At 57.7% G+C, this 68,973-nt stretch overlaps 2 protein-coding genes across 3 annotated transcripts in view; one reads left to right on the top strand and one right to left on the bottom strand.

The window, feature by feature from the left end:
* DOK7 (docking protein 7) overlaps positions 1 to 1,215 on the top strand; it is a 27,925-nt gene extending 26,710 nt beyond the window's left edge. Inside the window, exon 7 of the mRNA XM_040237341.1 lies at positions 1 to 1,215. This exon is cut by the window's left edge and continues 220 nt beyond it. Within this exon, the coding sequence (XP_040093275.1) occupies positions 1 to 478 (478 nt within the window). The 3' untranslated portion in view covers positions 479 to 1,215.
* Positions 1,216 to 15,683: 14,468 nt separating this feature from the next.
* LRPAP1 (LDL receptor related protein associated protein 1) lies at positions 15,684 to 28,824 on the bottom strand. 2 transcript variants are annotated; one of them, XM_040237642.1, is made up of 8 exons: positions 28,537 to 28,824; positions 23,354 to 23,498; positions 21,331 to 21,455; positions 20,239 to 20,359; positions 19,712 to 19,870; positions 18,836 to 18,918; positions 18,081 to 18,257; positions 15,684 to 16,171 (listed from the first exon to the last, which is right to left on the bottom strand). In XM_040237642.1, exons 1-8 carry the CDS (start codon positions 28,744 to 28,746, stop codon positions 16,109 to 16,111), a joined length of 1,083 nt encoding a protein of 360 aa, XP_040093576.1. In that variant the 5' UTR covers positions 28,747 to 28,824; the 3' UTR covers positions 15,684 to 16,108. The 2 variants fall into 2 exon arrangements, with proteins under 2 accessions (XP_040093576.1, XP_040093575.1); XM_040237641.1 differs by having other exon boundaries at positions 19,712 to 19,873; positions 28,537 to 28,810.
* Positions 28,825 to 68,973: the final 40,149 nt, after the last annotated feature.

The raw sequence follows: 68,973 nt of genomic DNA, 5'->3' as shown, positions 1-68,973 counted from the left end.
CCGCCAGAGCTCCTCGGACAGCGGCATCGCCACGGGCAGCCACTCCTCCTACTCGGGCAGCTTCTCATCGTGCGCGGGCAGCAGCCTGGACGTGTGGCGGGCTGGCGACGAGCTCGGCTCCCTGCTCAGCTTGCCGGCGGCCGGGGCCCCGGACCCCGGCCTGTGCGCCTGCCCGCCCGGGGCGGCGGAGTACCAGGTGCCCGCCGCCCCGCGGCCGCACTACGACACGCCCCGCAGCCTGCGCCAGGTGCCCCGGGACCAGCCCCCCGGCGCACCAGGCAGCCCCGACGGGGCCACCGCCCGGGACTCGGGGTGTACCCCTGGCTGGCCTGGCGAGAGACGGCGGGGACCGGCGCCAGAGGCGGCGGCAGGGGCCGGCGAGTCCTGGGAAGCGGGTGCCCCCCACGCTGGGCCCCCTCCCGCGCTCTTTTCCGCGTGTCCCGTCTGCGGAGGACTGAAGGTAAAGCCCCCTCCCTGAGGGTGGCGGGGGCCTGGGGTGGGCGCTGAGCTTGGTGGGCCGGGCCCGGGGTGGGGGTAGGGGGCCCAGCCTGCAGGGAGGGCTGCTTCCTGGGCAGGTTCAGGGAGGCAGAACCTGAGGACCTCCCCGCGACCCCTCGACATGCGTCCCAGGGGCCTCCACCTGCCTGGCCCCTGCGCCTCCTGCCGAAGTTGCGCCCACCGGTGGCCCATCCTTTGAACAGGACCCCGAGGCTCAGGGGGCCTGCTGGCTGGCGGGGGTCTGTTCTCGGGACCCTGGCACTTCCGTGGCTCACTCACAGCGGCCTCTTGTGGGCGGGGAGCAGGGCAGGGTCAGTCTCAGGAGCCCCAGGACCACCCCCCCCACCGACTCCCAATCCTGGCCGAGCTGAAAAGGTCGGTGGTCAGGACCACAAGGTGCAGGGTGGGGACGTCCGTTCCTGTTCTGGGGCCCCCGGCACCGCGTGCGCCCTCGGGAGCGGCCTGCTCACCTGCATGGACTTTGGCTGCGTGGCCTGCTGTGTCCCTTGGCGCCGCGGTTGGTTCCGGACGCCCCCGTGGAAGGCGAGGCCCGTGGCTGCCCATCTGGGCTCCAGCTGGCGGGCGTCCTGCGCTCAGCTCACCTGTAAATGTTCCGCTTTGTACCTTCACTGTCGGCTGAAGACCGTTTGTTGCTCTTTTCACATTTTTAAAACCTGTAAGACCTTCTTAGACTGGAAATAAAATTGTTTTTTCTTACCGTCTTGTCCTTTTCCGTGTGGCCGGCTCTCTCCACCTCCTGCCCCGGCCCTGCCGCTTGGGGCCTTTCGCTGTCTCTGAAATCCGGGGGCCTCCTTTGGCCCACGGGTCGCAGCTGCACAAGGCCCTGCCTGTCTGGTTGACCTTAAGCCTGAACACACCGGAAGCATGAACCAGGAGAGTGGCCTCGGACAGCCGCCGGGGCCCGCGCATGCGTGTGTGGTATGTGTCCGCGTGTGACGTGTGCATGCACGTGCACTGTGTGTGAGGCGTGTGCACGTGTGGCGTGTGGTGTGCACGCGTGTGTACATGTGCATGCACTTGCATGTGGCGTGTGCATGTCTTGTGCACACTTGTGGCATGTCCAGTACGATGCATGTGTGATGCTTGTGTGCCAGGGGCGCGTGTGTGCCTGTGTCTGCACGCAGTCACTGGGGACCACAGCGCAGTCCTCAGTGGTCTGCTTGGGCTCAGGCAGGTGGTTCCCTGTGTCCAGAGAGGGTGGACCCGCCACCACCTTCTGGGTCAGCGAGAGTCCTGGCTCTGAGCCTGAAGCACCCCCGACCCCAGTCTCCCGTGTCGGCGGCAGAGCTGCCGGGACGCCCCCATCACAGGCTCCCTGCACGTCCTGGGGGGCCACGTCTCACCCTTGTTCACTGCCTGGTGGGGACCCGGATCTCAGGTTTCCTGGGGGTGCCGAGAGCAGCCTCTGACCCGGCCTCTGCAGGACTGCAGTGAGAAAGGCAGGCTGGGGGGATCTCTCCCATCGGAGCCCCCCGCCCCATACATGGGACGGCAGTGCTGCTGGCCCGGGGGGCCAGGGACTGGCGAGACGACGCGTCTAGTGGAAGCTTTTCTGCGGGAGTCGTCACCACGCACGCTGCTGCCATTTCCCCCCAGAGGGCCTGCTGGCCTTGCTGCCAAAGAGGAAGGGGCTGGGAGCGGCCAGAGCCCTGGGCGGCGGGGTTTCCAGCCTCGGTCCCGCGGGGCTGCCCCTCCAGCAGAGCCGGCGGAGGCCCTGGCAGCCCAGGGAACTGCCCCCACGTGAAGCCGGGAGGGCTGGAAACTGGGCCTCCCTTCTGCTACCCTCCCCACCCCCCCCAAGTGAGGGCGTCCTGGCTGTGAGCTCTGGGCTCCTTGTCTGAGGCTGATGGTTGGGACTTCGGGGAGGGGCCGTCTGGGGGCGAGGCGGGCGGGGTGGTGGACTGTGGGCAGCCCTAGGCAGGGGCACCCGGGCTGGGGTGGAGCGGGCTGTCCAGGCCTTCCAGTGGGGGCCCTGGGCTGGGGGAGGCAGGGCCCTTTGTGGCAGTGGCCCCTGGCTGCAGAGGCCCTTTGGGGAGGCTCCGGAGGAGGCCCGGCCCCCATGGCGGCTGCATCTCAGTCTCTCCTGAGCCCAGCGTGGCCCAGGGGACGGGTGAGGGCGGGGGGCGTCTCGCCTGCTGGGGCTGGGTGGGCTCTAGGACAGCGCCTCCCCACCACGAGGCCTCTCCGCTTCCCAGAGGGGGTCTAGTGTAAGGCCGTAGGATGGGCCTGGGTCCCTGGGCCTAGTGCTCCCCACCCCTGCCCCCCGCCCCTGCCCCCGGGGCCACCAGGGAGCCCTCCACACCCCATGGGCCATGTGTGCCCACCTGCCCCCACCTGGTCCCGGCCCCCAGGGAGGGCGGACGGGAGGGGCTGCGTTCGCTCCCCCCAGCCCCTGGCTGCATCGTTGGGGCTGCAGGCCATGCCTGCAGGACAGGCCCCTGGAGTGGGCACTGCTGTGGGTGGGACTCTCGGTGACAGGGGCCCCCGAGGGCAGCCAGCTTTCGCCCCAGGTCTTGGGGGTCACACACACCCTCCCCGAGTCCCGGAGCCTGCCTGGGGGCCTCTTCACAGTGACGGGTCGGGGCTCCCAGCAGGAGCTGCCTAGGGCCGGGGCTGGGGTGCTGTGTCCTGAGTGTGGGTAGTTCCTGTGCCCCCCTGAAGAGTGGGTCGGCTTCTGCACCCATTCCAGCTCACGGCCCCCCAGGAGGCCCCACTGCTAGGCTGCGCCCTCAGCCGCGCCGGGGTGCTGGGTCCAGCCCTGCCGGAGCCCATCTCCTCCTGGGTGTGTGAAGCGGAGCCCCAGGCAGTGGTGACCATGCCCATGGCGGGGCACCATGCCCATGGCGGGGCGCCCTCCCCCCGCCCGCTCAGCCCCCAGCTCTGAGGTCTCCGAACCGCCTTCCTCCTCCAGGCCCATCTGCACCTCCAATCAGATGTCCCAGAGTGGCTACCCTGCAGTCTGGGGGCCTTGACTTATCTCACGGGGCCCCCAGGAGTGGCTCACCCAGGGTGCCCTGCTTAGAGCAGGTGGGCAGTGCCCAGGGGTGGCTGACAAGCCCTTGAGCACCTCAGCTGGCTACAAACCTGCTGTGAACGTGCGGCACGTCTGGGGCCCCGAGGTGCCACCGCCTCATGATCTGTGCGCGCGTCAGGGCGGGCGGGGCCCTGAGAGGGGGCAGACCCAAGAAGCCCGACCTCTGCCCGGGGTGGGGCTGGGCGGACCACTGACATGTGTCTCCTTGGTCTAGGCAGCTGCTGCCGCGCCCCCGGGGCTCCTGGTGACGCACGCAGGTAGGCCTCAGCCTGGGCACCGGTGCCCACCAGCCTGGGGAAGGGCCGTGTGGTCACAGTGGCCGTGGTCATAGCCCAGCCAGAGTGTCTGCCAGATGGGCATCGGGGGACGGCGGGAGGGGGACGGCGGGAGGGGGACAGCAGACAGTGAGGGGGACGGCAGATGGTGGACAGCCTGACAGCACCCCATGGCTGGTTGGGCCCTGGCTGGAGTCGGGGGGTGCCAGGCAGCGGTTGGGTCAAGGTGGCCGAGTGTGTCCAGCCTGCCACGGAGGGTGTGTGGGCAGGCGGGCGGGTCCAGGGCTGGCCTGGAGCCCCAACCTTTAGAAGGGAGCCTGTCCCCTGGGGGATAGAGAATGGAGGTGATGATGGCCCAGGGGAGCGTGGTGGGAGGGGGCCCAGGCAGGGAGTTAGGGGCACACCCCAGGACACAGGGACAGCTGGGCAGAGCTGGCTCTGGGCTGGGAAGGCCTGGGCAGGCGGGAGGGGCGTGGGTGGGGGCAGTTGGCCTGGCATGGCGGTGGGGGGTCCACTCTGCGCTCGGCCTTCTCGGTGCACAGAGGCCACCTCCAGCCTGGGGGTCCTTTCAAGCTTAGGTCTTTCCCTCTCCTCTTCAGGGGGGCGTGTCCCCTATTTGGGGTTGGCCCCTGTGGGCCAATCAGGGCGCAGGCCTGCCCGCAGTGGAGGGGGCAGGAGGGGAGGGTCAAGGTCATGGACAGGCAGGGTCAGACAGCGGCCATGGGGGAGCCCCATGCAGGGCGGCGTGGGGGTCCCCCTGTTGGGATGGGGCTCTCGGGACCGGCCTCCAGTGACACAGGCAGGGTTCTGCATGCCGCCCCCCGCCCCTTACCCCCAGCACAGCGTGTGCTCCCGGGAGCAGCATCGGGATCTTCTGCGGGACAAGGAAGCTCTCCTCTGGGCAGGGGGCTGCGGGAGCAGGGGCTCTGGGTCTGGGGGGCAGCAGAGGAGAATCGGACCCAGGCCGAGGAGGAGACGCCAAGGGTGGTCTGGCCGGGCCTGCCGTGCACCCAGGGAGAGGCCAGGGAAGCCCCGCTCCATCTCTGCTTGGCCCGGAGAGGACACAGAGCAGCTTCAGAGATGCTGGCGAGATGCTCGGAGGGAAGGCTCAGGGAGGGAGACAGGAGGCCAAGGGCAGTCTGGCAGAGCCAGGGCAGGGGGCGGCCTCCGGGGGGCACCCCCACCCCATGCAGGCGGCTGGGGAGAGGCAGACCGGCCTCGCTGGGCTGCCACAGCCCTCCCCACTCCTGCTCCCACTGTGGACCCAGCCCTAAGGCCAGCTGCTGAGTCACAGGGAGCTCATCCCCCAGGGCTCAGGTCAAACCCCAGCCCTCCCCTCGGCTTTCAGGAGCTGGGCCTCCTTCCCAGACTCCCCTCAGATCCCCGTCTCAGCCCCTAAGGGCTATCCTTGCTTTAGCCAGGCCTTTGCACCCCTCCCCCACCAACTTCATCCCTTGGCACATGCCCCCTTCTCCAGGCAGCCTGCCCAGATTTCCCCTGGGCCTCTTGGTCTAAGAGCTTCCCTGAGGCGCCTCTGCCTGTTATCTCGGGTTACACTGGCGAGGGTCTGCATCTACCCCTCTGTAGGTCAGTGCCCACCCAAGCGTGGCCAGAGTGGGGTCCTGCCTTGCTGTTTGGGTGTATCGGATGGGAGCTTGGAGCCAGCATGAGCTTGGTGAGGCCAGGCTCTTCCTTGCCGCCCTGGGCGGGGGGGAGGGGGGGGTTGCAGAGGGCCCTGCCCAGTGCCACCCACCAAGGCTCTTCCTCTGCCTGCTGGGCCTCAGGGAGGAGGTCTCCTTCTCAGGGGTGATGGGGTGATGGGCTCTGTGCTACAGACACAGGGGATTTACAGAGCCCTGAGCTCTGAGCCCTGCCTCAGAGCTGAGATGTCTGGGGCTTGGACTCACTCCCATCCTCTGCCTGATGAAGGCGCTCAGCCAGCTGCCCTGCAGAGCAGGGCCACCCCCTGACCTAGCCATGTCCCTGGTGGACGCCACAGACAGCCAGGACCCGAACCCCAATAAGGGCCAGCTGGGAGCAGTTTCTTTGATGGGGGAAGGGACTTGAAGTGCCCGGGGGCCATCCTGGAGGAGGTGTCACTGTGACTGGAAGTGTGGGTGGGCCTGTGCTCAGGGAAGGACTCGCTGGCCCAGAGAGGGTCCCTGACACAGGCGGGGTGAGCCAGGAGGACAGCTGAGAGGAGGAGGGCTGAGGGTTGTCAGCAGGGCACGGTGGCGGCCTGGGAGGGGACTGGGCACTGGGGAGCCCATGAGGAAGTGGTGGGGAGAGACGGCGGACGGTTGGGTGGCCAGGGGCTGAGGACAGAAGTGTGGTCGCTTGGGCCCAGTGGGGCCATCCGGGCCACCCCTGGGCAGCCCGCTGTGTGTGTGTAGGGGGGGAAGGTAGGCACCTGGGTGGGGTGGGCAAAGGTGGTCGGGAAGATGGAGGGAGTCGGAGAAGCCCTGGAGAGGTGGAGGTGAGGTGCCAGAGGGGTGGGCAGCGGTGGGGAGCTCTTTTCTGGACCGTCTAGGGGTCACTGCCCGGGGACTGATGGCTGCTGTCCCTGCAGGAGCGCCAGGTCCTGGGAGGCCGCGTGGGGAGGCTCCCACCTACGTGAACGTGCCCACCAGCCCCCGCCCAGCCAAGCAGCTGTACTACCTGGACCTGCAGCTGCCGGAGGCGGGCGCGGGCGTTCGAGGTGGGTGTGCAGGAGAGGGGCTGACCCCGGGAGCCAGGGGGGCCGGGGGTCGGGAGGCTGGGGGTCCAGGGGTCCGGAGGTTCTGGGGTACCGGGGGTCTGGGGTTCTGGGGTTTGGGAGGCCCGGGGGTCCAGGGGTCCGGAGGTTCTGGGGTACCGGGGGTCCGGGGGTTCTGAGGGTCCGGGGTTCTGGAGGCTGGGGGGCCAGGCGTCCAGGGTCTGGGGCCTGGGGTCTAGGAGGTCTGGGGTCCGCTCACCGCGCGTACTTGCAGGGGCCGGAGCCTCCCGCTACGCTCTGATTGACCTCGCGGCCACCGAGGCGGCGCACAGGGCGGGGGCCCAGCACGCGCAGGCCCGGGAGGAGCGGCTGCCGGCGCCCGAGCAGAGGCCAAAGGCGGCCCCGCGGTGAGGCGGCCGGACCACAGCGACGCGCCTGGACGGCGGAGGGAGCGGCCCCGCGCCATCGCGGCGGTCGGGCTCGGAACCGAGGGTGGGCGCGCTTCCCCGTCCCGGGGCGGGGCGGCGGGTGGACGGACGGCTCTGGTTGCCCCTCTGACGCCTGCTCTGGCCCCCAGGCCGGCGGGAGATGCCGCCTGGACAGGTGTCCGCCGCGGCTCTGGTGGACCCGAGGCAGCGTCTGGCCAGCAGTTTCCGGCCCTGGGATGTGACCTGCCCGCAACCTTCCCTGGAGGCGGCGGCCCAGTGATGAGGACCCTCGTCTCCAACCACGACAGGGTGGGGGGCGTCCATCTGCAGGGCTCCACTGTCCCGTCCCCGTCAGCACTGCCTTGCACCCAGAGGGCATGGCCCTTGGGCCCTGCAGCGGACTGTCGGCCTCCTGGGACCCACTGAGTTAGTCCTGTAAACGGTTTAGAGCTTTAAAATCACTTGTTCCACTGTCAACACGGCCAGTTATTCCCGGAGCGCTGGGCCGCCTGCTGCGTCCCTCTGGGGGCACAGGACGGAACCCTGGCCGATGGTCGGGGTTTCCGGTGGCCTTGGGGGTTGACGGGCGTGTCCATGACTTAGTGGGCAGGAGGGGTGGTCCTGGCTCCCCTGGCCGGTGGGGGTGGTCTGGGTGCTGGAAAGTTCCTGGAGTTGGTGGTGGGCTTTTTGTCCTCCTTGCTGGGCTGGACCCTCCCACCCTGGTCTCAGAGATGTGATGGGACTCTTCTGCCTGGTGGGGACTCCACCCCGCCCCCGCCGCTGCCCCTCGCAGACCCATGCCTACTGCTCCCTGCTGTGAACCCACCCAGGACCCAGCAACCCTCAGTTAGTCTGATCATGGGAAGCCTGTGGGACACCCCACACGTCCTCTGCCTCTTGGGGGAGGGTCCCTCGGGTTGCTGTAGCTCCCCTCCCCCACCAAGCCTGAGCGAGCAAAGGCCCCAGGACCGCTCCACATGTAGGTCAGAGTCTCACAGACTATGGGCAGGACTCCAAGGGAAGCAAGCTTCTGTCTTTGCATGTGGGGGCAAAGTGTTGCCAGAGCAGCCCAGTCCAGGGCTTCTGCTGTGTTGGGGTCCCTCAGCTGAGGGTTTGGGGTCTGGGCAGGCCACACGCTGCAGCACGGGGACAGGCGGTTGGGGTCCCAGGCGTTACCCGTGACCTCGAGTGGCTGGCGTCTGGGTTCTCCTGTTGTTGGAATGAGGAGCCCGCTGTCTTCGCGAGGCTGACCCAGGATCTGGGGGCACCCAGGAAGGGCTCCTGCACCCCCTTGGCCCTCTGCCCGTGGGTGGCCGGGGGTCTCCTGGGCAGCGCCTGCCTGGAGGCACGTGGCCATGGGAAGCTGAGCAGTTCCCTGCGGGGGTCTTCCAGGCCTGGCCAAGGGCACCTCGGAGGGGCAGTTGAAGAGCCAGGAATCAGAATACCAGGGGCAGGGGTTTGTCCTGACATGTGACGGCTGCCCTCTGGCCAGCGAGGCTCTGGGATGCGGGGGCTAAGCCACACGGAGCCAAGTGGGGACCAGACAAACGCCTGCCCTTCCTGCAGAGCCGTGAAGGGTGGCTGGTGGTGGCCGAGTCCGTTGGGGTCCCCTCGGCAAAACCGTTGCAGCCACCAGGGTTGAGGCACGTGGGCCACTGTGCGGTTGTGAAAGGTCTCAGGAACCCTGGACCCGAATGAGGCCTGAGAAGGGTGCCTCGACTTTGCTGAGAGAGGAGCACTGGCCTGGGCCCTCCGGTGACGCTCCCGTCACTGCCCGCCCCACTCCTGTCCTGTCGTGCCCCTGGCCCTCAGGGAGACGCACAGGGCGCTGGACACAGACCCGGCGGAGGGGTGCCCTGCAGTCTAGGGGCCTCCCGTGCTGGGTAGGGTTTCGCACACTAATTCTGGATTATCAGTGTCAGACCGGAAAGCTTATTTATTTTTTATTGAGGTATAATTGACAAATTGTATGTTTTAGGTATACAGCATTATGATTCTATAGTTGTATATACTGTGAAGTGACCACCACAGTAAGTCTAGTTAACATCTGTCACCTTACAGACTTACAGGATTAGTTTTTCTCGTGACGAGAACTCTGAAGACGGACTCTTCACCCGCTGTCACACACAGCACAGCATCACTGCCTCGAGTCCCCGTGCCGGGCGCTGCCCCCACGGCCTCGCCGCCGCTGAGTCCGCGTGCCGGGCACCGCCCCTGTGGCCTGGTTTGTGACCGGGAGTCTGTCCTTTTGACTGTCTCTGTGGCGTCGTCCACACCCCGTCCTCCACCTCTGGCAACCAGGTTCATCAGTTCCGCACGTTCAATTTTAAGATTGAACATATATGTATGTGAGACCATACATTTGGCTTTCTCTCTGTCCTAATGCCCTCTTAGGTAGTCCAAGTTGTCACAAATGGCAGGGTTTCATTTCTTAATGGCCGAGTAATATTCCACTTAGGACTAAGCTTCCCGGGTGACTCTAGTAAAGAATCCGCCTGCAGTGCACGAGACCTGGGTTGGGAAGATCCCCTGGAGAAGGGAAAAGCTACCCGCTCCAGTGTTCTGGCCTGGAGAATCCCCTGGACTGCATAGTTGCAGAGTCAGACATGACTGAGCAACTTTCACTTTGGAGGCTGCACCCATTTACAGCAGTGCATAACGGTGGTCTTTTTCCACACCCTTGCCGACCTTTGGTATCTGTTGTCTTTTAGATAATTTTACTTTTAAATGTTTGGCTGCGCTGGGTCTTCACTGCTGCAGGGACCTCTCCCTGGAGGGGCTGCCCTCTGCTTCTGGCTCCTGGACTTCTCATTGCAGTGGCCTAGCACGTCTCCCGGGAGCGCAGGTTTCCGTAGTTGTGGCTGCAGGCTCAGGAGTTGTGGCTGTCGGGCTTAGTTGCTCCGTGGCATGTGGGATCTTCCCAGACCAGGGGTGGAAACCCTGTCTCCTGCATTGGCAGGCGGATTCTTTGCCCCTGAGCTGGCAGGGAAACCCTGTCATCTTTTTAGTAATAGTGCTTGTGAAATGCACCAGGTGATGTCTCATGGTCTTGTCTCATTGCCTTCAGAGGAGGCGATGGCACCCCACTCCAGTACTCTTTTAGAGGAGCCTGGTAAGCTGCAGTCCATGGGGTCGCTAGGAGTCAGACATGACTAAGCGACTTCACTTTCACTTTTTACTTTCATGCATTGCAGAAGGAAATGGCAACCCACTCCAGTGTTCTTGCTTGGAGAATCCCAGGGACGGGGGAGCCTGGTGGGCTGCCGTCTCTGGGGTCGCACAGAGTCGGACACGACTGAAGCGACTTAGCAGCAGCAGCAACGGTTAGCCTTATTGCCAAATTCAGACTTAAATTGAAGAAAGTAGGGAAAACCACTAGACCATTCAGGTATGACCTCAATCAAATCCCTTATGACTATACAGTGGAAGTGAGAAATAGATTTAAGGGACTAGATCTGGTGGACAGAGTGCCTGATGAACTATGGATGAAGGTTCATGACATTGTACAGGAGACAGGGATCAAGACCATCCCCATGGAAAAGAAAAGCAAAATGGCTGTCTGGGGAGGCCTTACAAACAGCTGTGAAAAGAAGAGAAGCCAAAAGCAAAGGAGAAAAGGAAAGACACAAGCATCTGAATGAAGAGTTCCAAAGAATAGCAAGGAGATAAGAAAGCCTTCCTCAGCAATCAATGCAAAGAAATAGAGGAAAACAACAGAATGGGAAAGACTAGAGATCTCTTCAAGAAAATTAGAGATACCAAGGGAACATTTCATGCAAAGATGGGCTCGACAGACAGAAATGGCATCGACCTAACAGAAGCAGAAGATATTAAGAAGAGATGGCAAGAATACACAGAACTGTACAAAAAAGATCTTCATGACCAAGATAATCACGATGGTGTGATCACTCACCTAGAGCCAGACATCCTGGAATGTGAAGTCAAGTGGGCCTTAGAAAGCATCACTACAAACAAAGCTAGTGGAGGTGATGGAATTGCAGTTGAGCTATTTCAGATCCTGAAAGATGATGCTGTGAAAGTGCTGCACTCAATATGCCAGCAAATTTGGAAAACTCAGCAGTGGTCACAGGACTAGAAAAGTTCAGTTTTCATTCCAATCCCAAAGAAAGGCAATGCCAAAGAATGCTCAAACTACCGCACAATCGCCCTCATCTCACACGCTAGCAAAGTAATGCTCAAAATTCTCCAAGCCAGGCTTCAGCAATACATGAACCGTGAACTTCCTGACGTTCAAGCTGGTTTTAGAAAAGGCAGAGGAACCAGAGATCAAATTGCCAACATCCACTGGATCATGGAAAAAGCAAGAGAGTTCCAGAAAAACATCTATTTCTGCTTTATTGAGTATGCCAAAGACTTTGACTGTGTGGATCACAGTAAACTGTGGAAAATTCTGAAAGAGATGGGAATACCAGACCACCTGACCTGCCTCTTGAGAAACCTGTATGCAGGTCAGGAAGCAACAGTTGGAACTGGACATGGGACAACAGACTGGTTCCAAATAGGAAAAGGATTACGTCAAGGCTGTATATTGTCACTCTGCTTATTTAACTTATATGCAGAGTACATCATGAGAAATGCTGGACTGGAAGAAGCACAAGCTGGAATCAAGATTGCTGGGAGAAATATCAATCACCTCAGATATGCAGATGACACCACCCTTATGGTAGAAAGTGAAGAGGAACTAAAGTGCCTCTTTATAAGAGTGAAAGAGGAGAGTGAAAAAGTTGGCTTAAAGCTCAACATTCAGAAAACGAAGATCATGGCATCCAGTCCCATCACTTCATGGCAAATAGATGGGGAAACAGTGGAAACAGTGTCAGACTTTATTTTGGGGAGCTCCAAAATCACTGCAGATGGTGACTGCAGCCATGAAATTAAAAGACGCTTACTCCTTAGAAGGAAAGTTATGACCAACCTAGATAGCATGTTGAAAAGCAGAGACATTACTTTGCCAACAAAGGTCCATCTAGTCAAGGTTATGGTTTTTCCAGTGGTCATGTATGGATGTGAGAGTTGGACTGTGAAGAGAGCTGAGCGCCGAAGAATTGATGCTTTTGAACTGTGGTGTTGGAGAAGACTTTTGAGAGTCCCTTGGACTGCAAGGAGATCCAACCAGTCCATTCTAAAGGAGATCGGTCTTGAGTGTTCTTTGGAAGGACTAATGCTAAAGCTGAAACTCCAATACTTTGGCCACCTCATGCGAAGAGTTGACTCACTGGAAAAGACTCTGATGCTGGGAGGGACTGGAGGCAGGAGAAGGGGACGACAGAGGATGAGATGGCTGGATGGCATCACGGAGTCGATGGACGTAAGTCTGAGTGAACTGTGGGAGTTGGTGATGGACAGGGAGGCCTGGCGTGCTGCGATTCATGGGGTCGCAGAGTTGGACACGACTGAGTGACTGAACTGAACTGAATGGTTAGTGATGTTGAGCATGTTGTCACTTTGTTTTTACCGCCGAGTAATACGAGTTTATGCATTTTGGACATTAGCCTCTTCTCAGCTGCATGGCTCGCCGCTCTCTCCTCCCGTCCACAGGCTGCCCTCTCCCTGCCTGTGGCCCCCTTGCTGGGCTTCAATCCCACTTATTTGCTGTTGCTTTTGGTGTCAGGTCCAAACAATTATCACCAAGACCGACGTCAGGGAGCTTACTGCCTGGGTTTTCTTTTAGGAGTTTTATGGTTTCCAGTCTGGAATTCTTTAATGCATTTTGAGTGGCTTTTTGTACCTGGTGTAAGACGTGTGCTGACTCGCTTCGTTTGCGTCCAACTCTGTGACCCTGTGGCCTGTGCCCACCAGGCTCCTCTTGTCTCCAGGCAAGAATACTGGAGTGGCTTGCCATGCTCTCCCCCGGGGAATCTTCCCGACTCAGGGATCAAACCCACGTCTCTCACCACTTGTGGCCCTGGTGTAAGACAGTGGCCCAGTTTTCCCAACACCATTTATCGAAGAGATGATCCTTTCCCCATGGTCTGTTCTTGGCTCCTTTGTCACAAACTGATTGCCCACCTAAGTGGGGTTTGTTTCTGACCTCTGTTCTGTTCCACTGATCTATGTGTGTTTTACACCAGGCTTCCCTGGTGGCTCAGAGGTTAAAGCGTCTGCCTCCAATGTTGGGAAGATCCCCTGGAGAAGGAAATGGCAACCCACTCCAGTATTCTTGCCTGGAGAATCCCATGGACGGAGGAGCCTGGTGGGCTACAGTCCACAGGGTCGCAAAGAGTCGGACACGACTGAGCGACTTCACTTTCTTTCACTTTCTATACCAGTACCATTATTGTTGTTCAGTTGCTAAGTTGTGTCCGGCTGTGACCCCATGGACTGCAGCACGCCAGGCTTCCCTATCCTTCACTATCTCCTGAGTTTCCTCAAACTCTTGTCCATCGAGTCAGTGATGTCATCCAACCATCTCATCCTCTGTCGTCCCCTTCTCCTCCCGCCTTCAATCTTTCCCAGCATCAGGGTCTTTTCCAATGAGTCAGCTCTTCGCATCAGGCGGCTAAAGTATTGGAGCTTCAGGTTCAGCATCAGTCCTTCCAATGAACTCCCAGGACTGATCTCCTTTAGGATGGACTGGTTGGATCTTCTTGCAGTCCAAGGGACTCTCAAGAGTCTTCTCCAAAACCACAGTTCAAAAGCATCAATTCTTCGGCGTTCAGCTCTCTTCACAGTCCAACTCTCACATCCATACATGACCACTGGAAAAACCATAGCCTTGACTAGACGGACCTTTGTCAGAAAAGTGATAACTCTGCTTTTCAATATGCTGTCTAGGTTGGTCATAACTTTCCTTCCAAGGAGTAAGTGTCTTTTAATTTCATGGCTGCAATCACCATCCAGTGATTTTTGGAGCCCAGAAAAATAAAGTCAGCCACTGTTTCCCCATCTATTTGCCATGAAATGATGGGACCAGATGCCATGATCTTGGTTTTTTGAATGTTGAGTTTTAAACCAGCTTTTTCACTCTCCTCTTTCACTTTCATCAAGAGGCTCTTTAGTTCTTCTTCCCTTTCTGCCATAAGGGTGTGATTCCAGCTTGTGCTTCATCCAGCCCAGCATTTTGCATGATGTACCAACATGTAAGGTAATAAACGGGTCTTGTCATACTCTTTTCCCAGTTTGGAACCAGTCCATTGTTCCATGTCTGGTTCCAAGTATCCATCGGCAGGAACCTGTTTAAGGCACCTGAGAAAAACCCGAGAGGGGCAAGTAAGGAGCTGGGCGTGGGGATGGGCCGGGCCTGGCAGCCTTCTGTGGGCTCACACGTGAACACCCTTGGCCAGGGCCCAGGTCCACGAGCTGGAGGTCAGGAGGAGGGAAGTGTCACCGTGATGCAGGCCCACTGTAACAGAAAACCCCATAGTGGGGGTGGGGCGGGAGCGGGGCTTAAACAGTGTTTACTTCCAGTTCTGGAGATTGGAAGGAGAGGTCAGCTGGGGGAGGTCTGTGGGGCCAGCCTTCTCTTCCTCACCATGTTCTCATGTTGGAGGAGACCAGGGTGCTCCCTGAGGTCTCTCCTGTAAAGGCACAGACGCCGTTCATGAGGACCCCACCTCGTGACCTGATCACCTCCCCAAGGCCCCGCCTCCGGGTACCATCACCTTGGGGGTTAGGTTCCAACACGGAGATTTTGGGGACACCCTACGTGGCTTGCTTTAGGAAAGGAGTGCTTGGGCGCCCTGGGGCCCTGCACTTGGTGAGCTGGCGCGGGTCCCCAGCACTCGTGAGGAGCCCCAAGCCGCAGGCATGTTCTTTGCCTGGTATGAACACCGTCTGCCCCAAATGGTCATCGAGAAGCCACAGTAGCATGCAGCCGCTGCCCAACCAGGGCCTTCGCCTCACCCACGCCCTCCAGGGCAACGACAGACCGGCGAAGGCCTGGCGCTCCTGCAGCACGTCTGAGCCCAGGAGCAGCCTCCAGGCTGTTGGCTCCTCTGACGGTACACTGAGTCCCCATTAGCGCCCATGTCCTGGCTGGACCCTGCACCATCCCTGACTGCGAGCCCACGAGCGCCAGGATGTTCCTGCAGAGGGAGCCTCAGTCCCTCAGTGTGTGGCTGGGGGCTCTGAGCCCCCTCAGCCCCTGAGCACCCTGGATCCCCGGGCTCCACCCTGGAAGGCAAAGGTCCTCCTTTGTCCTCAGTTGGCTGTCCCAACGCAGCGGCCCCAGCCCTGCCCGTGGCCTGGCTATGGCTAGGAGGGACACGTCAGTGGGCAAGGTTGGGGGCAGACGCGACGCGAGGGCCCGGGTGGGTCTCCGGGGCTGGACAGGCGCCAGGCCCAGAGACCTGGGGGGGGACCTCCTGCCACGGGGTCCCCTACCTGCTCTTCCCAGCGCCTCGACGGTCCGGGATGGCTGCCTTGGTCTTCCAAGACCAGCCAACAGGGCGTCTGCCCCTGGGGTGCCAGTGGTGATGGCGAGTGGGACACAGCCCCCAGCAGGGCGTGTGGGGCCCTGGGCCCTCGGCCGAGGGGCCAGGGAACAGTCTGGAGCGCTCGGTGAGCCGTGCAGACTGTTGGGCTCCCCCACAACCCCAACCCACAGGGGCAGGACCTCCTGTCAGAGGCCAGGCTGCTGCTCCGCCCACCCTGGGAATTCAGTGCCAAGCCAGAGAGGCCCAGCCAAGCCCACCAGCCCTCCTGTATCTCCCACCACAGAGACTAGGGGCCTGGAGTCTCTGGGCCCAGCAGACGGAGCGAGGCGGGGCCAGTGATAGCTGCGACCGCGAGGTTTAATTATATGCTGTCACGTATTTGTAAGGACTTCTGTACACAGCGTTTCCAGTGGCAGTCATAGGGTTTCAGTGCAAACCGTGGCCTTGTAGCACAGCGGCCGCCACTCCACGGGCAGCTGGGAATTGCGTTCCTTACACGGGGGGGGGGGGGGGCAGCTGGCTGTCAGGCAGGGGCCACGGGCTCGGGGAGCTCCTCCTCCTGGCCCCGGGGCACCCTCAGCAGTTCGTCTGCCCTTCTGGCTATGGCCCCCTCCTGGCCAGTTCCCTCCACACCTTCCCTGAGGTTCTGCTGTCGGACAAGTGACCCCTGAGGGCCCAGGCCCCTCTTTGGGAAACCCAGGCCGCCGACGCCTCCTCCGTGCAGCTGGCTGTGCTGCGGGGCCTCGGAGCTCGCTGTGGCCTCAGAGCTCGTTGTGGCGGGCCCTGGAGATGCGGCTGGACAGGTCCTGCATGTGCTTCTTCACCTGCAGAACAGCGCAGGCCGGTCACACGGGAGAGCTGCGCACGGCCCGAGACTCAGCCTACCGCTGCAGAGTCGGAGCTCGGCGGTTCGCTTTCCAAGCACCTCCTCCCCCAGCCCCCATCCATAACTCATCAGATACTATCAGAGCAGCTCTTAACCAGAAACAGCCTCTGGGGAACCTCATGAGTGGCCTCTCTCTCCACCCCAGAATCCTCACTTCTTGTTTTCTTCTTTATGAGTTTGGCTAAAGGTTTATCAGTTCTGTTTGAAAGTAAGGTCCCTCGGTTGTGTCTGACTCTGCGACCCTGTGGACTGTAGCCCACCAGGCTCCTCCGTCCATGGGATTCTCTAGGCAAGAGTACTGGAGTGGCTTGCCATTTCCTTCTCTGGGGATCTTCCTGACCCAGGGATTGCACCGGGCCTCCTGCGCTGCGGGCACACGCCTGAGCCCCAGGGAATTGTTTATCTTTTCGGAAAAACCAGCTCTTCGTTTCACTGACCCTGGCTATTTTTTTAGTCTTCTTTTCCCCCTTCATCTGTTTCTGCTCTGACCTTCATTCCTGTCCCTCTGCTGACTCTGGGTCTGTCTGCTCTTTCTCTGGTTCAAGTGTAAGGCCAGGTTGCTTGTTCCGCCTGAGGTGGGCTTGTGTGGCTGCAAGCCGCCCTCCTGGAACTGCTTCTGCGGCGCCCCTAGGTTTGGGCTTTGGGAAGGTCTTTTGTCTCCAGGCCACTTCTGATTTCTTCCTACATTTCTTCAGTGATCCACTGATTGCTTAGTAGCCTACCGTGTAGCCCCTGTGTGTTATAGCTTTTGCAATTTTTTCCCCCTGTAGTTTAACCTGAGTTTCAAGCTATGTGGTTTCAGGGCGCAGCAAAAAAACCCACAAAAACGACAGGCAGTGAATGAAGGCCCAGCCCGCCCCTGGCTCCCCAGGCTCTGTCCTCAGCGGCTCCCAGGGCCTGGCTCTGCCCTGCTCCCCGGGCACACAGAGCCCGCGGGCGGGAGCCCCCTGGGCTGGCGGGGCCCTGCAGTGGGGCAGTGGCTGGGGCTTCCACGGAGCACCGTTGGGGAAGCTTCTCTCTTCTTCCTCTTGTCACAGCAGGGTTTGGCTTCTCCCTCGTTGTCCCCCCCAATCTGGTACTTTCCATTCTTTCCTCTCCAACTTATCCTGAACAGGGATGGCGCCCTGTACAGGAGGCACAGAGGAAGTCCCTGCAGATCCTGCTGCGGGCCTGGGCTCCCGGTGCACCCAGTGATGCCCACGCACGTGCCGCTGGCTCTGCGGAGGGTCCACGCCGCCTGCCCCTCGCTCCCTCACTGAGCCTGAACCCGAGCCCCTCTGGAGACAGGCCCTTCACGTCTCGGTGCCTGGGAGATGCCCTGAACTGTGGGCTCACCACCGATGACCAGCGGGAGACCCTGCCAGGTCAGGTGCCCCAGGGAGGGGGCTTCGGTCTCTACGTCCTGTACGTCCTCTGGGATTCTCAGGTCGCCCCACTGAGGGCTTCCGCGAGCCCCGCGGGGCTGCACTCGGGGAGTGACCCTGTGCAGGCCGCCTGCTGCGGTCCGTTTCCCGTGGCGCCAAGTGTGGAACCCACACGTCCCAAGCCCGAAGCTCTGCCGGCTCCTGTGGCCACTCGGAGCCCTCAGGGCCACCGGGCAGCTCTCGGGGGTGAAGGTCACTCAGGACCAGGGGCGAGGCACACGCCCCAGCTGGGCGGCTGGAAAAGCCCGGCTCTGTCCTGCCTGCCCGCCGACCCCCGTGGGTGCAGCCGCACTAAACCTCTTGCTGGTCACCTGGTGGGGGGCCTGGAAGCAGGGTTGGGGGGGCGGTGGGAAGGCCTGGGAGGCCCCTGTCCCACAGCCCAGCCCTGAACCCCTCAGGGCTGTGCAGCCCCTGCACACCCACCTTGTAGCCCAGCTCCTTGGTCTTCTCCTCCAGCATGGCGTACCGCTCCTTGTTGCGGGCGACGTGCTCCTGGTCCCCAAAGCTCTCCACGTGCTTCAGCTTCTGATGAGAAATTTCTAGCTGCTTCTGGTAATGGTTGTGCTTTTCAATTTTAACTTCAAAGTGCTTGAGCTCCTCCTGGGATGAAATTGAAACAACTGAACCTCCCCGACACGCCCCCACCACCTCCAGGCCCGCGACAGACGCCTCCCCCACATATCCACCACCTTCAGCTCTGCAGGGTCCCAGAGCGCAGTGCCCACCCCACCCCGCGCTCCCATCCAGGGGAACAGCAGCCTCACAGCCCTAGGGTCCGTGCCCTTCCCTGACCCCTGACCTGTGGTGGCTCTGCCGCGACAAGACCACGTGGAGGCGAGTGACCCTAAGACCCTTGCTTCCTCTGGGCGCAGCACGGGCCCTGCAGGGCCTCAGGGGCGCCTCCATAACCTTCTCAATCCACCTGTCCTACGAGCCCACTCCTCACACCCAGTGAACCCCAGACTCAGCAGACAGCCTGGAAGCACAGTGTCTGCCGCTGGAGGCCGGCTTTGTCCCACACGGGCCACCGACCAGGGCTCGGGGCCGCGGGGGGCGACTGGAGACGGTGCTGTGCACAGGCTGATCTGCTCGGGCTGGAGAAGAGGGCCTTTCCCGTATCATCAGCATGTCCACCAAGGAGACGCTGCCACCCCACGGGGCTGGGGCACCACCCTTACCCGGAAAGACTCCAGTTCCTTCTCGGTGAAGTTGGCTGACTTAGCCATGTCCCAGAGATCCAGCACCCGGGGCTCCATGAACTCTGCACAAGAGTGAAGACGGGCTGTGACTCCTGCCTAGGACGCCCGGCGGCCCACATGCCACCTGCGCAGAGCAGAGGGCGTGTGCCAGTCTCCTTGAGGAGCATTCCTTGCTCCCGCGCTTAGCTGGCAGCTTCCAAGTCAGGCTGCCGCTCCCCAGGGCGCAGGAGCCGCTGCTGGAGTGAGCAGGGGGTGCACTCCAGGGCTGGGAGATGCCTCTGACTCTGTGGTCCCCCCACCTGCAGCTCTAGGCTGAGGCTAGGGCTGCTGCCTGTCCTCACAGCTCCGGAGCAATGGAAACCAAACAGAAGGAACCCTTTAGCCAGCACTCGTCAGCCACCTCCCTCCAGCCCTGGAGACGGCTGGGAGCACATGGGCCACGTGGCTGGCAAACCCCCCACACTCCCCGCAGACCCCCTCCTGTCGCCCGGGGCTGCAGGAAGGACTCCAGCAGGAGGAGCCACGGTCTAGGTGTGTGGCCTCCGGAGGGCAGGGCACTGAGGCCAGGCACTGAGACCTGCCTTGGCCCCACCCCTCCACATGGCCAGGCCCACGAGGGTCCCTCATCCCCGGAAACTCAGCAGGTCGGCACCGTGGGCCTGCGGCGTGGTCCGGGCACTCCACCACGGCGGGCTGAGCGAGCCCAGAGCGCCCGGGTTGGGCCGAGGAGCAGGGAGCCCGTCTCGCGGCCTCGACGTGCCCCTGGGCGAACAGCAGTGGCCGCCCCGCGGTCAGCGCTCGGGGAACGGAGGGTGGGGGAGCCAGGACAGGCGTCACAGCTGGGTGGCGGCTCACCAGTCTCGGCGCCGTAGCCCTGGTGGCTGACCCTGCGCAGCCGGTCGAAGCCCTGGCCGATGCTCCGCAGCCGGTCCTTCAGCTCCGCGTGCCTGCTCGCCAGCGCCTCTGCCTGCGCGCCGTTCAGGTCCACCGGGCCGATGGCATTCTCGTGGCTTTCTGCTGGAGCCAGGCCGGGGGCCTGTGAGGGGCAGCCTGGGACTCTGCGCCCCACCCTGCTGACTCCAAGGTGGGCCCCGAGACCGCCACCCCTTGGGGGCCACCCCCGAGGCGACAGGAGAGGCGGCCTGCGTCAAAGCACCAGTCCGTCTGAGCACCCGAGGGGGCCCAAGACGCTGAGGTTCCTGCTCAGAAGCCGGGAGGCCTAAGGGAATGGCGCCCACTCACCCCCCCGCCCCTCTGTTCTGGAAGGCTCTGGGCCCACGCCCCCTCAGGGAGCACCTCCGGCCCCGCCCCTGAGGGCGTGGCATCCCTCCCCCCGCCCCGCCCCACCCTGTTCTGGAACATTCTGGGCCCGCAGGGAGCACCTCCGGCCCCGCCCAGGGTCTCCAGCAGCGCGTGGTACTCCTGCACCTTCTCCTTGTGGTGCCGCAGCTCCCGCCACAGCTTGTCCAGTTCTTCGCTGGAGAACTTCCCGGAGGTCTTCGCCTGGAAGGGCAGCGCCTCCGGTGAGCGCCCCGGCGCCCGTGCTCACCCGGGCCAGCGGGACCCGGGCGCAGGCCGTGTTCAGCCTTTACCCACCTTACTGTGGGGCAGGGCAGGAGCCCAGACCTGACCGCCTCCGGGGCGGATGGCGGGGAGACCACCCAGGGAGCCGGGCATGGGGATGGACCCCTGCAGGACCCTGGGCCGGGGTGGGGGCCAGGGGGTGTCCTGGCCACTCCCCAGGGCATCGCCCCACCTGCCCAGGGGTGGGGGTGCAGGGTGCAGACACACGAGGGAAGAACGGGTCCTGAGCTCAGCCCCGAGGAAGCCTCCCCCCTCCCCGCCCCCACCCCTAAAGACCAAGGATGGAGGGTCCCAGAGAAGAGCCAGCAAACGAGAGAAGCCCCCCACGGCCCCCCGGCCAGCCAGCACCCCCACCCCGGCCAAGCTCACAGAAACCATCCACAGAATCCAATCGCAGATCACACACAGATGACCCCGAACAGAGGTCTGACCTGCGTGGGCCCATTTACGTGCAGGTTATTTTCAAAAAAAAAACACTGCACCGCTACGCGATCGGCAGTTGGCTGACTCAGCAGAGGGCTGACTCCCAGTTACACGCGGGTGCTCCCTGGGCAGGGAACGGTCAGGTCAGTGCCCCCGTCGCCCGCCTTGTTCACAGGTCGACAGTCCAGGCACCAAGAAAAAAGAGCTGCTGGTGACACCCCGAGCCTGCAGTTCTGACCACAGGTTCACGAGCACGCTTGGTAACGCGCGAGGCTCAGGCCCGCACACGCAACGAGGCACTCTGTGCAAACACGCGTTGCGAGCTCCTGTTCACAGTAGCAAGCATTCCAGGTGGGGCAGACACGGCACCACAGGCCAGCGGGGCTGAGGAGGAGCGCCCGCGGGGTGAGGCCGGCCGCCCCGGGCAGGACGCCAGGGCTGAGGGTGGCTCTCGAGGCAGAGGGTACCTGGTGCCACAGCTTCTCCAGCCGGGGGTCCTCCAGGCCCTCGTCGTCCGGGCCGTGGTCGACAAAGTTGCTGCTCACGACCCGTGTGTCCTTCCTGCCGTCCAGACCGTACTTAGCCAGGATGACTAGGAGGGAGCAGGGCGGGGTCAGGGTGGTGGTCTGGGGGCTGCACCCTCCTCCACCTGCCCAGGACCTGGGGAAGAAGCGGGGACCCGGGGCTCCCCCCAACCCCAGCGCAGCTTCCGGCCGACCCTCCACCCCCTGCCCTGTGTGGAAAGCCGCGCACAGGCCTGGCACCCGTGGGACCGCCTGCACAGGTTCGCCTGTCGAGGAACAAGCTCCAGCTGGGGTGGAAGTGGACAGGCCACGTGGGCAGGGGCAGCACCCCCCCAACCCATGTCTTTATTTGGAGAAGATTTCTAAAGGCGGGATCTTGCTGTCAACAGCTTGCAGGGTAAAGTTACTAATGCCAGTGGAGCCGGGGGACTCTGGCCCAGCCACTGCTGGCTGGTCACTGCAGGCCAGCGACCGGCTGACGTTTCCCCGCAGCTCCCAGGATGCAGCGCCCACCAATGGCCTCACCACCACACAGGGACCTGCATCTCCGCGCCATTGTCTCCACACAGCATGGGAGGGTGCCTGGGGAGGTCTGGAGGCAGCTCTCTCCGCAGCGGGGCTGGGCTGCTGGGTCCGCCCTGGACCCCTGAACGCCCTTCCCATCAACCACCCCGCCCACTTCCATCAACCACCCCCCCCACCCCCCCACCCTCGATGCTCAGAGGGATGGGGTGCCCAGGCTGTAGACGGGACCCGCTCTCCAGGCTTCACCCCAGGGCTTCCCAGGGTCCTGGGCTTCTTCTCCCCTGCCCTCCATTCCTGGCGTCCTCGTTGAAGCCGAGGCCACCTGGCCTCTGACCCCCAGCCCCTCCTCTGGGCCTGACCCCACGAGCACTGGATATGTGTGGTCCCCGAGGGGCCCGCAGCCCCCTGTGCAGCCCCCGAACCCAGCTCCTAGCCCTGGGCGCCTGCCTGCAGCTGGAGGCACCTTGGGCCCCGTTCAGCCTGAGCTCACCACGTGGGTCTAAACTGCCCTGTCTACCCTGCCTGCGGGCTCAACCCACAAGGGCCTTGAGTGAGCCACAGAGAAGCTATGCTCCTGGTGTCCAGCCTGTGGTTTTTGAAACATTAAGAACCCATGCGTGACCCTCTCCCTAAACTACAGAAACCCTTCACCCAGTGATGGAAGCCAGACCCACAGAAGGTGCAGCCCGTTTTGGGGGGGGCGGGTCTGCCGTCAGCCCAGCCACCAAGCCAGCTCCCCGAGACGCCGGGCACAGGTGACCACCGTCTGCAGGGCACAGGGCAGACCTGGCCACCGCTGGGTCCTGGTCTGGATGCCACGCTATGTGGACACCTAGGTGCAGCACCTGCCTTGTAAGGGGGCTGGGTCGGCTGGGGGGTGGGTGGGATGTGGGGTCTTAGGGCCACACCCAGAACATGGCCGGCCGCTCGGGGAACACCACCCCCAGATCGGCGGGCCCAGCTCAGGCCCCGGCTCTCCAGGCCAGCTGGGTCTCCTGCCAGGTCACCTGGGCGCCCACAGAGACCAGTGTCACCCAGACAAACAGGGTGGCCTGCCTGGGCACGGCCATGCACCCTGAGGGCTCTGCTCTTCCCGGGGGAACAGACTCCAGGAAACCCCTCCTCCTCGTCCAGGTGACTCCAGGCTGCCCCAGCCACCTTCCCAGACCAGACAGACCCGGGGCTTTGGCCGCTGGGAGCGCGCTCGGCCGGACGCCCTCGCCCTGGACCCCCTCCCGCCGGCCAAGGCCCATTGGGGGCAGCCTGACAGCTGCACCTGCCTGGAGCCGAGGGTCACCACGCACGGCTCAGGCTCACGGGAGCGGCCCTGACTCCCATCCCTGCCCACAGACCAAGTCAGAGCAACAAGCTGCAGCCTAAGCCAGGGAGACTGCTGCCCTTGGCCAGAGGAGAGAGGAGCGAGGAGAGAGAAGAGAGGTACCGCTGAGGCTGCGGACCAGCTTTGCCTCTTCCTCCCCATCCTCATCCAGGCCCTCAGCCTTCAGCTTCTTCCACTTGAATTCATCCCGTTCTTGAATCTTCAGATCGGCGTGGAGGTCGGACAGCTTCAAAGGAGGAAGATTCAGCTGTGGGAGGAGAAGAGAGGACGCCTGACCACCAGCTGCATTGGGACCAATGACAGCCTGGAAAAAACTGACCTCGGAGGGAAGATGCCAGGAGGAGGAGCTGGGATCCTGGGCGCTCAAGATCCCGCTTGCGCTCCCGCACGAGAATGTCAAAGGGGCCTCTGTGCGTGGCGTGGAGCCCACCAGCCCTTAGGTCCCAGACCCACCCTCCAGCCTTGGCGGACACTACGTCCCCGGGGAGCCCCGGGGTGTTGGCAGCCTGAGCGCAGGCGCTGGGGAAACAGACTGGCCCACTCTCCAGCCTTGGGGGAACACCGCATCCTCAGGGAGCCCCGGGGCATCAGTTGCCTGCACACGGGCGCTGGAGAGCTAGGTCGGCTCACCCTCCAGCCCTGGCGGACACTGTGTCCCCAGGGAGCCCTGGGGCGTTGGCGGTCTCTGGGGTGTTGGCAGCCTGCGCGCAGGCGCTGGGGAGACAGGCCAGCTCACCCTCCAGCCTGGACCCCGGGCGCCTGTGCACACCTGGGCGCGGGGACGCAGGCCCACGGGCGCTGGGCTTGCCGGAGCAGCTTCTCCCTGCGTGTGTAACTCGGATGAAAGGTAAGCCGCAAGGACTGGAGAGTGGACCCTATTTACGAAAGACTTCCAATTAGAAAACAGAAGACACAGCTACAGCTCCCCAGGGTCGCTGCCCATGCTGCGGGCTGACGGAGGGGTGCTGGGCCTCCCTGGATACGAGCTGCAGGGCTAAGAAGGGTCCTCTGGCTCCTGGCAGAGGCAGCTCTCGTTCAGCCAGAGGGCGCCTCCTCGCTTCTGAGCCAGAACCAGCATGTGAAGGCTGTGGTCAAGCCTGTTAAACGTGCAACTTTAAAAACGCGTTAGCACTCCTGGCAGACACCTGCAGCCTCGAAGGGTGGGCGGGGTGACACGGTGAGGAGCCAGGGCTGCAGGCCTTCCCCCCCTAGGCAGCCCTTCCACGCCCCCCCATCGGCTCCCTGGGGGGCCCCACTACCCCAGGTAGGCACGGGCGCTGGAACCTGACCCCATAGAGCCTGCCTGTCCTGCAGGAAGGGGACCCTCACGAGGTTGGGCTTGGAGGCACACATGTATGAGTGCCCACGTGTGCACAGGAGCAAGAAGGCAGAGGGAAACCTCTTGGGGCTAGAACCTTCGGTGAGGGCAGGAAGACAGTGTGGAGAGGAAACCGAAGCTGCCAGGCAGGGTGAGGACTCGCGGCAGAGGCGCCGGGGCCCCACTCGCCCCGACTTCCCTGGCTGTCCGCCTGCCCGGCTGGGCGGACACTGGGCAGTGTCCGGGCTGCCTCCCTGGAGGTGCTCTCAGTCGGGCCCTCGCGAGCCCAGGGCCCTCTCCTCTGCTCCCGTCAGAGGCCCTGGGAGGGCAAGAACCTGCGTGGAGGACACGGCTGCGGGTCCCTGGGTATCGGACCCTTTCTGCTGCCACAGGAAGGAGGGTGGACTTAATTTCCTTCTCAGAGAGTTGGATGCTGGTGACGGAAGCGCCAGCAAGGCCTGCGTGTTGCTTCTGTGCCCTGTAACCTGCGCGAGGCTGCTGAGCAGATCTAGTGACTGCGTAGCGCTCAGGTTTTCTACAAATGAAAATCACATCATCTGCAAACAGAGCCTTTCACCTCGTCCTTTCTGATCTGGATGCTCTCTTTTCTTTTTTCTTGCCTGGCTGTTCTGTCTGGAGCTTCCACTCCTTGTTGAATAGAATAACCTAATTCTTAAATAGGCGAAGGACTTGAACATGAATTTCTCCAAACACCACACATGAATGGCCATGAGGGACATGAACAGACCCTCCTGATCGCAGCCCATCGGGAGGAATGGAAACCCTGTGAGAGACACCGCCTCACAGCGGTTACGGGTTGGTTACTCTGGAGAATGGAAAGCAGCCCCTGCTGGGGGGTAACAAAGGGAGCCCGCACGGGCGACTGGTGGGATGCAAACGGGCACAGCCGCCGCAGCAGACAGCGAGGAGGCGCCTTGGAAACGGAGACGAGAGCTGCTGTGCGACCCAGCAATCCCCGCCGGGCACTGACCCAGAGGGCCTGAAGCCAGAATCTCCAAGAGAGACCTGTGCTCCCAAGCTTCCTGCAGCACCAGTCACAATGCCAAGACATGGGAACAACTCAACCAAGACGTCCATCGAGATAAGGAAAATGCGGGACACACAACGGAATACGAGCCTCAAAACAGAAAGGGAACTGGCGCTGGGTGAGGTAAGCCAGACGTATCTGCAAACACTTCTCCACAACAATGCTTAACACGAGGGGCGGAGAGCGGACAAGAGGCAGAGGAGAGCGAAAGAAGGGCTGGTCAAAGGGCGCAGAGTCAGCCGTGCGGCTCGAGTGAGTCCCAGAGACTCGCTGCTCAGCGTGACCCTGGCAACCAGACTGTACGTATTTGTTGTTTAGTCACTCAGTTGTGTACAACTCCTTGTGACTCCGTGGACTGTAGCCCTCCAGGCTCCTCTGTCCATGGGATTCTCCAGGTAAGAATTCTGGACTGGGTTGCCATGCCCTTCTCCAGGGATCTTCCCAACCCAGGGATTGAACCTGGGAGACTCTTCACCACTGAGCCACCTGGGAATCCCATTTAAAAATTTGCTAAGAGGGGAGGGGTCGATCTTAGGTTCTTACCGCAAATAATAACAAACAAGAGCTCAGGAGAATATTTGGGAGGTGGTGGGTGTGTTTGTGGGCCTGTACACTTATCTCCAAACTAATTAACGACATAGAACTTTTCAGAGGTCAATCATACCTCAAAAATGGTAAAACAAAACAACAAAAAGCCAAAACCAACAACCAACCAAAAAAAAAACCCCCTGGGACCCAGCGTCCATGCACAGTCAGAGCCACAGCTCTGCACGCCGACCCTGGACTGAGGTGGGAGCCGCACCCCCGGCCCACAGAAGGACTGTCGAGAGACGACGGGGAACGCCTTCTCCCACCCTGAGCACAAGCCATGCAAAACACACCTCACGTTTAGAAAAAAAGAAAAGTGATGTTTTCAGTCAGTTCAGTCGCTCAGTTGTGTCCAACTCTTTGTGACCCCATGGACTGCAGCACGCCAGGCCTCCCTGTCCATCACCAACTTCCGGAGTTGACTCAAACTCATGTCCATAGAGTTGGTGATGCCATCCAACCGTCTCATCCTCTATCGTCCTCTTCTCCCGCCTTCAATCTTTCCCAGCATCAGGGTCTTTTCTAAGGAGTCAGTCCTTCGCATCAGGTGGCCAAAGTCTTGATGTTTTCAGAGAGCAAATTATCCCAAGAACAAAACCAAAAGGCTAAGAATCAAAAGTGCCTCATGCTGGCCCTGCCTCCTGTCTGGGCTTGGCTCTGGGCGGGGAGTGCCGACCCTGGGACATGGGCCCCCTTGCGGGCTTCTGCCACCACCCGAGGAGCTTCTGGAAACTTCACCGGCTAGGAAGGCTGGGACAGGCCAGCTTGTATTCCACAGGTCTGCTCAGGGAGCCAAAACATGATGCCACCGGGCATGAACCCCACCCTGAGGACCTGTGTGCTTGTTCAGCAGAAAACACTTGTACATGCAGTTGGAGAATTTCAGGGCTGAGAGGCCCAGAAAAGACATCTAGCGCAAGGCCGGCCTGCCCAAGGGCAGTGCTGGGGTTCCCAGAGAACAGGAGGCCTTCTCAGACAGCTGTGACCTGAGACTGACCAGGTCAGCAGCAGTGGACTGCACACGGAGGCGGGGAGGGTTACTGGGGCACAGCTGGAGGGTGGGCGACGGCCAGGAGGCCTGAGGAGGCTGGCAGATGCAAAGCGGCGTCTGGACAAGACAGGGCTGACCAGCACGGCCCTGCGGGCAGGAGGGCTCCGGGCTGGTTCGCGGGCACAAGCACCCCTTCTTCCAGGAAGCCCTCCAGCCTCTCCAACCCAGAGTGCTCTCTCACCAGGCAGGCTGCGCACAGTGGCCCGGACAGCTAGGGACCCCGGGTGGAATCCTCAAGGGCACTGGCCTAGGAACAGCGCGGGGCCTGGAAACTAAGGGCCTGGGGGCATCGGCTGGGACCTGACTGCCCGCAGGCGGCTCTGTCACACGCCTGCCCACCTTTCTTCCCCCTGCTTCTTTTCTTTTCCAAAACTTAGTCCTCACTTTGCTCTCTTTCAAGGACTCAGGAATGCTTAAAACTGGAAGACTGGAGCTGATGAGACTCCACTTGAGAGATGAAGACAAAAGGCCCAGAGGCTGGGGGAAACTTTGTAAATACCCATTTCTCTAAACACACCCCGCCTGAAACAGCAGGGACTGTTAATAAGGAAGCTGCTGGTGCAGGTCACACGTCAAAAAGCGGAGTGACCTTAGGGGCGTCCTTTGCCCTCTGGGCTTCAAGGAAGGTCGGATTCAGTTCACTTGAGTCTTAAGTTTCAGGTGTTATCCTCCCACCACATGTGAAAGTGAGTCGCTCAGTCGTGTCCCACTCTTTGCAAATTCTCCAGGCCAGAATACCGGAGTGGGTAGCCGTTCCCTTCTCACCACATCTTCTCACCCAATTTATCAAGAACCTGTCTGCTTCCAGGATTTCTGTATCCCTGACTTGTCCTCATGACCAGCATCACCCTTTTTCTTATTTCTCCATATAGGGAGAAAAGGCAAAAACCTGCAAGGCAGGAGACCTGGGCCTGCCCGCTGGGAGGGAATCTCGGCCTCAAACTGACCGGGCAGCCCCTCTGCCCAGGCCAAGGCCTCCTGTCTTCACCTGTTATCACCAGGCCAGGGTCCCTGTTCCCTGATGAAGCGTAGAGGCAACGCAGTAAGAGGGACTCACACCTGTATGTGCGGGCGGGTCTGAGGCTGTCAAAGGCTCGAGGCCCCGGCCAGCAGACCGAGACGGAAGAGACCCCGGGCCGGGCTCTGCGGACCCCACGATCAGAGGACGCCCTGCCGAGCCCCGAGAGAGAAGAGACCCGGGCCTGCGCTCCGCGGACCCCACGATCAGAGGACGCCCCGGCCCGCGGAGCCCCGAAGTAGAGAGACCCGGCGCCGCTCACCCGCTGGGCCTTCTCCCACAGCTGGTTCAGCTTCTCCATGCGGAACTCCGCCGCGGGCTCGCGCTTCGAGGGCGGCGCGGGCTCGTTCTTCTCCCGCGAGTACTTGCCGGCATGGCCTGCGGCAGCCCACGGCCCGAGGAGGAGCAGCAGCAGCAGCGGCGGCGGCCGCCGGACCGCGCGCAGCACAGACAGAACCCTCCGCGACGCCATCTTCCGCCTCTAGACGCGGAGCCCCGGGAGCTGCGGGAAGGAAAAGGTCCCGCCCCGCCCACCGGGCTCGCCCCACCCACCAGGCCCCGCCGCGCTGCCTCCTGGGAGTTGTAGTCCCTCCCCGCGCGGCCGGCCCAAAAGGAGGCAGCGGGCGGACTACAAGGCCCGGGGCGCCTTGCGGAGGAAGGCGCGGAGGCGTTTCCTAGGCAACCGCACCACGAGCTGGAGTCTCCGGGCCCCTCTGGGGCTAAGTGTGGCTCAGTTCAGTTCAGTCGCTTAGTCCTGTCCGACTCTTTGCCAACCCACGGACTGCAGCACGCCAGGCTTCCCTGTCCATCACCAACTCCCGGAGCTTACTAAAACTCATGTCCATTGAGTCAGTGATGCCGTCCAACCATCTCATCCTCTGTTGTCCCCTTCTCCTCCCGCCTTCAATCCTCCCCAGCATCAGGGTCTTTTCCAGTGAGTCAGCTCTTCGCATCAGGTGGCCATTCAACGTCAGCATCAGTCCTTCCAGTGAATATTCAGGACTGATTTCCTTCAGGATGGACTGGTTGGATCTCCTTGCAGTCCAAGGGACTCAAGAGTCTTCTCCAACACCATAGTTCAAAAGCATCAGTTCTTCAGTGCTCAGCTGTTTTTATGGTCCACCTGTCTCTTCTATACATGACCACTGGAAAAGCCATAGCTTTGACTAGACAGACTTTTGTTGGCAAAGTAATGTCTCTGCTTTTTAATATGCTGTCTAGGTTGGTCATAGCTTTCCTTCCAAGGAGCAAGTGTCTTTTAATTTCATGACTGCAGTCACCATCTGCAGTGATTCTGGAGCCAAAGAGAATAAAGTCTCTCACTGTTTCCCAACATCAGGGTCTTTTCAAATGAGTCAGTTCTTCACATCAGGTGGACAAAGCACTGAAGTTTCAGCTTCAGCAGGAGTACAGCTAGGGCGGCCCTAGCTGGGACAGGAGACTGCCGGGGGCTATAGGTGGGTCAGAGATCTGATCTCTCGTCCTGGATTGACCCCCACAAGGGCGTTTTCCCCTCAGCTGCATGGAAAGAGGAAACAGTTCAAAACTCGGGACTGTGTCGGGCTGACACCTTAGCTTGTTTCTGTGTCACCTGCCTCAGTGTTGAGCCTTCACTGTCGTTATGAACTCTGGAAATTGGCCTTGGCTGGCACCCTATGGTATATGTCTCTGTCAGGAAGCCTAGATCCCCCCTCCCAAGCCCACTCCTTCCCAGGGAGCCACAGGGGTTCCCGCCTCCCCAAAGCTCCCCTCCCCCCATCTAGCGAGTGCCTGCACCTCAACACCGACTTTAAATCGCACCCACTTCTCCCCGCTGCCCTTGTTCTGCTGTTAGAGATGTCTGTACCTGTTCTCTCTCCCCGCCTGCTGTATTCTAGTCAACAAGCAAACCTGAATCCAGCCAACATGCTAGGGCCGCTCTCCCAGCGGGGAGACTGGGCACAGGCAGAGAGTGGGAACCAGGCGGCGGCCTCGAGCAGCTTCTGGGGTCAGGTAGAGGCACCCACGGGGGTGCTTTGGTGCTTCGAGGAGGAGCCGCGCAAGCCACGTCTGGCGAGGATGGTGGACTGTGCCTGAGAGGCAGCGCCCCAGGGAAGAGAGCCAAGCGTCGCTTTCCTGACATGAGAAGCTACTGTAGGCCTAGGCCGCGTTGCCCTCCCAGCCTGGCCTGGGCGCTCGCCTGTGCGGAAGAGCCGGCCCCGGGAGGGAGCGACTGTAAGGAAACAAAAGCGCGTGAGAGCAGACAGCTGTTACCAGGCCAGGGGAGTAGTTTAACAATTTAACCGGAGATAGTGCGTCAGTCCTGGTAGTTTAGTCTGTACGTTGTGTCTGACTCTGCGACCCCGTGGGCTGGAGCCCGCTAGGCTCCTCTGTCCATGGGATTTCCCAGGCAAGAATACTGGAGTGGGTTGCCTTTTCCTTCTGCAGAGGACCTTCCTAACTTAGGGAATGAATCCTGACCTCCTGCATAGCAGGCAGTCTTCAACATATCAGGCAGGTTCTTTACTGCTGAGCCCCAGGGAAGTGTTACATCAGTCACACAGACTGCCGGTTCTGTTATATTCTCTGAGCTGTCGAACAGGGTCCAGACCCCCTTGGACAACTGGCCGCCAGACCACTGATGGTGTTGATCTTTGCTGGCTTCAGTCAACCAAGACCCTGGCCTCTGTCAGCCTAGGATGATACCTGCCCCAGTTCTAGGCTTCATTCCTCTTTGCACAAGCCCTTTCACGAGGACGTGTGCTCCCGCAGCTTGAAACTTCCCCCATTTTGCTGTCCTGGGAGACACTGCTTTGGGAAGTACCCCCAAAGTTCTCCTTACTTGTGGCAGATAATAAATCATTCTCCCACTTTTTGATTTGATTGGTTTGGCTCGATACCAACTAAGAGGTGAACCCAGTTTCTGGGGGTAACAGGAGGGCATTCCAAGTGGAGGGTCCATGAAGGAAAGGGAGTGGAGAAAACCTGGGCATCTTGGGAGGACCTGGTATTTAATTACTTAAAAAAAAAAAAGAATGGAGGCTCTTCCGCTGCCATTTTAAATCCAGCTCCATACAATGCTCCGCAGCCGCTGCCGCTGGACGCAGACTGGGCGCCAGCACCATCTGCCGACAGCGACAGAGAGGAGTTCGCAGAGGGCTCCGAGGCCAGCGTGGGCAGGGACCAGCAGGATGCCGGCAAGATGTTTACTGGAGGCTGGAGCTGGGATACAAGCAAGAAAGATCTGACTGAGTATTTGTCTCGATTTGGGGACGTGGTGGACTGCACAGTTAAAACAGATCCTGTTACTAGAAGATCGCGAGGATTTGGATTTGTGCTTTTCAGGGATGTTGCTAGTGTTGATAAGGTTTGGAAACTGAAATAACACAAACTGGATGGCAAATTGATAGACCCTAGACGACCAACCTAGATAGCATATTCAAAAGCAGACATATTACTTTGCCAACAAAGGTCTGTCTAGTCAAGGCTATGGTTTTTCCGGTGGTCATGTATGAAAGTGAGAGTTGGACTGTGAAGAAAGCTGAGCGCTGAAGAATTGATGCTTTTGAACTGTGGTGTTGGAGAAGACTCTTGAGAGTCCCTTGGACTGCAAGGAGATCCAACCAGTCCATTCTAAACAAGATCAGGTGTTTATTGGAAGGACTGATGCTAAAGCTGAAACTCCAGTACTTTGGCCACCTCATGTGAAGAGTTGACTCATTGGAAAAGACTCTGATGCTGGGAGGGATTGGGGGCAGGAGGAGAAGGGGACTACCAAGGATGAGATGGCTGGATGGCATCACCGACTCAATGGACATGAGTTTGGGTGAACTGCGGGAGTTGATGATGGACAGGGAGGCCTGGTGTGCAGTGATTCATGGGGTCGCATAGAGTCAGACACGGCTGAGTGACTGAACTGAACTGAGAAGGTCCAAAGCTTTAAAGGGGAAGGAACCGCCCCCCCAAAAAAGGTTTTTGTGGGTGGATTGAGCCCAGATACTTTGGAGGAACAAACGAAAGAATATTTTGGAAACTTTGGAGAGATTGAAAATATTGAACATCCTGTGGATACAAAAACAAATGAAAGAAGAGGATTTTGCTTTATCACATATACAGACAAGGAGCAAGTAAAGGAAAAGTGAGCTGAACTTTGTCTCTTGCTGTCTGTGTTAAGACTCAGTGCGGATTTGTGTTTATACAAACTTTATTTGTATGATTATATGTTAAACCTCAAATAAATGCTTCTTTATGTGATTGTTTAAAAAAAAAAGAATTGAGGCACAGTTGATTTACAATGCTGTGTTAGTTTCAGATCCACAGCAAAGTATTTTAGTTAGATATACATATATATGTGTGTGTATATATATATATATATACTTTTTCAAAAATTTCCATAATAGGTTACTACAAGATATTGAATATGGTTCCCTGTGCTATACAGTAGGTCTTTGTTGCTTATCTATTTATGTATTATTGTGTATAACTAATAATCCTGAGCTTCCAGTTTATCCCTCACCACCTTCTCCCCTTTGGTAACCATAAGTTCCATTTTCCATGTCTGAAGTCTATTTCTGTTTTGTAAATAAGTTTATTAGTATCATTTTTTTAAAGATTTCGCATGTAAGCAATATTATGTGATATTTGTGTTTGTCTGACTTACTTAGCACGATAATCTCTAGGTCCATCCATCTCGCTGCAAGAGGCATCGTTTCATTCTTTTTTATGGCTGAGTAGGGCACTTCCAGAGACAGAGGATGAGATGGCTGGACGGCATCACCGACTCAAGGGACATGAGCTTGAGCAAGCTCCGGGAGCTGGTGATGGACAGGGAGGCCTGGCATGCTGCAGTCCACGGGGTCACAGAGTCAGACACGACTGAGCGACTGAACTGAACTGAACAGCCCTTCCTGTGGCTCCAGGTAAAGCCTCTGCCTGCAATGTGGGAGACCAGGGCTCCATCCCTGGGTCGGGAAGATCTCCTGAAGAAGGGAATGGCAACCCACTCCAGTGTTCTTCCCTGGAGAATCCCATGGACAGAGGAGCCTGGTGGGCTACAGTCCACGGGCTTGTGGACAGGACAGTGACTAACACGTGGCATTTACTTACTTTGTAGTAAATTGTAGCCTGTGTTGTTCCAGAAAGGGCTTGAGGTGCCTAGAATCAAGCTATGATTTGCTGGGTGATGGACGAATGGATGGATGGAGGGATTTGTAATGAATTCTTCCTGTTTCCAGCCTGGTCCTAGAATATGCTGTCTTTTCTCAGCCACAAGATGCCACAAAGCCCTTGATGGTATCCGGGCAGAGAGAAAGATGGTGAGCATCTCATAGGGACTTCAGGTCCACAGCGGGCCTGGGAGCGACATCAGCCATCAGGGCCTGCTGAAGGGGGCTGGGGAGAGGATGGGGGAGAGAAGCGGCTCTAACCTCCTTTTCCAGGCTCCAGACAGCTCCGTCCCCGTGGTGCCTGCTGCTGCAACGTTTCTTCAGGCTGCAGCTTCCTGGTCCAGGGCTTGGGGGATGGCCTGGAGCCTCTCCAGCCCAGATGTACCCTGCGATGGGGCCGCAGGGACCCCTCCCTTGCTTCCCCCCACTCCCCGCTGTTCCTGTACCCTTTGCTCTGCCCGTGGCCTCCTGCCCTGGCAGCCCCAGGGAAGCACCTCACCTGGTCCCTGGATCATCGCTCAGCACCATATCACTGCACGAGGACTATTAACCTGTCCGTTATCACTTCCTACTTAGTGACTCCAACATGAAATTCCTACCAGGCCGAGCTTGGCACAGAACAGCAATGACTGAAAACGCATTTTAAAAAGTTGATCTTTTTTGTAAGAGTTCATCCTCCCCCGCCTCCATCCTTCCCCAAAGAGACCTGCACACAGGCACTTTCCATGTGACTCCAGCTTTGAGATGATGCCTGCTGAGGTGCAGGGAAATTGGCTCTGGGCCCAGCACATGCACCCCCTGAGCTGACCGGGGCTCTGCCATGAGCCCTTCCAATGTTCTTCGTGAAGTCCTCGAAGCTCTTTGTGTAACCCAGACACTCATGCTTCATCAGTTTTGTGTGTTGTGACTATCTCCTCCCATCCTTGGGCTTGCTTTCACTCTTTGGATGGCCTCTTTTGATGTACAGGCAGCTTAATATACCTGTAACGATCAATATTTTCCTTCGCTTGTTACTGCTTTCGTGTAAAGCCTTTCCAGCGTCAAGGAGATGAGTACATTCCACATTAGCTTCTAAAGACCCTGTGGCTTTGCCTTTTACCTTGGAGTCTCTGCTCCGCCTGGGATTGATTCCTGAGGATGGCTTTAGGAGGCCTCCCTGGTAGCTCAGACTGTCAAGAACCTCCCAGGAGACATAAGAGACTCGGGCGCCATCCCTGGGTTGGGAAGGTCCCCTAGAGTGGGAAACGGCAACCCACTCCGATATTCTTGCTTGGGAAATCCCATGGCCAGGGGAACCTGGTGGGCTACAATCCAGGGGTTGCAAAGAGTTGGACATGCCTGAGCAGCTTAGCATGGCACACAGCACCGGGCCTCAGGGCTGGCAGTTTTCGGAGCGGAAATGTGTCGACTACGTTGTTTGCAACAGTAAGCGGGCACCATGCGTTGCTTCCTTTTCAGAAATGAGTATCTTAGGAAATGGACTTGACCAGAACTGCTGTTTAGGGCACAAGAAACTAGCTGTGCCCTAGGACAGTGCCCTAAGGTACGGGCCCTCAAATACAAATATCCGGTAATCCAGACTACACAGATAGAGTTGCTGTTGTTGTTCAGTTGCCAAGTCATGTCTGACCCTTTGAGACCCCATGGATGCTGCGCACCAGGCTTCCTGTCCTTCATCATCTCCCAGAGCCTGCCCAAGTCCATGTCCGTTGAATCGGTGGTGCCATCCAACTAGTGACTCCCCCAAATTCTTTTTAAACCAGGTTCGTCCTTTCCTCCATGTTGAAATGGTTCTTTGATGAGATTAGATTCTCAAGTCATCAAGCACCCCATGGACAGAGGAGCCTGGCAGTCCGTGGGGTTGCAAAGAGTCGAACATGCCTGAGCGACTAAGCACAAAAAATATACACATATAGAAGAAAAGAAAGTGTTAGTCACTCAGTCCAACTCTTTGTGACCCCGTGGGCTGCAGCCCGCCAGGCTCCTCTGTCCATGGGATTCTCCAGGCAAGAATACTGGGGTGGGCTGCCATGCCCTCCTCCAAGGGATCTTCCCGACCGGAGGATCGAACCTGGGTCTCCTGCATTGCCGGCAGATGCGTTACTGCCTGAGCCACCAGGGAAGCTATCCATATACACTGTGTGGGATAGGGGGCCACGTTCTACGTGTCTTAAATCTCAATAAGAGAAAATGCATTCCAGGCAGCCCTGCTGGGCGAACGGCAACAGCATTTCTGTTCCTTCTCTCAGACGCGACATCACATCGCCATACGCTGCGATGCCTGCCAAAGACGTGACCAAGTCGCACCCGGACGAGTGCGGTGGGGACGAGCCAGGCAGCTGGTCAAGCAGAGCATTTGTCGTTTCTTCAGATCTTGTGTATCCGCCGGAGTTTAAAGCTGTCTTCGTTTCTTCTCACTCTAAATAAGTGTCCCCTTTCACACCTCATCTTGTTTCTGTACCTTTCATTCTCTTCTCTAAAGAGAGCCCCAAGCCGTGTGAGCTTCAGGCCCCATGAAGCTCCCTGGATCCCACTTGCCCCCTGCCTCCCGCCCGCTGGGCCGGGGTGGAGGAAGGACCCGGCGGAGGCTGGGGGCTGTGGGGCTCGTGAGGCCTGGCGTCATCGCTGGATGGGCACTTGTGCACTGCACGGGCAAGACAGAACCTCCTAGAATCCTGCCTGAGGGTGGCCGCCTGCAGCGCTCCACGTGGCGCCTGGCGCACGTGGGCCGAGGCAAACCAGAGCTCCCACGAGGTCACCCCGTAATGTGTCGCTCTCTCTCACATCCTGCCATTGCTTCCTTCCTCCCTTCCCCAGGGTGGGGCCCGGTACTGGGTGTGGGCTTGGTTTGTAAAAACCTGAGCTGGATGAGGCCTGTGCCTAAAGGAGGAGAAGGAGTCAGACAGACTCCCTGTCTGGAGAAGGAGTCAGAGATGGTAAAAAGGGCGCTCTCCAGATCGTTAGTTCTCCACCGGGGAAAGTTTCCGCACCCCACCCCCCACCCGGGGACAGTTGGCAAGGTGGTCGTCACCAGCCAGTAGAAAGAGGGAGACCAGCCTCATGGAGCTGGAGGCCAGGGATGCTAGGGGCAGGGCCACCCACTATCCAGTCCCACCTGTAGAGCCGGGGGTGAGAGGGGGGCCTGGTACTGAGCAGAGGTGCTGGCTTGTCCCAGGGCTGGGCCGATCTCGGGGATCTATGGGTTTCTGCCGTCTGGTGGTCAGGGAAGCAGCTGGGAGTTGGGGTGGGAGCAGGGACTCCTGTTCCCATTTCACAGAAAGACAGGGTCCTGGAGGGCTGGGTCCCCCTCATGCCAGTCCCACAGCTCAGGGTTTGCGTCCCAGTTACTCTGCCGCAGAGAACTCCTCGTGTGTAGAGAAATTCAACCTTCCAGATCACGTCCTTATTTTGTCCTACTGCGCTTCCAAGAATCAGGAAGGAAAGGCTTTTGTCCCCATTTTGCAGATGCAGCTGGTGAGGCCAGGCCAGGCCAGGAGCAGAGAGCCCAGAACTGCCCCCACCTCCTGCTGCCGCCCACCACAGGACTCCCTCCACCTGCATCTCCAGACCTGGGCCCACCCGAGCGAGTCTGGAATCTGTAACCGCAGGTCCTGGAGGCCTTCTGAGCTTGCCTGGCAAGATTCCACGGTGGGATCGCTAAGGTTACCTGTTTGGGAAGATAATCACCTTACTGAGGCCTGAAGGACCTCTTTGCATTTTTGAGGGGAGGTCACAGCTGGGCTCCCCAGCAGCTTCGAGCTGCCTGCTGCTGTGTGTGTGAGGAGGGAGCAGAATGTGGGGTGCAGCAGGAGTCCCCCAGCACGCCCTCAGGCCCAGGCTCTGGACACTCAAGTGCGACACCCCTGTGTGGATAAAAGAGCTACGGCTCAGAAAGGAGCCCGAGCCCCTGACTCCCTGGCTAGCCGAGGCAGGGCTGAGTGGTCCCCGGCCTGGCTGCTTGCTGGGGTGGGTGTCGGCCTGCCCCGTGGGACAGGACGCTCCCTGGGGGCTGGGCGTCCTTGAGCAGAGGAGTCAGGGCTGCCGTCTGCCTCCTGACTGTGCAGCAGCAGTTCTGACCTGACCTCTGGGAGTCTCCACTGTTTGCTTGCTGTGTAAGGGGCTGGGCTCTGTCCCCATCTGGCCGGTCCTCTCCCTCAGGTGGGGGGCTCCAGTGAGAATGGTGAGTGGGGTTCCAAGTTGGGGGGGGTGTCTGAGCCGGCCTCTGGGCCCAGCCAGAGTCGCTCCGGGATAGGGAGGGCCTGGAAACAGGAATGTGTAGCTCTCAGGTGGGGCAGTGCGGAGCCCCTTGGGTGGGTGGGGATCCCGACTCCCTCAGGCTGTTCAGTGACCTGTGAGTCAGGCCCAGAGCCAGTGGGGAGGGGCTTGGAGAGGGGAGGGGCTTGGCCTGGTTGGGGGTGGGACAGCGGTGTCCTTTGCTTACTGGCTGAATTCTCTCTCTAGGAGGGTGTTCCAGCCTCCTCTGAGTGGAGGATGGGGTGTTGGGGGTGGGTGACTGGCTCTGGAATGTGGTGCCTGGGCCAGACAAGGTAGGCAAATATGGGTCCTGAGATAGGGACGAACACCATATAGTTCCAGTTCAGTTCAGTTCAATTCAGTTCAGTCGCTCAGTCGTGTCTGACTCTTTGCGACCCCATGAATCGCAGCACGCCAGGCCTCCCTGTCCATCACCATCTCCCGGAGTTCACTCACACTCACATCCATCGAGTCAGTGATGCCATCCAGCCATCTCATCCTCTGTCGTCCCCTTCTTCTCCTGCCCCCAATCCCTCCCAGCATCAAACTCTTTTCCACTGAGTCAACTCTTCTCATGAGGTGGCCAAAGTACTGGAGTTTCAGCTTTAGCATCATTCCTTCCAAAGAAATCCCAGGGCTGATCTCCTTCAGAATGGACTGGTCTGCTGGGACCTTCTCTGGACACAGGTCCCTGCAGACAGAATTAGTTAAGACGACGTCATACTGGAGTAGGGTGCATCCCGGATCCACTTCTGACAGGCATCCTTATGCAGAGGGGACCTGGGGACCCTCCTGTAGACACGACTACAGGGGGAAGGCCACGTACAGAGGCCCCCTCACCGTCTCAGAAGGAACCTGTCCTGCTGACACCCTGACCGGGCACGTCTGGTCTCCAGAACTGAGACGATAACCTCCTGGTTCCAGTCACCCAGCCCACGGGACTGTTTATGGCAGCCCCGGGACTCTGCCATCGTCTCTGGAGACCCTGCTTAGAACTCTTGAGTGTGAATCCTAGCTCACGGTCCGTACGTGGAGTTGTCTAGATGTGGAGTTTCCTGATGTCTCCATCAGGAGTGTGGACAGGGAAACCAGAATAGCTTGTGGCAGGAAAGTGGGAATGTGGCAGGAAACCTAGGGGACAGATGGAGGCGGGTACCTGCCCGGAGCAGGGTAGAGTGAGTTTAAACAGCGATGACAGGGGCTTCCCAGGTGGTCCAATCCAACGGCCTGTGCAGGAGACGTGGATTCAGCCCCTGCCTTGGGGAGACTCCACGTGCTGCAGAGGAATGAAGCCCGGGGGCCACGACCGCTGATGCCCGAGCGCCTGGAGCCCTAGGTTAGCTGAGCTAACCCAGGTCAGGCTGACCCAGAGAGCTGAGCGCCCGTGGCCCACAGCAAGAGAAGCCCCTGCCGTGAGCTCACTGTCCGAAACCGGAGAAGAGCCCACTCAGCAGGGAAGACCCAGCACAGCCAAAAATAAACAATTAAGAAACCCAAAGCATATCTACAAAAAAATAGAAAGTGACAAGGTGTCCAGCGGCTAAGACTCCGTGCTTCCGCAGCAGGGTCGTGGGTTTGATCCCTGGTTGGGGAGCTAAGATCCTGCAAACCAGAAACAAAACAAAACAAAACGGCAGTGACTTTGTGTGTTGGAAGATTTTTGTGATAAAGTGTTGATTAAAAATGTTTCACCAGATACTCCGGGCGTCTGTGAATAATCAAGTGTAAAGAAACCTTCAGGAGAGCGTGGGCTCTCAGTCGGCTCTCAGCTCCAGGTCCCACGAGAGCACGCGCCCGCCCCCTGCCCGGCATCCACCTGCAGAGGCCCTGGGACAGAGGTTGCCAGCCCGGCTGCCCACCTCCCAGTCGGCACCCACTTTGGGCCCCAAAGGGTCCGTGTGAGGGGCACCTAGCTCAGGCCTGTCCGAGAGCCTCAGTGGGGGGTCCATCCCACCCTGGCTGTCACAGTCTCCTACCTCACGGAGAGCCGGGGTGCGTGTCCCCCCCCGGGCAGGTCGAGGCTGCCGTAAACAGAACATCACAGACGGACCTTAAACAGACATTCACCCCTCAGTCTGCCAGAGGGACTCCAGGGTCAGGCTCGGTTCTGGGGAGGCCCCTGCCTGGTTTGTCCTCAAAGCCTTTCTGGGGGTGCACACGGTGAGTGGGGCTGACAGATCTCCCCTCTGATCCCAATCAGATGAAGAAGCTAATCCCTTACAGGGCCCCATCTTGTGACCTCATCTGACCCCCGTCACTCCACAAGCCATCACACGGGGGGTTAGGGTTCCAGCGCATGAACTTGGGGGGATACAATAAAAAGTCCACAGCAAGGGGGTGAAGGGAGAGGAGGGGGCAGGAAAGGGGCAGAGGGAGAGGCCCCCCCGACCTGGGCAGCCCCAGAACCTCCCTTCCCCGGGTGGCCTCTGCCTCAGCTCCCTCTCTGATGTGGTTTTGTCCCCTTGCACCCTGATCCTCTCCCGGCTGCAGGAGGAACTGCCTGGGCTGAACGCTGGTGAAGGGGGTGTGACTTCAGGAAAGGCAGAGTTGTGGGTGGTCCCCAGGGATGCTGGCGACGTCAGCAAGAGCAGTGGCTCCGGTCGTTATGGGTCAGCCTCGTGCTGGGACCTTGTCTTCCTGGACATTCCTGCTCCCTGTCCTCTGTGGGGACAGACCCCAACTTTTATCTGGCAGGGTAGTTGGTCTGGATAAAAGGTACAACTCCTAACCTCCCTCCCTGGCAGCTAAACGGGGCCAAGCAACTGTATTCTGGCTAATGAAACAAAAGAGGAAGTCCTCTGTGAGACTTCCAGAATGACTGCTTGAAAAATGAGCCGACTCAACTGGGACTCCTGGGAGGGGCCCTTCCTGCCCTGTACTTCCTCAGCTTTCTTCTTCCTGTCCTGTACTTCCTCAGCTTTCTTCTTCCTGTCCTGTGGTCTTGATGGCCGGAGCTCAGGCAGCCATGTTGGACTACGAAGTGGGTTGGGCTTGGAGGACATGCCCTGAGGATGGGGAAGAGCAGACAGCAAGAGTCTGGGTCCCTGAGGGCACTGCAGAGCTGCCATGCATCCCTGGACTTGTCAACTTGAGACTTTTTTAACCTAGGAAAGAAATAAGCCTCTATCTTGTTTATGCCTCTTTTGTTGGGATTGCTTACATGCAGCCAAGTCAAACCATGATGGATATATTATTGCCAGTATTCGTCATAATCCTGACCACTTGTCTACCAAATGACAAATGGATGCTCAGAGAAGTGAAGACACTTGCTCAGGGTCACACAGCTGGAAGTGCTAGGTAAGCCTTGAGTAGACAGAGGGCATCACCCAAGGACACCTTCATGGAAGACTGGTGGGTGCAGACTCTGAACGTGCCCCTCCTTCTGGCTGGCAATGTCTGCATTCCGGCACCAACGTGACTCTGACCCCGGCAGCCTGGGATGCAAACAACATCCTCCTGGCAAAGCTTCCCCCTGCGTGGCGTGCATGGGAGCAGAGCCACAGCGGCTCGCCCTGGGGGGGTCCTGCAGCTCGGGATATGGCGCAGAGGGAGGGCTCCTGGAGATGAGATGACCGTAGAGTCACTTTCCGGCCTCGATGTGGGGGGAGGGCACGTTTAGAGGCGCCTGCTCTGTTGCCGTCTCTCTGAAGGGAAGGCCTTGCTCTGCCTGTGCTTCCTGCGCACACCTGGTGCGCGCCTGTGTGTCTGTGTGTGCGCGTGTGTGCATGCCTGTGTGTGGATCGGTTCTGCCCTGGAGCACCTGCTTCTTCCCACGTCCTCCTGGATGGCAACCCTGCGCCAGGAGCGGTGCTGTCACTGTGCGCAGCCCTCGGATTCTTGCATCATCCATTCGTTCAGCTGCACTGAACACTCGCCTCGTACCAGGCTCCTCGCTGAGTGCCAGGAGGAGGCTGGGGGGACAGCGGCTGGGCTCTCACACAGCCCAACAGTTTGGTGAGGGACGTGGGAGGGGCTGACTGACGCGTTTGAACTGTGGTGTTGGAGAAGACTCTAGAGAGTACCGTGGACTACAAGGAGATCCAGCCAGTCCATCCTAAAGGAGATCAGTCCTGGGTGTTCATTGGAAGGACTGATGCTGAAGCTGAAGCTCCAACACTTTGGCCACCTGATGTGAAGAACTGACTCATTCGAAAAGACCCTGATGCTGGCAAAGATTGAAGGGCAGGAGGAGAAGGGGAAGACAGAGGATGAGATGGTTGGATGGCATCGCTGACTCGATGGACATGAGTTTGAGTAAACTCTGGGAGTTGGTGATGGACAAGGAAGCCTGGGTGCTGCAGTCCATGGGGTCGCAAAGCGTTGGACAGCAGATGCAGGAGGGCTCTCTTAGGGGAGGGGAGCAGTGCAAGACCTCCTCCAGCTTCCCAGGGGAACAGCTGTATTCCAGTTGGCTTTGTAAATGGCCACACAGAATCAAGCCTGTTCAATGCCACCGTGAACTGTGTGTTGGTCCTCGTGGCCAGAAACAGGAGCTGATAGGAGAGAGAAGCTGCAAAGTTTGCACAGGAGGAGCCTGGAGGCAGCCCCCAGGCCGGGGCTGTGTAGTAGCCTCCAGAGTGGCTGGAGGTGGGGACAGGGGGCTTGTGGGAGGTCCTGGTCTGGGGGATAAGACTGGGGGCCATCTCAGTCCCTGTGATGATATCTTGCCTGGCTCTAGAATACCACTCAGCCCCTCTGTCTGTGCCTTGCCCAGGGCTGGTGATGCAGGGACAGACAGAGCACAGTGCTGAAGCTGCTCTGCGATCCATCCATCCTTGTATCCACCCACCTACCTCTCCATCTTCCATCCATCTACCACCCACCTTCTCCCTCCCTCCCTTCTCGCTTTCCTTCCTTCCTTCTTTTATCCACCTCTGTTCTACTTCCGTTCTTCCATCTGCTCATACCCCATCCATTCATCTATCTGCCCATCTATCCATCTCCTATTCACGTGCCATCCTCTACCTAGCCTTCTATCCCTCCTTCTTTTCTTCCTTCCACCCTTTCCCCATCCTGCATCCATTACCAAACGTCCATCCGTCCATCCAGCAGTGGTCAACAGACCACCCGTGATGCCAAGGTGCTGGGGGTCAGCCACGGGCCTGCTCTGTGCACTGGGCTTCCTGGCGGGGAGGCAGACGCTTCAGAGGTTCCGATGGTGCTAAGTGCTGCCGAGGAAATAAAACAGAGCCATGGGGTAGAGAGTTGCTGGGGTCTCCAAGGGGACCAGTGATTGCTCACGCTTCCATTGTGAGTCCTGAGCCCATGGAGAAATGAGGCAGGAGCGGGGCACCTGGGCCACTTTCACCAGGGCCTCCTCCTCCCCGGGCACGGCAGGGAATTATTCTGGGTTGTGTGTGTGCTCAGTTGCTAAGTCATGTTTGACTCTGTGACCCCACGGACTGTAGCCCGCCAGGCTCCTCTGCCCATGGGATTCTCCAGGCAAGAATACTGGAGTAGGGTACCATTTCCTCCTCCATCTAAATGCAATCACAAGCGTCCTTAGAAGAGGGAGAGAGACCAGTCAGAGGAAAAGGTGATGTGATGAGGGAGGCAGAGGCTGGACGTGGAGGAGGGCCACGTGGGAGCCGAGGAGTGCAGGCGCCTCGGGAAGCTAGGGAGGACGCACTTCTCCCCTGGAGCCTCTGGAAGGAAACACCCTGGGACACGGTGACCTCAGCCCAGTGAGACCCCTTCGGACTCCTGATCCACGGACCATAAGAGAATAATTTTGTATTGTTTAGAGCACTGAGTTTGTGGTCGCTTGTTTCAGCAGCAAGAGGAGATGGACTCAGCTGATGAGACCTTCCAGTTAAAGGCTGTTGGGGGCAGGAAATTCACACTCAGAGAAACACCCCGATGCTGATTCACTGACAAAGGAAAAGGGGAACTATAGGGTGGGGGTGTCGCGGGCCTGAACCCAAGTGCAACTTAGCATCACCTGCAAAGGGACAGGCAGACGCCACACGTCCCCGTGGGGTGTCCCAGCATCCCTTAGAGTGTTGGTGCCCCAGCTGAATTGGACCGTGGCCAGCCCAGATGGTGGTGTGTGCTATAGAAACAAGCCTGACCCTTTCAAGGCTGTCAAGGTCATTAAAGGAAAAAGCAGACACAGGAACCCGAACTGCACGGATCTTCCTTGTTGGATCTTGGGTCAAAAAATGTGGCTGGAGAGGACACTGGGAGAAGTTTGAGTACTGACTGTATTAGGCTGTTCTCGTGTCGGTGCTAACTGGTCTCACAGGCGCACGTGTGTGTGCGCGTCTGTGATGAGGGAGTACGGGCATCACTGCTATTCTTGCGTCTCTTTTCTAGGTTGTTAATGCTCCTAGTTAAAACGTTAGGCAGTCCCTCCCCCAGCTCTAGGCCCAGGGGCTGGTGCTGACCCAGGAGGTGGGGGATGGTGGTGGGGAGGGGGGAGAGGGCCGTGGGACGGGGGTGGGGACGCTGCTCCAGGGTTCCTGGTCCCCGTGGATCAGCTTTTCTTCCGGGAAGGCTCCCTGGTTCTCAGGACAGCTCAGCGCACTGAACCCTGCTGTTTCTCCTCTATCCTCGCCGGCCTGTGGCCTTTAGGTTCCAGTTTACTTTTGTGACCTGGGAGGGTCAATGGCTGTTGTGGGGGTTCCCCGAGGGGCCAGGACAGGAACAGGGTGGAGGATCACGGTCGAGACAGACCACAGTCAGAGGCGGCCCCTGTGTTCTGGGGCGAGACTGGGGAGCCACGCCCCCTCGGGCGGGGATTGGGGGGACCACGCCTCATCTGGGTAGGGATTGGGGAGCCACGCCTCCTCGGGGAGGGGATTGGGGAAGCCACACCTCCTCGTCGGCTGAGGACCAGGGATGCTGTTAGTGTTGGGTGGGCAGGGCCATCCATCTCTACCTCCCCCCATGCTGAGTACTCCCGAAGCCACAGCACCAGCTCAACTGAGTGGCGTGAGCCTTTCCACCTGCTGACTCCACGGCCAGGGTTCTTTCTCCTCAGCGCCGCCACTGAGAACTGGGGCCCTGAACATGCCCGCACTGTTTTCTAGTTTAGAAATCTAGGTGACAAATGGCACGTTGTTACAATGTGGAATTCCTCATTCCAGCAAATTCGACCCAGTGAACTTAGGTGCTTGATGAAGGAGGGAACTTGAAGCCCAGCGCTCTGCTGGGGAAGCGAGGAGGCAATGTCCACACTGCCTGATGGACCAGGGTCTTGTGTTCAAGCTCATTCTCCAGTGCAGGCAGAGACACTGAGGAAGAGGAGGCTGTTGCCAGGGGAGCCTTGGCTGCTTAAAAACCCTCAAAACTTAAGTGACTTAAAACACCAGCAACCGGACAACCCTGATGGTCCAGTGGTTAAGATACCATTCTTAGGACTTCCCTGGTGGTCCAGTGGATAAAGAATCCGGCCGCCAATGCAGGGGACACGGGTTCGCTCCCTGGTCCGAGAAGATTTCCACACGCAGTGGAGCGATTAAGCCCGTGCTCCATACCTACTGAGCCCACGCTCAGCAGCAGGAGAAGCACCGCGGCGGAGAGTAGCCGCTGCCCATGCAGCTAGAGATAGCCAAGCACAGCAATGAAGACCCAGTGCTATCAGAAGGAAGCAAAAAAAAGAGAAAGATCCCGCTCTTCCAATGCAGGGGGTACGGGTTTGATCCCTGTTTGGGGAGCTAAGATGTCACATGCCACCCAGCAAGGCCACAGCCAAACCCGCCAGCGACCTCATTCAGCTCAAGACTCCTGGGCTAAGTGCACAGCTCCTCTGCTCCCAGCGGGCTGGGCTGGGCTCTGCCTTCAGCCGGTGGCACAGCTGGATCTGGGTCAGGTACGTGGCCTCTCTCCTGTGTCTGGAGTTGGGCTGCGAGCGCAAACCCCAGGCTCTGGAGCTTTCCAAGCCTCCTCTGGCATCACAGGTGCTGATCCCCTTTGGCTAAAGGGGCACATGGCCCAGCAAGCCAACAGGGATCAGAGAAGCCGCCCACTCAGTGGCCGCCCTCACCAGGCCCTGCCCACGTCACTCCGGCCATAGACACTTCCTCGTGCTGAGCCACCTCCCAGACCACACTCTGCGCAGGGACAAAAACCTCCCCCGCCCCTCCACTGCCTGGCCCCCCTCCCCCTCCCTCCCTCTCCTTCCTTCCCCTCCCCTCACCAAGTTCCCCACTGTCCCTCTGGGTTGGGAAGCCCAGCGCTTGCCCTGGGGTGGTTGCTGTGGAAGGAGTGCCCCACAGAGCTGGCTTCCCAAGGTCAAGCATGCCCATGCTCTGGGCATTGGGAAGTTCGACACAGCCACACACAGCCCAACTGTGAAGGGGACACTCGCTGAGTCACAGTTGTCAAGCGCGGGTCCCGGGGGCATCTCAGGTGGGACCCCCCCTCCTCACCTCCTGCCCTGGCACAAATAGCCCCTTTCTTCCCTCCAGGCACTGCGACGTGGATGGGGGCGGCAGGGTCAGCCTGGTCTGGCCATCACTCTTGCTCCGAAGCACCGTCGGGGGCCAGGCTGGCCCAATTCCTCTAGACGCACCCCTGGCCCAGTGCTGTCTGCTCCAGAATGCTCGCTTGAAGACCAGTGGCCCTATGTGGGCATGGAGGCCAGCATTGATCAGATTGACTGCCCAGGTAGGGGGCTGGGGCCCCAGATTGGGGAGGATCTCTGGAGGGCGGGACCCTGGAGGGACCTCGGGGTCGCTCGAGACCCCAAGATGTGTGTGGCTCTGGGTCTCAGCTTCCCCATCAATAAAACCAGGGAACTGGGCCCAGTGGCCCGAAGCCCCCCTCCCAGGTTGAGGCTGTGCATTCAGCTGTGTTTGTGTCTGGAGGAAGCAAACCCAGAGGGGGCTCCATTGGCCTGGGCCCCTCTGTCCACGAGCTGGTCACTCATCAACCTCTCCAACCCTGTCCCAGTTCCTCGCGGGGCATCTCCTGGCCTCCAAGGTGGGAGAATGAGCCTCACACCACATCCCCCACCCCAGGCAGGGGTGCAGCGTGGACAGGACACAGGCTGGGTGGGGCCCCGGGTGGGCCTGACTGTGGTCTCAGCTCAACCCTGTCCTGGCTGTGGAACCAGGCAGGCCTCTCCCTTGGCTTCCTGGTCTGCAGGTGAGGTTTCAAGCCACCCACGAGGCATGATGCCGGCTCGCTGACCCCCCTCCAGGCCTTCTAGGGCAAGCGGCCTTCTGCTGGGGCTCAGACCAGCCTCGGATCCTGTGGGCAAGCTGCTCTGTCTCGGGAGCAGCTCACTGGCTAATGCTTGATTTACAGTCGGAAGCACAGAAGTGTCTAACAGCCGCCTCGGGCCCCTCCTGAGTCTCTCCAGCCAGGCCGGGCCCAGTGCCCATGGGCAGCTCCCTGGTTGGGCTGCAGGTCAGCGAGGGTCAGTCTGGAGGCAGAGCCAGCTCCCCGCAGCTGCTGGTCACCCCCAGACCCAGACGTGCAGGACCCTGTCTCACCAGCCTTGCTCTGCCAGAGGCAGGCTCGTGGGCCCTGCATCCGGGAACCCCCTCAGCCCTGCTCCTGAGGCCCCCCAAGTCATAGTAGAGCCCACTGAGGGGTCGCCCTGGGCCGTGAGTTCCCTGACTGGCTCCTTGCGGGGCGAGGGGGTTCCCACAGCCCCACTGAGCTGTGCAGGAGGGGGCATTGCATCTCCTATCACAGGGCACCCAGCCCCCAGAAGCCTGGTTGGGAAGAGTCTGCCATGAGGGCTCCGTGGATGCTGGGCCCAGAGCCCACTCTTGGGGCCTTCAGATCTGAAAGAGGGGGCTGCCAGCAGCTCAGCCCCACCCAAACTCATGGTCAGAAAGGCAGAGCCCTGGGGAAAGTGAAGTGAAGTCGCTCAGTTGTATCTGACTCTTTGGGATCTTCCCAACCCAGGGGTCGAACCCGGGTCTCCTGCATTGCAGACAGACGCTTTCCCATCTGAGCCCCAGGGAAGCCCAGGCGCCCTGGGGAAGGAGGCGCCCAGCCCGCCGCTGGGGCTCGGGGAGGCAGCAAGGAGAGGAGGCAGGAGAGGGCCTCCCCCTGGCACCTCCCACTCGACCCGCTGCAGCTGCCCAGGCCCCCATGCTCAGACCGTGGTCCTGAGCCCAGGCTGGAGCTGGGCCCTCCCAGGCCCCTCGTGCCTTTACCATCTGGGCCCCAAACTTACTCACCCTGAGGCCCGGTGCTGTGTGCTGGGCTAAGTTGCTCAGTCACGTCCGACTCTTTGCAACCCCACGGACTGTAGCCCACCAGGCTCCTCTGCCCGTGGGGTTCTCCAGACGAGAATCTAGAGTGGGTTGCCTTTTCCTCCTCCAGGGTCTTGATCACTAGTGCCACCTGGGAAGCTGTTCCCTGCGACGGCAGCACCCTGCCCCCAGCTCTTGGCTTGATGGCACCTCCTCCAGGTTGGCCTCCCTGACCACTGCAGCCAAACTGGCCTTATCCCTTGACCACACAGTGGCTGCCTAACTGATTCCTTGCAGAAAGACCCAGAGTCCTGGAATCCCGTGAGAGCGTCAGATTCACAGAAATGCAGGGCTGGCTGGGAACTCATAGACCTCCCTGACCCTCAGACTCTTCAACCTGCCTGCCAGGTGGTCGAGTGGCTTCAACTTGCACACTTCCAAGGACGGGGAGCTCACCATCTCTGGGGCCATGGGTGCCCATGGCCACCTGCCCCACTGGGAGTCTGTCTTCCTGCAGCCCCCATGGCCCCACTGTGCCCACCACCCACCTCTGCTCGCGCGGGTCCCGCAGGGCCGCCTGCCTTCTTGCTTGGTCTTTATCATCATCTGACTCCCTTTCCTGCCCCTGGGTCCCCAACTCCCCGGAGACCGGACCCTGCCAGGCCAAGTCACCTCCAGGGAGCCCCGTTAGCCTTATTTGTGGCAGAAAAGGTCAGCTGGCTCTCGGGAAATGTCAGAGGACGAGTCAGAGCTGGCCGGAGGCAAGGACCCATGAGGCGCTGTCACTTTACGCGTCTCTTTCCTTAATCAGTCGAGGAGAAAAACAAGCAGCGAGGGGTTTCCTATAGCAACCACTGGTGACAGAGCGGCTTCTCCCAGTCTAGCTGGCCCCCAGGGGGCGAGCTTGGCCAGTGGCTGCTGACCCTGGCCCCAGGGGCAAGTGCCGTGTCCTGGGGTGTCACTCCCAGGCACCCGGGCTTGGCTTGGGAGGCTGGACGGCTGTGGCAGGCACAGCCCATCGGCTCCATCTGCACCAAGACGCTCGCGGAGCAGATGGGGAAACAGCCTGGCAGAGGGGCAGACGCTCAGAGAGGGTTCTGGGAGGGGTGCTGGTCCCCTTTATTTGTCTATTTTTGTGGGATCTTGGCTCCCCGACCAGGGATCAGACCCTTGGCAGGAAAGCAAGGTAACTTCCAACAAGTCATCTGAACTCCAAGCTTCTGTGTTTACTGCATCCGCCAGCCTCCCATCCCTCCTCTATCCCTTCACCCAGCCCCCTGCCCCTCCACCCATTCAGGCCCTGCTCATTTATCCATCCCCCCACAAATCAGCTGAACATGCTTTTCCCCACATTTCCCCCAATTGATCTACCTGCCCCTCCATCCACCTCCCGGTGGCCTCATCCAGCCATGCGCCCCTCAATCTGCCCACCACCGTTGACCCAGCACACACCCACCTCCTCCACCGGCTCCCTGCAGGGCCACACACCCAGCTGCCCCTCCTCCATCCACAGCCCCCCTCCCCGTCACGCACCCACTCACTCACCTCCTACACACACACCTGATCCCCCACTCCCCACCCACCTGCCCTACTGCCCACTCACCCCCGCACTCGTGAAACTTGTATCCACCCACATACACCCCTGCTCTGATATCCGCTCGCCAAGCCGTTTCTCCTCCACATCACAGTCCCTCACCCACCAAGTTATCTGAACATCACACAGCAGTGGTGGGATCTTAGAAGGCTTGTCTGCAGACTCCAATCCAGTTTTGAGATGTTTGTCATCCGATTGGCATCTTCTGAGTATCTGGGATGTGTGGTCTTACCAGCAAGGCTATGCTCCTCGTGGAGGGTTTGATAAATGCAAAATCCAGTAGAGCTTCTGGGCCGGAGTCTGTGGGTGTGCATCAGAGGATGGGGATGGGAATGTATGGGGTCAAGGGCTGAAGACTGGACTCTGAGTTCTGAAGGCCTCGTACATAATAAAGCATAACCTCGGCTAGTTTCCTCTGTGCAGATGGAAGGACCATCAAACCATCAAAGCACCAAAGCAACCTAGAGATGGAGGGGCTGGTATCTTGCAACCTCGGATCAGCAGGATAATGGCCTCCAAAGCTCTTGGTTGTTTGCTTAGTCAATAAGGAATTTAAACTCAAAAGTGTATTAAGAATTAAGTATCAGTTCAGTTCAGTCACTCAGTCGTGTCCAGCTCTCTGCAGCCCCACGGATTGCAGCATGCCAGGCCTCCCTGTTCATCACCAACTCCTGGAGTTTACTCAAACTCATGTCCATTAAGTCGGTGATGCCATCCAACCATCTCATCCTCTGTTGTCCCCTTTTCCTGCCCTCAATCTTTCCCAGCATCAGGGTCTTTTCCAACAAGTCAGCTCTTCACATCAGGTGGCCAAAGTATTGGAGTTTCAGCTTCAACATCAGTCCTTCCAGTGAACATTCAGGACTGATTTCCTTTAGGATGGACTGGTTGGATTTCCTTGCAGTCCAAGGGACTCTCAAGAGTCTTCTCCAACACCACAGTTCAAAAGCATCAGTTCTTCAGCACTCAGCTTTCTTTATGGTCCAACTCTTACATCCATACATGACTACTGGGAAAACCATAGCCTTGACTAGATGGACCTTTGTTGGCAAAGTAATGTCTCTGCTTTTTAATATGACAAATTAATGTCTCTGCTGTCCAGGTTGGTCATAACTTTTCTTCCAAGGAGTAAGCGTCTTTTTATTTCATGGCTGCAGTCACCATCTGCACTGATTTTGGAGCCCAGGGAAAGAAAGTCTGTCACTGTTTCCATTGTTTCTCCATCTATTTGTCATGAAGTGATGAGACTGGATGCCATGATCTTTGTTTCTGAATGTTGAACTTTAAGCCAACTTTTTCACTCTCCTCTTTCACTTTCATCAGGAGGCTCTTTAGTTCTTCTTCACTTTCTGCCATAAGGGTGGTGTGATCTGCGTACCTGAGGTTATTGATATTTCTCCCGGCAATCTTGATTCCAGCTTGTGCTTCATCCAGTCCAGTGTTTCTCATGATGTACTCTGCACATAAGTTAAATAAGCAGGGTGACAATATACAGCCTTGACGTACTCCTTTCCCAATTTGGAACCAGTCTGTTGTTCCATGTCCAGTTTTAACTGTGGCTTCCTGACCTGCATATAGGTTTCTCAAGAGGCAGGTCAGGTGGTCTGGTATTTCCATCTCTTTCAGAATTTTCCACAGTTTATTGTGATCCACACAGTCAAAGGCTTTGGCATAGTCACTAAAGCAGAAATAGATGTTTTTATGGAACTCTCTTGCTTTTTCCATGATCCAGCGGATGTTGGCAATTTGATCTCTGGTTCCTCTGCCTTTTCTCAAACCAGCTTGAACATCTGGAAGTTCACGGTTCACGTATTGCTGAAGCCTGGCTTGGAGAATTTTGAGCATTACTTTGCTAGCGTGTGAGATGAGTGCAATTGTGTGGTAGTTTGAGCATTCTTTGGCATTGCCTTTCTTTGGGATTGGAATGAAAACTGACCTTTTCCAGTCCTGTGGCCACTGCTGAGTTTTCCAAATGTGCTGGCATATTGAGTGCAGCACTTTCACAGCATCATCTTTCAGGATTTGAAACAGCTCCACTGGAATTCCATCACCTCCACTAGCTTTGTTCGTAGTGACGCTTCCTGAAGCCCACTTGACTTCACATTCCAGGATGTCTGGCTCTAGGTGAGTGATCACACCATCCTGATTATCTGGGTCATGAAGATCTTTTTTGTATAGTTCTCCTGTGTATTCTTGCCACCTCTTCTTAATATCTTCTGCTTCTGTTAGGTCCATAGCATTTCTGTCCTTTATTGTGCCCATCTTTGCATGAAATGTTCCCTTGGTATCTCTAATCTTCTTGAAGAAATCTCTAGTCTTTCCCATTCTATTGTTTTCCTCTATTTCTTTGCACTGATCACTGAGGAAGGCTTTCTTATCTCTCCTTGCTGTTCTTTGGAACCCTGCATTCAAATGGGTGTATTTTTCCTTTTTTCCATTGCTTTTGGTTTCTCTTTTCACAGCTATTTGTAAGCCCTCCTCAGACAGCCATTTTGCTTTTTTGCATTTCTTTTTCTTGGGGATGGTCTTGATCCCTGTCTCCTGTACAATGTCATGAACGTCTGACCATAGTTCATCAGGCACTCTGTCTATTAGATCTAGTCCCTTAAATCTATTTCTCACTTCCACTGTACAGAATTGTGTAATGATATCCGCTCCACAGTACTGATATTTTTGTAGGAAGGAATCTAGGTGTCTGATATTGTAAGCATTTGTGATGTTCGAGGGAATTTGAACAATTAGGAGAACACGTCGACTTTTTAACTCAGATTTAAAATGTATAGTTAGTTATTTAACTTAAACTTATGATCTCAGACCTTCGTTGTGGCACGTAGAGTTTAGTTTCCAGACCGGGGATTGAACCTGGTTCCCCTGCATTGGGAACACAGAGTCTTAGCCACCAGAAGTCCCAAGAAGTTATCTTTTCAGATTTATAAGAATTACCTAACATATTGGGAAGACTCATCAGATAAAATAAAGTACATGAAGTTTATGAATGTAATTATATTTCTGAAGATGTTTTGTTAAGTAAGTTTGATCATGGGACATAATGTTAATCAAAGAACCCTTAAAAAGCATTTTGAAATTTGTTATACTTAAAAGTATTATGAGATTGAATTGAGTTTAAGGGAAGAAAATATCTAGGTTTCTGGTTTTGTAACATTAATAAATGAAAATTTAATGAAGAAAATGGATTTCTGGATAGTTTTCCTAAGTAAAGAAAGCCAGCTCACAGACCTAGAAGCAAAGTCACATTAACACCACCACCCACTCCTCCTCCTCTTCAGCCGTCTACCCCGTCACCCTCCATCCTACACACCCTAGCCTCTTGTCCAACAGCCCTACAAGCCTCCCACCTGCTCATTCACGTACTCACCTGCCCACCCAGCCATCTGTCCATCAGCCCACCCTCCCGTCCAGCCACCCACCCGTTCATTCATCTACCCGTTCATCCACCAGCCAACAAGCGCTGCCTAAAGGACCTAGTAGGTGGCAGATGCTAGAAAAAGTACCCACAGCTGAAGGGAGGCCCCTTCTGGACCACAGGACTTGTTGGCGCCTGGGAAGCCCTGCCCCGCCTCCTTCTGCCCTTCCCCTTCCTTGTCCCATCTCGTCCTCACCGTCTGGGATCACGGGTGCAGACGTAGGTGTGCGTGGCCCAAATTCAACCCCCAGGTCCTCCTTCTGTGTGATGTTGGCAGTGGAGCTCACTGAAAGAAACCTCGACATCTAAGGTTCAGAGTGAGGGCTCCAGGGGTTCGGGGCTCCTGCCAGCCCTTGGTCAGAGCTGACCTTTTGGATCTGTGGCTAGGAGCCCTGCTGGACACCCCCTGACCGGTGTGTGTGTGTGTGTGTGTGTGTGTGTGTGTGTGCACGCGCACGCGCTTAGGGGCTGGGTTCACGGCAGTGATGGGCACAGACAAATGGACAATTGCAGCCCTCGTAGGAGCTACGAGGCCGTGAACTTGGTCTGTAAAAGGACGGAAAGGAGACAGCTCTCCGTGAGGGACAGTGTCTTCGGCATCAAGGGGAAGCTGACCAAGCCTCCTCACAGCCCCTGCCCAGCAGCCCCCTGCCCAGCACCGCCCTGCCGGGCCTGGACTGAAGGACAGCCCTGCAGCCTCCTGGGAGCACGGCGTGCAGCAAGGGAGCAGCCCGGCGCTCACGTCTGGGATGTCGGTCCTGGGTCCTGGGTGACGCGGTGAGGGCTCTGCCCCGTCCCAGGAGTTCAGCATCTCCCCAGACGTGTGTGACCCGGCTGCTTGAGTCCCCAGGGCCCCGTGACCCTTGGCATGACGTTGAATGCTGTCTCCTCCGTGTTTACTGTGGAGCCCCACCCAAGGTCACAGGTGTGGAGCCCTGTATCAAGATCACAGGGCAAAATGTTTCTAAATGTCCCGTGGACATCTGATAACAATGTATGAGGTACAAAATTTTAACTATGTTTGTGTAGGACATAGGATTGATATAAATTAATACAAATAGAGGTCTATTGTATTTAAATTATTAATGAGATCATTCAGGATACTCCTATTCTTATTTTTTCTGTACTTGATAAAATATTCTCAGAGGAATGTTAAAAAAAAAAGATCACAGGACAAAAGTCTAGAACGGGCCAAGCCCCATACCAGCTACTGCCGTGAGCCTCCAGACCTAACCCAGCCAGTTCCCTGACCCCATATTAATTAGGTAAAACACCTGCCCTATTACCCACCCCAGAGCATCGTAAACAGTCACCTAAAACCACCCTTCCAGTGGGAATTTTCTGTCTTGAGGATATAAAAATTGGCTGCCAGTCTGCGAAAGTGTTCGGCTCTCCCTGAGCCAGCCTGCTCTCCTAACAGTGTCTCCCACTCTAATAAACTTTGTTCTCTCATTTGGCCTCATGTCTGGAAATTCCTTTCCAGTCCACACGCGGACATGCACCTGAAATCCTCTGTCCAGCCCGGCCCCCGGCAGATCCCACCGGACACGGAGGCCTCAGGGCTCCAGCTGTTGTCCATCCACAGCCGTCCCCGGGGCCACAGAAGGTCCCCTGCCCGTGGCCACCCGGCCCCGCCGTCCATCCTCCTGCTTGGGACAGTCCCCGGGGGGGGTGGCCTCTGGGTCCTTAGAGTCTACACTTGCTGGGTGCATGTGAGTGTGTGCAGAGCAAATGCACTGGCTACAGGGAGAAGACACTGCTTGAGCTCCTACTGTATGCCAGGCTCCAGCTTGTGTGGGTGGTAGGGTCCGGGGTGTGGGTTTTCAGAAAAAGGGGGGAGTTGGGAGAGAGGGAGGGAGAACCCCCTGGGGCCGAGTGAAGCAAGGAAAAGAAGTGATGTAAGGACAGTGGTGTTGGAGGAGACCCTTGAGAGTCCCTTGGACTGCAAGGAGATCCACCCAGTCCATCCTAAAGGAGACCAATCCTGGGTGTTCACTGGAAGGACTGATGCTGAAGCTGAAACTCCAATACTCTGGCCACCTGATGCAAAGAGCTGCCTCACTGGAAAAGACCCTGATGCTGGGAAAGATTGAAGGCAGGAGGAGAAGGGGAAGACAGAGGATGAGACGGTTGGATGGCATCACCGACTCGATGGATGTGGGTTTGAGCAAGCTCCAGGAGTTGGTGATGGACAGGGAGGCCTGGCGTGCTGCAGTCCGTGGGGTCGCAGAGAGTCGGACGCGACTGAGTGACTGAATTGAAGGACAGAAAGTTGTGCAGCCCGGAGGCCTGGGGACTGGAGGAGGACAGGGTTAGTGGGTGGGCTGGGGAGGGGGTTTCTGGGGCAGGAGGGGCAGCAGGATTCCTGGACTTGGACATGTGGCTGCCAAGGGAGGTGAGATCTGGAGGGTTCGATGAGACTTTCTCCCTTTAAGAGGGCCTGGAGGTGTCCAGTGAGTGCTGCGGGCAGGATGGTGGGGGCGGGGTCTGCAGAGGAGGAGGGAGAGGCGGGGGAGGAGGGGCGGGGCTAATCACTCACTGGCTCCTTCACTCATTTCTAGGCCCTCCTGCCCCCTCCCGGGGAAACTGAGGCCGTGAGGGGCTGGGAGTGGCCCTGGGTCACCCAACCAAAGGGTGCACACCCAGCGCTGGACCCGGGACCACGGCCTCCTCCCACACAGGCAGGCCCCTCCCGGCCAGGCGGCGCTGCGACCCCGCAGGCCTCGGGGGACGGGCCAGGAGGAGGCCCTTCTGCAGGCGACTGGACGACTGGACGTTAACTGGGGCGTGGCGGGGGCAGGGGAAAGGAGGAGGGGTCACGTCAGCTCAGCTTGGAGGGGGGTGAGGGTGGGCCCTGCCTGGCTGTAGCTCCTCCGGTGGGGGCAGACGGAGCCCCCTCGCTCTTTGGAAGCCCTGAGGCTACTTCTGGGGCAGCGGGTTCTGGCTTCCGCGACAGTGTCTCCACCGCAGGGATGTCCCTGGGCCCGTGCGGCTCGCTCGTCCGTGTCTGAATTTGCCGTAAACGGGGCCACGCGGTCGGATCCCTTCGGTGCCTCACTGCAGTGACGCTAGCGTCAGCTGAGGGTCACTGGCGTCGCCGCATGCGCCCTGTGATCACAGGGGCCACCCTGGCGCCCGGTTCTGAAATCTCATTTACTGAAACGCCCAGAAGGGACCTGCCGTGTCCACGGTCCTCCCCCCTTCAGCTTCCCTGGACTCACGGGCGGGTGGCCGAGGGGCCGGTGCCCAGGTGCCCTGGGAGCCTGACCCACGCACGCTCCGTGTCCCACCAACCCTGGGGTCTGTCCGATTTCAACACTTTGACAACGGAGTGCATGTCCAAGGGGCCTGCCTGTGGCCCATTTGCATTTCCTAAAATATTTGTGATGCTTCCCTGATAGCTCAGCTGGTAAATAATCCTGCAATGCAGGAGACCCTGGTTTGACTCCTGGGTGGGGAAGATCCCCTGGAGAAGGGATAGGCTACTCACTCCAGTATTGGGCTTCCCTTGTGACTCAGCTGGTAAAGAATCCGCCTGCAATGCGGGAGGCCTGGGTTCAGTCGCTGTGTTGGGAAGATCCCCTGGAGAAGGGAAAGGCTACCCACTCCGGTATCCTGGCCTGGAGAATTCCGTGGACTGTACGGTCCGTGGGGTCGCGAAGCCTCGGACATGACTGAGCGACCCTCACTTTTGTTTCCATGGACTTCCCTGGTGGCTCGATGGTAAAGAATCCACCTGCCAGTGCAAGAGACACGGGTTCGAGCCCTGATCGGGGAAGATTCCCTGGAGAAGGAAATGGCAACCTGCTCCAGTATTCTGGTCTGGGGAAGGGCATGGACCGTATAGTCCACGGGGTCGCGAAGAGTCAGACACGAACTGAGTGACTTTTACTTTCCCTTCAAGTATTTGTGAGGGCACCATCTTTGTGTTCATTTGCCATTTGAATTTTTTTTTTTTTCCTGAAGCACCCGTTCAAGGCTTTAGTCCATTAAAAATATATTTTTTTGACTTTTCTTTAGGGAATAGTCAAGTTCACCATATATTTCCTAATGAATCTTTGCCGGTTGTCTGTGCTGCAAATGTGTCCTCCCAGCGTGGCTTATCTTTTCATTTTCTGTGTGGTGTCTGGTGAACTGAAGGGACTACATTTTAATGTTGCCCAATTAATTCTTCCTTCTCTTTATAGTTTGTGCCCTTCGTGTTCTGCTTAAGAAATTCCTCCCTACCCTGAAATCATCGCATTTTCCCCATCTGTGGATTTGTCGATCGTAGTTCAGTCTTTAATCCACCTGGTATTGCTTTTAATTTAGTACCTTTTTTTCCCCCCTCTGGCATTGAATTTTTGTGGACAGTGTGAAACAGGAGTCTCATTAATACTTTTTCCTCTCTGGATAATCAGGTCTATAGACTGGCTGTAAGGAAAGGCCTGCCCTTTGTCCACTGGTCCCTGGGACCAGCAAACAGGTGAGGTTGTATTTCCTTAGTGTAGGCGGTGCGCACGCTCTGGTTCCTCAGCGGTAGCTTTATTGTAGCTTTAAAGGAAAGCTTGGTATCTGGCAGGGCGGGCAGGCAGGCCCTCCTATCTGGTTATTCTTTTTTTTTTTGGCCATTTCCTGCGGCATGCCAGCTCTTCGGTTCCTGCCCAGGGATTGAACCTGTGCCCCCTGCATTGGAAGCATGGAGTACTAACCACTGGAACATCAGGGATGTCCCCTACCTTGTTATTCTTCAAGAGTATCTTGGCCAATCTTGGTAATTTGTGAATCAGATTGTCAAGTGCTACACACACACACAGAGGAGATTGTGATCGGCATTGAACTGACCCTACAAGTCGTTTGGGGACTTCTAATTCACATACATGTTTTGTTTTTTATTTTTGCAGTAGGACGTCTTAACTTTTCTTGTTATTAACATTTGTTCTCTGTTTAATTTTGGCCGTGCCGGGTCTTTGTCGCTGTGCATGGGCTTTCTCTAGTTATGGCGACTGGGGACGACTCTGTCACGGTGCGCGGGTCTCTCTGTTGTGGACGCGGGCTCTGGGGCCTGAGGACTCTGGGAGCTGCCGCACTCGGGCTTATTGGCTGTGGTGCACGGGCTTAGCTGCCCCATGGCTTACGCAGCCCTCCTGGACCAGGGGTTGAATCCATGTCCCCTGACCTGGCAGGTGGATTCTCAGCCCCTGGGCCGCCAAGCAAGTCCACATGTTTGATTTTTAAACAGATCTGTTTTTCCCTCTTCGCTGGTTTAGATTTCCTTTAGGGACATGCAAAAAAAATGTCCGTTTCTCTTCTGTTTATACTAGCACATATTTTGTGTTATTCCCAGGATTTCCTGTTACCAGTAATACTAGAGATGGTATCGATGAAGGATAATCTTCTGTGCCAGCATGGCAGAGCCGTGCACCCAGATACCCTAGTCAGGACGTTTTGCTGCTGGAGCATCTTTGGGGTGAGATTAGTGTCCCCACTCCTGGGTTTGGGGGGGGTCTCCTCCAGTCTGTTAGGCCTTGACAGAACAAAGAGTGCCCTCCCCCAGGAAGAAGGGCTTCTGAGCCCGCCTTTGGATCTGAACTCAACCCTTCCCCGTTTCCAGCCTGCTGCGCTCATCCTGTGATCCTGGACCCACAAACCTCCACCCCTGTGTGAGCCAACTCCTTGAGACAGACCCCTCCTGGTGAATGTAGGTGGTGCCTGACTGATGATGGCGTGACTTACAGCTTTTCTACCTTCAGTTGCACCTTCTCTCGAGAGGCTGGGCCATGGCCAAAGCTCCTGGTCAGCCTGAGATCAAAAGGTTGACAACCGACACACTCACAACCACTCTGGGCCTAGAGGACCGGTCTGGTTTTCACTTTGGGTTGAGTATTCAGTAAATTCCATGAGACGGTCAACACTTCCTTATGAAACAGGCCCCAGGGACTTCGAGGGGTGCAGACATGTGCGTCTGCTGTAGGGACACACGCTCCCTCCCTGGCCGGGGGACTAAGATCCTGCAGGCTGAGCAGGACGGCCAAAAAAGAGACAAAGAAAGAAAGAAAGAAAGACATTGGGGCGGGGGATTTGCACAACTGTAGGGTCACGTCAGCTCCTGGGCACGTTTAGGAAGACGAGATGAAGTGAGGATGGTCTGCAGGTGAGGAGGGGAGGAGGGGCTGCGTGACCTTGACCTTGAAGAGGAGCCGAGTCTCCTTCCAGAAGGCCTGCCCAGGCTCAGGATGGCCGGAGCAAGGACAAGGGGGAGGTGCCTGCTGCCCCCCGGGGGGGTGGGGTTTGGAGGTGGGCCCCTGGCTGCCGCCTGCCTTTCCTAGGTGGCAGCTTCCAGCCTGACTCCAGCTCCCAGGATGTCTCCTGACCCTTTGCTGCCCACATGGCTTGTGCACAGCAGGGGGGCCCTGGGCCAGCCAGGGGACGGGTGGGTCAGGCCTGCTGGATGACCCTTTGCTTAGCCAGTGCAGGGCATCGGACCAGGTACTGCATCCCTGGGTGTCGGGAGTGTTCGGGGGCTCCCTCTCCTTGAAGCAGACCCAGGGCGCTCATGTGGGTCTGGGTGCATCAGGGTGGTGGTACCTGGGGTGAGGGGGCCGGCAGCGTCACCCGGGGGCCCCGTCGGGCCAGGCCTAGGCTGCTCTGTGCCGTGGGGTGTCTTCCGTGAACGCCCCCAATGAGGGAGGGCTCCGGCTTTGTTGTTTCAGCCGTTTTGGAGAAAACTCTCCCGAGATACACTGCACGCAGTCTTCTGGGTATTCAGTTTGGTTCAGTGGCGCGGTTGGGTCTGACTCTCTGTGACCCCACGGACGGCAGCACACCAGGCCTCTGCATGTCGGCTCACCCCTTTCTGACGCCTCCAGCCGCCTTCTTCACCCCTCGAAATCCCCAGAGCCTGTTTCATAAGGAAGTGTTGGCCGTCTCATGGAATTTACTGAATACTCAGTGTTCCATGGAATACGGTGCTGGATTTCCCCTAGAGCTCCTGGTCCATTTATATTGGATGCATTTCTGATACACTGAAGTTTACGATTTCTATTTCATGCTTCTTATTTGTCCACTGATTCTGTGTATATTTTCTTCCCTTTCTGGCCTTCTTTTACTTTATTTTTCCTGAGCTTATTTTAGAGAATTTTCAAGCAAACAGGAAAGTCGAAAGAACAAGCCAGTGACCACCTTCATGCCCTCCAATTAGATTTACTAGTCATTACTGTCTTGCCATTTCAGTATAAATATTTATATACACATAGACCTACACACATATGCATACGCATAGTGCAAATTGCAGACACAAGTATATGTGTATATGTACATGTGCTAAATTGCTTTCTTTTAGAAATTTAAGATTAAAAATAAATTTTTATTTGAAAATTTTTACTTTAAATTGAAGTATAGTTGCTTTGCACTGTTGCATTAGTCTTGGGTGTACTAATTGCTTTCTGAAGTATGCTGCATGAACCGACACTCTGACTGAAAGTTTGCTGCTACGAGCTGTGTGTTATGCTGGGATTCACGACCTCTGGAGGAGAGGAGTTTGATCTGGGGCCAGAGATGAGGCTTGACTACTTGGAACATTTTGTATAGCGGAGTTTTATTCAAGTATAATAGAGACAGGGAAAGCTTTTGACACAGACGTCAGAAGAGACGGAAAGAGTGCCCCCTGCTAGCTTGTCCCAAGGTGTTTCAGTTTAGTTCAGTCGCTCAGTCGTGTCCGACTCTACGACCCCATGAATCGAAGCACGCCAGGTCTCCCTGTCCGTCACCAACACCCAGAGTTCACTCAAATTCATGTCCATCGAGTCGGTGATGCCATCCAGCCATCTCATCCTCTGTCATCCCCTTCTCCTCCTGCCCCCAATCCCTCCCAGCATCAGAGTCTTTTCCAATGAGTCAGCTCTTCGCATGAGGTGGCCAAAGTACTGGAGTTTCAGCTTTAGCATTATTCCTTCCAAAGAACCCCCAGGGCTGATCTCCTTCAGAATGGACTGGTTGAATCTCCTTGCAGTCCAAGGGACTCTCAAGAGTCTTTCCCAACACCACAGTTCAAAAGCATCAATTCTTCGGCGCTCAGCTTTCTCACAGTCCAACTTTCACATCCATATATGACCACTGGAAAAACCATAGTCTTGACTAGATGGACCTTTGTTGGCAAAGTAATGTCTCTGCTTTTGAATATGCTATCTAGGTTGGTCATAACTTTCCTTCCAAGGAGTAAGCGTCTTTTAATTTCATGGCTGCAGTCACCATCTGCAGTGATTTTGGAGCCCCCAAAAATAAAGTCTTCCTCTGTTTCCACTATTTCCCCATCTATTTCCCATGAAGTGATGGGACCAGATGCCATGATCTTCGTTCTCTGAATGTTGAGCTTTAAGCCAACTTTTTCACTCTCCTCTTTCACTCTCATCAAGAGGCTTTTTAGCTCTTCTTCACTTTCTGCCATAAGGGTGGTGTCATCTGCATACCTGAGGTTATTGATATTTCTCCTGGCAATCTTGATTCCAGCTTGTGCTTCATCCAGTCCAGCGTTTCTCATGATGTACTCTGCATATAAGTTAAATAAGCAGGGTGACAATATACAGCTTTGACATACTCCTTTTCCTATTTGGAACCAGTCTGTTGTCCCATGTCCAGTTTTAACTGTTGCTTCCTGACCTGCAAATAGGTTTCTCAAGAGGCAGGTCAGGTGGTCTGGTATTTTCATCTCTTTCAGAATTTTCCACAGTTTATTGTGATCCACACAGTCAAAGGCTTTGGCATAGTCACTAAAGCAGAAATAGATGTTTTTCTGGAAGTCTCTTGCTTTTTCCATGATCCAGCGGATGTTGGCAATTTGATCTCTGGTTCCTCTGCCTTTTCTCAAACCAGCTTGAAAAGTTCAAAGTTCACAGTTCACGTATTGCTGAAGCCTGGCTTGGAGAATTTTGAGCATTGCTTTGCTAGTGTGTGAGATGAGTGCAATTGTGCGGTAGTTTGAGCATTCTTTTGCATTGCCTTTCTTTGGGATTCATGCCTGTTAGAAAGCTATTAATCAGATAAGAGAGACATCTCAAGGCTGAGGGCACCTCACCAGGCCCCTCTCCCACAATATGCGTTTTTGAGATAGGATGGAATGATGTGTGTCTTCCCCCAGCCATAAAACAATTGATACGAATACTGGTTTGTTGAGCTATTATCAGCCCAAGGTTTGAGAAAAGGAAAAAAGTTAGTCTTAGGTGGAATCATCTTGAAGAAAGGCAGATTCCAAAGCAAATACATAGTTTCATTAGCATAGTTTAAGAAAAACATTTCCATAAGAAAAACGCATTGTTAGCTCAAGGCAGAAGCAGGTGTCTTCAACACAGAATTAAAACAAGCCTGTTTTAATTTTGTGTGCGTGTTCTTAGTCACTCAGTCATGTCTGACTCTTTGAGACCCCCATGGACTGTAGCCCGCCAGGCTCCTCTGGCCATGGGGATTCTCCACGCAAGAACACTGGAGTGAGTTGCCATGCCCTCCTCCAGGGGATCTTCCCAAGCCAGGGATGGAACCCAGGTCTCCCGCATTGAAGGCAGATTCTTTACCAGCTGAGCCACCAAAAAGCGTCTGCCACCTGTAGTTTATTTCCTCATGCTTGGAGAACTCTGGCCTTCCTACCAGCTACCCTTTCATTACCAGTGGTGTGTGAACAGTCTAGTCATTACACATCCCTGCCAGCATTTGATATTACCCTGGTTTTGCCAGCCTGCTGGATGTGAAGCGCTCTCGTATTGTGGGTTTTTTTAAAATTTTTTTATTTGTCTGAACCAGGCCTTAGTTGCAGCATGTGAACTCCTAGCTGAGGCATGTGGGCTCTAGTCCCCTGACCAGGGATAGAACCCGGGCCTCCTGCATTGGAAGCTCAAAGTCTCAGCCACGGGACCACCAGGGAAGCCCTTCATTGTGGCTTTAACATGCATTTCTCAGGTCATACACAAGGGTGAGCCTCTCGTTTCCTCTTTGGTGAAGAGCCCATGTGTTTGCGTGCTGCTGGTGTGCCTGCCTGCAGCTGCCCCTCCCTCTCCTAATTTTTAGGGTCTTTGAAGGAGGAAACAGACAGAAGAGGCTCAATCTTGAAAGCAGGACTCCATCGTGGACCAGACTCTGGACTTTGAGCTATATGCCCTGTACCTATGGAAATGACATACCAGCTGGAAAACCAGACCCCCCAGATGGAAGAGCCCCAGGGCTTGTACCTAGACTCTCCGTTACCTAAAAAAATACCCTAATTATCTGTGTAACCAAATAGAATCATACATTCTATTATGCTTATTGGGCCTTACACAGGTCTATTGATAATTGTCCACTGTTAACTACCTAGGCTTAAGGCATATGAATCATGGGTTTAAGGCATACGAATCACTGGTTAACTTTGACTGTATCTTTCTTTCCTTTGTTCAGACTAGTTTCAGGGAATTTGGGGAGGTGGGTTTGGGCACGTACACTTACGGTATATAAGTTTCTCACAAAAACTGGTCGGGGTCCTTGGCTAAGGAGACTCCGCCCTGGGCCCGCCGGTGTAATGAACAGCACTCCACCACCTGCATCGTCCTTCTGAGTGAGTGTGTTTCCCGGAACGCGTGGCTACAACATCTATACTCCTGAGTTCTGGGAAATAAGATACTGAATCTTTTGGTGGTTTAAGGCTGTAATCGAGGGCCTGAAAGACTCCCCTATAAAACGGTATAGCATTAAAAGATGCTTTAGCTTGCAAGCAACAGAAATGCTACCTAAGTGAACCCATCAGCTTCTACAGCAGACCAACCCAGTGGGACTGGCAGCTTCAGGTGAGGTGTGCTCCAGCAGCTTGACAGTCACCCGGGACCCAGTCCTTAGCCTCCGCAGGCAGCTTCTGCAGCGTTGGCTTGCCCTAGGGCTGCCTCCCCTTTCTGTTCTCAAGCTGTCTGCCAGCAACTCCTGAGGCGACGGCTCTTTGTCCACATCCACCCGGAACTGCCTGGGCTGATTTAGATCACCTGAGCATCCTGGAACCAGTCTCTGTGGTTGGAGGCTGGGACGTTCAGATTAGGGTAGAGCCAGCTTCCTGCAAACCACGTGGGTCCCCAGACAGAAATCAGAGCAGATGGGTGGGGTGGGGTAGATGCTGGGGCTCGACCAGTCGACTCCCGCGCGGCAGATGCGGCCTGGCGTGCCTGGAGCTGGCCGCAGTGGCCGCTGAGCAGCCCTTCTTGCTCACGCTTGGGTGTGTGCCTGTGTGCCAGATGGCTGAGCCTCCTGGAAATCTGAACTGTGCGTAACTATGAGATTTTTTCTCACAAATATTTTCACAAAGGAAGGATAATATGGAAGAGGAACACAATGAACGCCTGTATCTCCCCCACCTGGTTCAATGGTTACCAGCATCTTGACATATATGTTCTTTCTCTGTCACTCTTTCAATATTTTGCTGAACATTTCAAATAAATTACAGACACAGGGATACTTAATCCTAAATACAGAGCCATCATGCCACCGTCACGCCTAAGAAAACTAACCATCAGCTCTTAAATATCATCTAATATCCTGTGCAGATAGAAGGTGCGGCCCTCAAGTCCGTTTCGTAGCTGTTAGTGTGAACCAAGACCCAGCTGGGTTTCCTGAACGGCCTCACTGGTTTGCCTCTTTGGTATCTTTTCATCTGCAAGAGTCTTTCTAGATTCAAAGTTTGGGGTTAGAACCGGAGATTCTCCACACGTTTTCTCGTGACGTTCATTCCGACCGGCTAGTCAGGCGTGGGCGGTGTCCCCACCCCGGCATGTTGACACGTCCCCGTGTCTCGGTTTTCTCCCTGAATGGGGAGTCAGGCGCGAGTCTTTGCAAGCGGAGTCTCCCTTTCATTTCCCCCCAGTGGGCTTTGTTCTTCTACTGCTGTTCTCTAGAAGCAGAGATGGGAGGACGTTGACTGTCTTTGCTTTTAGTCTCTTTCCTCCTCTTTTCCTGCCATCTCTGTTTTGATAGAACATTTAAAAGTTCCGTTCATTTCCTTTTTGACTTATCTAGGCCTCTTTAAAAAATGTTTTAGCCATTTTCCCTAGGTTAACAATAAACATTTCTAGATGGTCCACGCGGTTGGGTCTGGACTGTTGAATCACGCCCCAGGTGGCAGTTATTTGACTGGTGGGTCAGCTGCAGGGGAGCGTGATTTTTTCCCCATGAAACGTGGTCCAGGCCCAACTCACCTGGTCTTTCTAGCCCCCAGTCAGGGGCGGGTGCACACCGGCCAGCAGGTGGTTTAAAACCTTACCCACCTAGATGAGAGGCTGAATATACAAATGAACACCGGCCAGAACGTGTGTGAAGGCAGAGCTCTGACCCCTGGTCTGCAGCCGCCTAACCAGGGAGCCAGCCTGCTGTGAGTCTGAGCTGCAGGAAGACAGACAGTCTCCAGCGACAACCCAGAAGCCGGACAACGACCCCGGTGACAGTCATCCGGGACCCAATCAATGACTGCCGGCCTCCTTAATTGTTGTCCTGCTTCTGACTCAGGACCAACCTGCCTGGCCCTGAGCCGTCACCTGGGACACCCCCGTCTAGAGCATCCCCAGCCCCCCGGCTCCATCAGGCACCCTGTTTCTCCACTGGGAAGCTCGCCCAGTCATCTGCCCGCCTCTGGGTCTCTGCTGAGTGATGGGGCCGACCCCCGGCTCAGCCAGCTCCCACCAGACTGCCTCGCTTTCTGGGTGGGGGTCTCCGCTTGGCTCCACACCCCTTTCTCACAGCAGCCTGGGTCTCCCGGAGGCCGGGTCTCTCCAGGGCCCTTCAGCAGGAGGGAGCGGCAGCTGTGAGGGACGCCCACGTGGTGGTCCATCGCCAGCCTGAGGGAGGCGGCCGAGGGCTCAAGGGCCAGGCTGAGGGCGGCCTGACCGTCTCCTGAACACGGAGCCGAGGTGGCCACGCAGGCTCAGGAAGCCCCGAGGAAACATAACACCGACGGCCTCTCCACCCTGGAGCCTCGAGTCCGAGAGCAAGGGGAGCAGGCCAGCTCCGTCTGAGCCCGGGAGTGGGGGGCACTCTGTTCCAGGCCCCTCTCCCAGCCCCCGGGGTCCAGGGCCCTCTCTCTCAGCTCTGGGGGTCCGGGCCCCTCTCCCAGCCCCGGGGGTCCCTCTCCCAGCTCCGGGGGCCCTCTCCCAGCCCCGGGGGCCCCTCTCCCAGCTCCGGGGGCCCCTCTCCCAGCTCCGGGGGTCTGGGGCCCTCTCCCAGCTCCGGGGCCCCCTCTCCCAGCCCCGGGGGTCCCTCTCCCAGCCTCGGGGCCCCCTCTCCCAGCTCCGGGGTCCCCCTCCCAGCTCCGGGGGTCTGGGGCCCTCTCCCAGCTCTGGGGGTTCTCTAACCAAGCAGGCTGCTCCTTGGCTCTACATGCCTGGCCACCTCTCCCTCTGCCTTCACGCAGCCTCCCTGCTGTGTGCATGTCTGTGCCCAAATGTCCCCTTTTGTAAAAGCCGTGAGGGGTGAGAGCCCACTCCAGTGAGCCTATCCTAACTGGTGATGCGGCCGCGACTCTGCCCGGCAGGTCGCATTCTGAGGGCCTGTGGGTTAGGACCTCCCTCTCCAGAGTGACTCAGCCCGTGACCACACACCCGCTCCGTCCAAGCCCCTCTCGTAGAGCTCAGCCGCATGGCCAGACTTGGCTGGAAGGGGGTCAGGGTGCATGGTCCAGCTGGGACTGCCCCAAGGCAGCCCCAAAGCAGAGCCTTCTGTAGGCAGGGGAAGACACTGCTGGAGAGGCCTTCCTGGGAACTGACCAAGCTTCCAGCCCTGTCCTCGGGCCTCACACACACTGTATCCTCTGTTCCCTCAGCCCCAGGCAATGGGCGAGTGAGTGAGTGAAAGTCGTTCAGTTGTGTCTGACTCTTTGCGACCCCATGAGGTTCTCCAGGCAAGAATACTGGAGTGGGTTGCCATTTCCTTCTCCAGGGGATCTTCCTGACCCAGGGATCGAACCCAGGTCTCCAGCTCTGCAGGCAGATGCTTTATCGTCTGAGGCACCAGGGAAGCCCCAGGCAATGTAAAACTGTCCCGTTTTACAGAGGAGGAGACAGCGGCTCAGAGAGGTCCGCGCCCAAGCCTCCCAGCTCATACATGGGGGGATGGGAACCCCGGGGTGCTGTGTCTCAGCCCGCACCCCACCAATGCTCCTTCACCGGCTCCCTGGGGCGGCAGAGCCGGTGCCCAGGACCCCCGCGGGGGGAGCGGCTTCCTCGCTTCGCATTTGCGTGTGTGGCTGGGCGCCGGGGCTGGGCGCCTGCTGCTGGTGCCGAGAGGGGCGTCTCGCATCCGTGTGCACCCATGCACCCCTGGCACTTGGCCTCTTCCCTTGAGCTCTCAGGTGACTGTCACGGAGCGAGGGTGCTGGGTCACCCCCGGGCAGGGGCTGCTGTGACTCCCAGGAGGAGGCCCTGGGCAGGGAGGGTCCGGGCCTGGCTGCGTCCTCAAGATGTGTCCCCCAGGGCAGAGGGGTGGCCCCCCAGGACGCTGGGCCTGCGTCCCCGGCTTGCCCTGTGGGCTCGTCCTCTCAGCCCATTTATCCGCATGGTTTTGAGGGCCTGAGATGGTAGCCACTGGGACAGGATTTGACCTGGGTCTCTATCTGTCCCTGGTGGCTCAGAGGGTAAAGAGTCTCCCTGTAACACAGGAGACCCAGGTTCCATCTCTGGGTCGGTAAGATCCCCTGGAGAAGCAAATGGCAACCCACTCCACTATTCTTGCCTGGAGAATCCCGTGGACAGAGGAGCCTGGTGGGCACACGACTAAGCGGCTGACCCTTTATCTGTCCTTGAGCGGCTGCTTGGTGGGGACAGCGTGGAGGCCAGAAGCCAGGACTGGCCCGTGGGGAGCTTGCTGAGAGGCATCAAGACAGAGAAGGGGGGCCCGTGCAGTCCCTGGATTGGCCAGGATGGACGTATGGCACGTGGGCCCCGCAGGCAGGGACACTGCCCTGTGGGGTCAGGGGGCAGTGCCGGGCGGGACTTCTGTGCCCGTCCCAAGGGGGCTGTGGGGCTGCCATGCCCTCCAGCAGCCCGCCCTGGTGTCCCTGCCGGGTGGACGTACAGAGCAGCCCCTGGCCCGGGGCCCCCACCTGGGACACCCAGACCCACTCAAGGGACAGCCCCTAACTAGGGGGTCAGCGGCCTCTGCTCCACTGGCCCCGAGAAGCTGAGGTTCGGCAAGGCTGTGGCTTCCAGAAGGTCCAGCATCACCTTAAGGATAGGGTGGGGGCCATCTTGGCGCTTTGCCGCCACCTCCGGCTGCGAGGGCAGGAGCCGATGACTGAGTGCTGAGCCGTCCGGCCTTGACAGGTCTTCTCTGAGAGGCAGTAGAAGGCGGGGAGAGCTGTGCTTGCCAGGACCAAACCCAGGGAGCACGGGGAGGTTGCCATGGCAACTGCGGAGATGCAGGCCCTGACACTGACTCCCGCCAGGTTCCGTGAGACCGTGACATGGAGCCTTGGTGAGTGTGTGTGTGCACGCGTAGGTGCCTGCGTGTGTGCAGGTGAGCGCCCTGTGTGTGCCTGTGTGCAGGCATGCGTGCTCTTGAGTGGGTGTGGGCACAGCTCTGCCAACCCCGTGTGTGGATGGGGGATCGGACAGGTTTTCTGGGCGACTTGTCTCCTCCCAGCAGGTTGAGGCTGCTCAACCTTGACCGTTTTCTATCTCCTTGGCTGGAACCTGGGGAGGTGGGAAGGCGAGTTAAAACGGTGAAGGGGGTGCTGTGCTGTGCTTAGCCGCTCAGTCGTGTCTGACTCTTTGCGACCCCGTGGACTGAAGCCCGCCAGGCCCCTCTGTCCATGTGGATTCTCCAGGCAAGAAGACTGGAGTGGATTGTCATTCCCTTCTCCAGGGGATCTTCCCAACCCAGGGATTGAACTCATGTCTCCCGCCTTGCAGGCAGATTCTTTACTATCATAGCCTCCAGGGAAGCCCATCTTAAGGCATAGGAGGAGTTATTCCCTTTAGGGCAAGAATTCTAAAGGAGAATTTTCTTCAAGCTTTCTCTGGAGTCTAAAGAATACTGTGACCACACTGTCAAAAATCGTGTTTTTCCGTGGTCGTAGTTTTATAGCCAAAATTTAGACCAGATAGTGCTCAGATTGGCCCTGATAACCAAGTGCAGATTGGTGCCAGCGGGCATTGTC

Source organism: Oryx dammah, unplaced genomic scaffold (genome assembly GCF_014754425.2).
Source record: "Oryx dammah isolate SB20612 unplaced genomic scaffold, SCBI_Odam_1.1 HiC_scaffold_3, whole genome shotgun sequence".
In the NCBI taxonomy this organism is placed as follows: domain Eukaryota; kingdom Metazoa; phylum Chordata; class Mammalia; order Artiodactyla; family Bovidae; genus Oryx; species Oryx dammah.
The sequence above is the reverse complement of the archived record's forward strand: the minus strand, read 5'-3'. Positions and strand labels throughout refer to the sequence as shown.

Excerpts from the sequence above, each read along its gene's own strand:
- LRPAP1 (XM_040237641.1), bottom strand. The coding sequence starts at position 28,746 with ATGGCGTCGCGGAGGGTTCTGTCTGTGCTGCGCGCGGTCCGGCGGCCG. Across the intron at positions 21,456-23,353 it reads GCTGGTCCGCAGCCTCAGCG|TCATCCTGGCTAAGTACGGT; the intron begins GTACCTCTCTTC and ends GCTCCCTCCTAG. Across the intron at positions 18,258-18,835 it reads AGGAACTGGAGTCTTTCCGG|GAGGAGCTCAAGCACTTTGA; the intron begins GTAAGGGTGGTG and ends ATTTCATCCCAG.